Source organism: Seriola aureovittata, chromosome 4, assembly GCF_021018895.1.
Source record: "Seriola aureovittata isolate HTS-2021-v1 ecotype China chromosome 4, ASM2101889v1, whole genome shotgun sequence".
NCBI classification, from domain to species: domain Eukaryota; kingdom Metazoa; phylum Chordata; class Actinopteri; order Carangiformes; family Carangidae; genus Seriola; species Seriola aureovittata.
In genome coordinates, this window is record NC_079367.1 from 25,132,162 (window position 1) to 25,198,184 (window position 66,023).

Below are 66,023 nucleotides of genomic sequence, written 5' to 3' on the forward strand. Positions count from 1 at the left end.
ATCAGCATTTCTCAGATGCTGTCCGGCAGACATGCTGTGTCAGAGGGGCTGTGACCTGCAGCTAACGTTTGCTCAGCTTGTTTCTCTGATAACTTGTAATCCAAAAGCTCGATAACTAAAATCCTTCATCTGGTTCAAATGTATGGTTGACATTGACCAATATCTAAAAAGTGTATGGTAAAAATGTGGCTGAAAACAACACTGACACATGAACAAAGAGAATATGATGCTATTGACAGGCAACGGAATAAGACAGACCTTTACCTTGATGTTTTTATGATTAAGAGTTTATTGTTTATACGATAAACAAAACATATACTGAGATGAGGACAAGAAAAGAAAGAAAAGAGAAGGACCAACACGGTTGTGGTTAAAAGTTTGGAGCTTGTCCACTGGTGTTCCAACCAAATGTACTTTATGTAAAAGGTTACTGTTAGTTTTATGAGCTGGAAACATCATTTAACGCCCAATATATAAGAATGGTACTGCCTCCATTTTCAAGTGATACTTCTCTACCTTATCAAGCAGCTTATATGATAATTGTTCTAGAACAACCAGGTGACCAAGAGAAGTGTGCTGGTGCATGGGAGACTTTCCATTCTCTGGATCCAGTCAGCGTGTGGTGGAGACGAGCCACTTAATGCCGAAGGGTCACCCACAATAAACAGCCTGGAGGAGAAAGGGATATCTAGGCTGGCCATTTTTTTCTATAACGATGTGTAAAGCAGACCAGAGTACCATCTTTGTCATGACACCTCCAGCACTCAGAGCTGTCCACCAAACCCACCTAATGCATCCTGGATGGCGTCCAGTAGACTCTATTTATAATTTTGAATTTGATCAGCCTTGATCGCAGTTCCCTACGATTTTTTTTCCACCAATCCCCATAATTGTTCCCCATTCACCCTCTGTAAGACCCTTACCATGATTCAAATCACAGAGATTGAAAATTGCTACAAACATTTGGGATAAACTAATTACAGTGGCTGTTTTCATGAACAAAAAATGCATGATGTCCTGGATCTTTCCTGGAAAAGAACATAGCCTCTCCTGACCATTAGCTATACTGTATGTAAAATTACAAAATTAGAGTCTTTCTTTATATGAAAGTTAAAGTCAAAGTTGGTTTGCTGTTGTAAACCCTTTATATCTCACACCTTGCTGTGCAGCTAGTTGAGAGAGAGATTTTCCTCTTCCTGCTAACAGCAGAGTGATGGTGTTGGTGCTGGCACCGTTGGTGGCTGTGAAAGCAGGAAGCAGAGAACTAGTGCAGACAGTAACTCAGTCCCCATGCCTATTACTGTTGGCAATCCACTGTTTATTCTACAACAAGGACAAAGCCCTCTTCATGTAGTACTGCCTGTTGTGTGCAGTGTGGGGGGATTTCCAAACAATTACTTTCACAGGACTAAGTCACGGGCATCAGAGAATACTAAGACAACAGAAATTTGAGTCTCTGCTAAAGATTAGAGCTACAATGCACCGAGCACAATCGAAGGTTAGGCGTAAGTACTTGTCAGTGACTCATTTGTTTGTCAGGGTTGCCTGATCACCTAATTTGTCCTCAGCTCTTGTGGCATTTGGACACTTGAACTCTAAATTCCACGCTTGTCTTCACATTCTTTAGTATCTCTTGTCCTTGAGTGCTTCTTTAACGCTCTGGGTGTATTAATGCCATTAACAATCCAGCAGTGTGTTGTGGGCTGAACTGTGATGTTAGAAACCGGCACTTTGATGAAATAGGACTGACCTCAGTAGAAGTACGACCGTGTTTCTAAATGTCCTTGAAAACATGTTCCCTGCAGTGACTGAGTCATCAGGCACCAGCTATCTGGTACAGTTGTACTATCTCACTCGGACTAATGGGATATGAAGGTGTGCTGCTGGCTGCACATACAGTAGACGGGTTTGGCTGGAGCGGAGTGTAGCTCTCGCTTTTGTAATGAAAAAAAAAAAAAAAAAAGTCCCCTCTCAGTGGTATCATACACAGTGTGGGAGTAACGGTGCACGCTCGCTAATCGTTTTGTTTCAGCGTCCACAACGTGACGTTTTGCAAAACCATTTCAACGTGATTATGATGCTATAATGTAAAACTCATGTACTGAAAATAAAATCTTCAATTTTTGATGATTCTGCAGCTACATAAGAATTAGACAAAGCGCTCAGACTGCGCGCCAGATGGCTCACCCTACCTTTATGTGTTAGGAGGTGACAGTTTAAATCCTGTGTGCTGAGTGCCTAGGGCTCCACTACAGGGAAATTGCATTCTGATCCAGTTCACTCCTCTTGTGTGTTAGTGTTATACAACAGACTATTGTGTTTGGCATTTGCATTAGGGCCATAAAATTCACCTCGCTGGCTTTCCCTTATGTAGTGCGATGAGACAACAGTAGGAGTTCTAGTTTATCTGTTGCCATGCTACAGCAAGATCACATCCACGCCCGGTCTTCAAAGCTCCTCTGCAGCCTTTTTATTGAAATGCATCACAAGAAAGGAGCGTGTGTGGTTACAAACCTATTTACTTGCTTTTGGTGTGTAGATTTGACATGACTTTTAAGTACCGGAGGACAGAAAATTAGAGCAGCAGTGACAAGCATGGCGTGACAGGACAATCTGATGGACATGATATGTAATCACCGACTTTGAGGCAACGAGTGTTGGGTACAAGGTGGGCCAAACGTGGCTGCTATTGTGCGGCCGTATGTGAAATAGTCCTCTGTGAATCCATCATTATGGGCAGTGAATCAAGCAAGCAGGCAGGGGCTGCTGAGAAGAGGCCCCCTGGGAGCGAGGCCTTGTTCTGTCACTACCGGGAGGGACGACCAGATAATAATGGAGACATCATGAGGGCAGGAGATAGGCTTTCCTTTTCAAAGTGGGAGACGGGGAGAATTTGCGGTGTCCCATCACAACAGGCTCACAGCCATTGATTGGTCCCTGGCCTGTCTTAAAAAGGACAGCTTTAACAGCTCCTGTTGAAGAAAACAGATGCCAGTGCTGTTTGCCACCACAAAAAAAAAAAAAAAAAAGACACATTATGCTTCTCAAAATAGATGAGTTTACTATTCTGGTAATACCCGGCATCAGATGGGACACAATGGAGGAGGTTCACATGGGACCGGCAGTAATTATCTACCTTAAAACAGATGAATTACATTCTGATCTAATACAGGATAACTCATAGCTGATATGAGGTGTAAAAGCATAAAGTAAGACGATGATTTCAAAGTATGTCCCATTTCTTACAACATATTGAGGTAAAACAATTGCTATCAAAGAGTATATTTATTTTCCAGTGTTTCTAGCAGCTCCAGACGCTCCCTCCGGCGGTGGTCACAGATTACTTTTGACAGTCACTTTGAAGACTCTCAGAGACACTTCCAAAAATTAAGTTTAGGAGATGATGGTAGCCCAGTGCAGCTCTTAAAAATAGGTTACATCAATATCTTAAATTCTAATTTTCCACTGCAATCACGAGCCTTTTTAAAGTTAATAGCCTTGGCTTTAACAACAGAGGGAGGGGGGACTGGAGTATTGAACACAGAGCACTGAGTCTAACATCAACAATCTGCATCTGCAGTGTTTACTGGGTTAGACCTGCGTGTCTCCTCCATAAGTCGGTCGAAGTGACAGCTGCAGACTAATTTTTCCATGTTTTGCTCTCAGCTGAATTAGGTAAATTGTTTTACTTTGGAAACCAAACACATTCTTTCTCAGCAGCGCTGGAAATTTATTTTTGCATTTGTTGCCCCCCTGCTGGCAAGGACTTTAAAATATAATAGCTTTGTCATGCTTTTAAGAGTGCATTTAGGTTCACTGTCAAAACCAAGCCAATTTAAGCTCCTTTTGAGCAGATGATGGAGCACACATTAGAAATGCAGCAACAGCTGCTGAGTGACCACAACAGCATGGTATTCATGCAGTGCCAGGGCAGGCGGGACAATGGTCTCATCCTGAAATATGTGTCTGAAAATAGTATTTTATGACTGAAAGCCTCAAGCCTGGCTAATGTCATGTCAAATGGCTTGTAAATATTTTCCTTTTACAATAGTCTATTGTATTTGTCCCTCTTTTTTGGATCCGTTGCTGGCTTCATCATGAAATATTTTTAACCAGCTGCTCAAGTATGTTCAGGATCTTAGTGATTTAAATGTTTTCCTGCCCACAGACGTGGAAAAGCTCACATCGCCTCAACAGGAAGTCATTCACATGTGATATTAGTGAACTTTCTTTATCGTCACTGCTAGTTTTGAAGTTCAGCTCAGCAGCATCAGTTACTCTGAGAGCACCTACCCTGACACTGTTATGTCTCCTCTTGTCTGCAGAGAAGCCACTGCCACAGGGTCCCCCAGGTGGTGTTATTGGGATCCTTGGAGGTGTCGTTGCCATCGGACTCATCGTTGGTGTGGCTGTTACTGTTTTCATGGTCCATCGGCGGCAGCAGAAGACCCGCACTGAGACAGATAATGACCTGTGAGTACCCAGCCTCTGCCAGAGAATATTGCAGGGGGCCGGACAGGTGGTAAGATTACATGTGAACTCTTGTCAGCCCATGAGAGAGAAACACTTTGAAAAGGACAAATCATTTTTTTTTTTGGGGGGGGGGTAATATGTTCTGACACAGAGGAATGCAGTACAAACATGTCACTGCCTCCTTCTCATTCATCCTGAGAGCCAATAATCTCCTTTCTTATAGGTCAGTTTATGAAAAATAAACTAATTGCACCCAGACTGAAGAAAGAGCAAGTTTATCTTCATTTACAACAGCAGATAGAATAGATGATTATCATTAAAGCTGCTGCTATTAAGTGGTTTCTTGATTGTAACGTAGGCTGTAGTGAGCCCATTTCCCATTAAAAAACTATTGTTTTAATCAGGACTGATTACAGGACCATGCGCTGCAGTCTCCTCTTGGGAAAGCTTCATCTCTGTTGGATCGTTACGATATCATCAGGAAGTGAGGGAGATTTTTCCAGGAGATTGTTGGAGCATGCAGCGGGTCCAAAGGTCGGGGCTGTCTCTAAATGTTATTTGGAGAAACAATTGTGGAATTATGCAAATTAATTTGAAACAGTAACTAGCGGAAGAAAGATTTGATGATTGGGTTTCAGAAACACATGCACATCTAAAATCCAGAGCAGTTCAGCGTGGAACAAAGACGAGACAGATGATATGATTCAAATATTGATCTGCTTCTATCAAATCAGAAGTCTGCAGAGGCGACATCTGTAGGTGTTGTAAAAAAAAAAAGAATTACTGCTCAGAATGTATTTTAGAATAAATAAGACGTGCTTCCCTGCATCCATTACGCCAGGCAGATTGCTGTTAAAGATTTAGGGACCCTGCACCTCTCCAACTTTATTTACTCCTGCTCCCCCTCCTCCGGCCAACCAGGTAATTTTGTTCTGCTTGCAAACCAGGGGCCATGACAGTTTTGAACATTGCCAGCTGCTGCCTGTACACAGAGGGGAAAAAACAGAAGTTGCAGAGGCTGCAGCTGAGAGAACAACAAGCAACAGAGCTGTGGAAATCTAAAATATCTTTTTGAGCAAAAGGTGATAAAAGTCTCCTCCATCTGTTTAGGAAGAATAGTTAGAAGGATATTTTCAACCAAGAGGGTAAGTAAGCATTCAAGTTGAATACTACTAATTGCCTTTGTTTAAAACACCTGGCCACGACAGATAGCTCAATGGTTGCCAGGGTTTCCATGATGCTCTTGGCTATATGGGATAAACAAGATGCAAACCACATACCCATGGGAATGATGCTGCTGTGTGCAGGGGTTGGCTATCTTCCTCCCTGGGAATATTACCAAAACAAGCATGGTGGGGGGTGGGGTGGGGTGGGGTTGGGGCGGGTGGGGGGCTGCAGAATCTGGTTGAGGGTGCACATGAGCCTTTAATCAACTCACATGATGAGATTATAATGCTTATTTTAGAGCGCACCCCGCCACCTCCCCCCTCCAGAATCTTGTAATTGATTTGATATCCAAAGCAGTGAGGCTAACATCAAGCGTCAACAACCCGCTCTGCCAGGTTGTTGGCCCTCCGCGGCGCCTCCTGCTGCGCGTCGCGGCGCTCTCTGGTGGTGGCTGCCGGTCCACCGCTGGTCCACCGCAGAGACCCAGAACTCACACTGGCTCTACCTCTCAGGAATGCTTTTCAAGACAAATGAAGCACAGAGACTCTTACCTCTCCCATTGCTTTCTGTCTCTTTCTCCCTACCTGCTAATCTATCTTTCTTTCTCTCTCTGATGCCGAAGTAACTGCTCTCTGTTTCCCACTCCCCTCCCTCAGCATTGCTGTTGCTGCTGTTGCTGATAGTTGTGTGACACAGGCTCCAGAGAAGCCAGAGTCCCCCACAAGGAAAGTAGAGGCACCTGACCCCAGTCTATCCCCCGCTGAACCCTGTCCTCCTGGATCCTCTGTTCTGTTGCCTGCATGTAACGGTGGCCTGCAAGTGACATACTTGAGCACGCCATTGTGAGCACTGAAAGCCACAAAATGTTCATCGACATGATCATTTACTAGACATTCACACTGAACGTGATGTCTAAATAACGTGGAATTGGAGGAATTTCTATTTTTCTTTTGATAGCATTCAACAAACTGAACATTTGAAGTGAAATTCAAACGTGCATGAGAGAGAGAGAAAAAAAGAAAAACTCACCCAGCTCCATCAAATAAAGGCAGAGCAGCTTGATAAACTACTGTGAATGGAAATTAAGCTCGATGAAAACAGTGCCAAGATAAATCAAACTTAATTAAAAGTCTTAAGATAAAAATATCCACTTAGAGTTTATCAGATTTGGGGAGCTTGGACAGAACAGAACACGTTTTTGATGAGATTGAAACACACATATCAAATTGTTAATCGGATGGAAATGTGTAAGCTCGCTGAGGCATTGTTTTTTCGTTCCCGTCACATGAAGCTGAAACTCAATGATAATGTCTTTGTCAACAGACCACATTGTGCAACCTCTCTCCTCTGCCTCTCGCTCTTTCCCTCCCTTTTGTGTGCATGCTTGTTGTCAAATATGCATGACAAGAGTTATAGTTGTGTCAGTGCTGTTTAACTGTTGTTATTGTTTCCTACTTGTAGCTCGGCATGTTAATGCTTAATGTAGTGAAATGTGACTCACAGCTTTAATTGTCTAGATGAATATTTGTTTCTCTTTTCCTGTGGCTTAATTGTCATCAAACATGTTCAGTGTCTTACAAAGGAAATGTTTACTTTTTTTTTTTTTTTTTTGATTTTTGATTTTTGAAATGTCTAATTATGTGAATGCAGACAAGTTGCAAGTGAATGTGTAGGGTTTATTTCACTGTAGATAACCACTGCGAGAAATTCATAGTTTTATATGAATGTCTGTTGTCAGGGTAAAAGGGGGGAAGCATTTAGCCAGACTGTTTAATTCTGCATGTTGATGAGCCGTTAATCAAGCCTGGGCATTTGATAACATGCCTGACTGCACCGCCAGTCACGCCTCTGTTTGCCCTCACAAAGCAGCACATGATGTGACTCATAATTGGTCAATCCTAATATATCACTGGCCCTTTAGAGGCTGCACTGGCACAATAGTCAACTGATTATCAAAATGGATGGGCATTGTCAAAAGCGATGTTCTCAGAATAATGTGTTCATCGCTCTGTCTTTCGCCCCGGTGTGATGTATGACCTCCAAAATGCTGAAAAGCGCTGCCAATCGAGGCGCCGTTCCCCCCTGCAAAATGAATCCGCTCGCTCGTGTTCCTGATGTGCAGCTGGTGTTGACACAGTTGCAGATACTCGCTGGTATAAATCACTCTGGTGCCAACTTTTCCCGGCCGTATTTACCACGATATCTGCACAGAATCACATGCAGGATGTAAAAAGATGCTGAGTTATGAGCTGGATGTCACTGTCACCAAACTGCATCAACACTACATCAAGTGTGGGTATAAATTCTCCCACCTTAGGGGGAGGACATGGTTTCCCAGGACTGAAACGTAGAAACCACCGTGATTTTGGAGGACAGTCGAAATTATTGATAGACTCTACAGTAAAGTCAAACTGAAAAAAATGGGATGTTGCAGTTATAAAAATAGATGTCTCCTTCTGTGGCACAATTTGAAAGACGACACTGGCAGACGTGTTTGATCCTGTGTACCCTTTGATATATAAATGGTCACCAGTGCTTTTCACCATTGCTGTGTGGAGACCTTTAAAATGTGATAAATGGTAATTCATTGTTGGACAACTTCTAGCTTTAAGCTGTAACCAAAGTAGGATTGTCTTTCTTGTCTTTCTGAGTCATTCAACATGGACTGTCATTGTACTGGGTGTGAATTTGAATCAATCACTGTTGTTATTAGTAAAAAAAAAAAGTAAAAATGGTGCTTGGTTACTTTGTACAGAATGTTATACATGCAGTACAACTGTCTATAACAATCACCTTTATTTTCATGTTCTTTTGTATAGCAGTGTATGTAATCTTGTTTCAATGCCTAAGGTGTTGAAAAGGGTTTGGAAAGTGGCCGTGTGTGTATAACTGTAAAGTTAAATGTTCTGAGAAGCAAAACCCTCCCCCAACAACAGAAATAGTTTTTGATAAACTTGTCAAAGAACAAAAACAGAAGTCATTTTGTTTCATTCTTGTTTTGTTCTTTCTTCTCTTGTGAGAACAGAAAAAGAAAAAGAAAAAGAAAAAAAAAGCTGAGCTGTGCAAAGTAATTGTTGTCCGCCTTTTGAAAAGATCGCAGCGAGACAAAGCATGAAAGTAATTGCCTCCTAAAGATCAAATCACATTTATCCCGTCTTGCAATTAAAAGTATCATTAGCATTTAAATTGCCAAATAAGATTGTGATCAACAGAAATCAATGAGAGCACCAAGGATCAGCTCAAACACTTCACATTGTTTTCCACGAGCAGGGCTGTGGTCATATGGCGGCTCTTTAATCCAAAACGCTTGTGGGGATGCGACACTTCACTTTCAGCAGACAGGAAGAGTCTTCTCTGACTGTCACTCTGAGGGGACACCGTAGCTCTGATTATCTGCGGCTCCAAATCTGCCACTATGTTGCAAAAATTTCGAATAGAAAGGTCACCTTTTTCTGAGTGCATTGTAAAAGTTATTTTCTTTGCTGTAAATCTTCCGTCACAGATTACTCTTCTCAGTTTAAGGATTAGTTATGTTTTCTCCTCGCTATCCCCCCTAAATCTCCCCTTAAGCTGCCCTGAGCCTTTTGTAGCCAACAGAGCGAGGAGGAGCGAGGTCTTCAAGGTGGATGTCTGAGGAGAAAACAGTGCAAACTTGAATGTAGCTTATGGTTCCCTGCCCAGTTGCTTTCTGTTCCCCACAGGCTTGTGGTGCTTGTCAGTTTTCATTAGTGTCTGCCTCTCACAAAGCCAACGCCCACATGCTGCCTGCATCACATTCAGCTCTGAGGAAGTGTGCGAGGTATCACACAGCTGAGATGCACAGGAGGTGGTCGAGCTGAGGTGAACACCATAACATCTGACAAATGACGACTCGAGCTAACGTTAAGTGCAAAGCGCAGAATTAATTATATTGTAATGCATCGGGGGTGGGGGGTGGGGGGTGGGTGGGGGGGGTGCACATACGCAAATCCAAAGTGCTGAATATTTTACTCACCATATGGCCTAAGTATACATCACAGCAGAAAACAACCCTTAATAAATACTTAATGTTACACCGCCTATCACCCATACTTGGGTTGATTTCTGTCGTGTACTTCACATCATTTTTATTCCCAGTGGCAATTCCAGCCAGTAAAAGGTTACGTCTCCACAGATGGTCACTCAGACATGTTAAACCAAGCAAGGCTGCATACATTAATCAACAAGAAGCATGAACAAAGGAAAAATAAATATATATTTAAGATCAAAGACTGATCTTATTTAGCTTGAAAGCCAGCTTTGCATAGAAAAAACCCCAGCTCTCTGTTGTACATTTCAGTCCAGCTTCAATTAGTTTTACTAGAGTCTCAGTTTGCACGAGCAGCTCATGTCGTGTCCCAAATGCTACATGCTAATTCTGAGCTAGGTCTGAGCGTATCGTGCGGTTACACTGGAGAAGAGACAAAACGAGTAAACTCACATGTTCATATGCATACTAAAGTTGCGTAATCTTTGAGTGCACTATCAATAGACACCTTTCCCAAAATGCCTTGCACAGGAAATTAGGAGGCTCACAGCTGGAAAAACATGAAAATCAGGCAGCTTCAGGAACATTTTGAAAAACAAAAAAATCTCTCTGCTATATCACAACTTGGCTCTGTTTTTCTTTGTTTTAGCTTTCAATATTGCTATACATGTAATTCCCACCTGTTTCCCTTCAGAGATCTGACAAATTATATGAGATGGCTGAAAAACAGAAGCAGACAGATGATCACATGGATTTTGAAAAACCTACTGCAGAGAGAAAAAGAGGGAGAACTGTAAAATTACTTACCAAACTGTCCATTGTTAACATTCATTGCAGTAACATTCATACAGATCAACCTCCTGGTTTAACTTTGACCTGTCCTACTTGCCATAGCTGTGCTCACACACAGATTTCCAACAAACTGAGGGATTAATAGCTGTTTTACTTTCAGTTCCACCTCCTCCCCTGATAAATTGACTCAGATAGCCAGGCTAAATTGTTGGCTTGTTTAAAATTTGTCTGATAATCCCACCACTTGTGTCTTGGCACGTCAGACTTGCAGCAATGGTACTGTGTAAGCAGATCTCAGCAGTTACTTTGGTGTGTTTAATGTTTTCATAACTGATAGAAATGATGGCCAAAACTGAGAAAATTGGAATAAACTGAAATGATCCCTTTGGTGCTACATTTGCTTGATTTTGTTTTTAATGTGCTGTTGATGGACACTATAGTTCCACAGTTCATTGCTCACAGGAAAGGGAGGAGCTGCTCACAGCTGGAAACATGAAAACAAATTATGGATTGAGACAGTTTCAGGAGCATCTTTGAAAACAAAAAAAACGAAGTATTAGGCTAAATCTTTGGAAAAACATTTAGCTTTCCCATTCTTGAGTTTAATTGGCATTAGTTTTCAAATATAACAGTAAGTTTGACATTGACGGACGTTTTCTTTTATTACTTTCCGCTGCAAGACAGCAAAGTACATTCATGCCCTGTATACTAACATCAACAGTGTACTTAAAAGATTAGTACTTTGTAGTCTTAGTCTGTAGTATGGAATTGGGACATGGCTTGAGTGACTGAGCACACAGCCGTACTGTATGTTTGTGTGCTCTGCACACATGCTGCTTCATCACTTCAACACTGATGCTACTTTTCGCTCTGTTTTTCTGCTGTTGTCAACCAGTAGTGACAGTCTATACACTGATGGTCTCCTGAGGCTGCTGCTTGTGCGTAACATGATTACAGATGTAGCTGAATTCAATCAAAGGGAGGTACGACTAGGGGAAAGTGGTTGCTGTGGGGTGGTAGTCATGAGTCTCTTCATGTTTGGTCAGATTTAATAAACCCACTCTGCATATAGGGCCCCAACACGCCACTTATTTCAACAGGCTTCTTCAGAAAATGTACGATGAAACGCATCACTGGGGGTCCGATGAGATCAAATGTATGTTGAAAAATGCAGCAGGATCTGAATGCAAATACTGCATCATACATAAACATGGAATGATTTCATTCTGCTTGAATAAATCTGTCCAAACATGATGACGCGCAACTTGACTTGTCACATAACAGTAAATATTGTATAAAATGTTCAGTGATGCCACATTTCATTTGAACAAAATGACAATTAGGTCAGTGCGTGGGGGTTTTTCATCAGCTTTCTGTTTCAGCTAACTGAGGAAAAGTCATGATTTAGTGTGTCAGTGTGTGCACAGGGCAGACAGAGGCTGAAAATTACATTTTGTCTCATACATTTCATGAAAGCAAATGATCTTGTTGGCTGTCACAGCTTTTTTTTTTTCTTCTTTTTCTTTTTCTTCTAACTTTTCACCTGTATCAGAATCCAGTCAATCATAGGCAACAGATTACAATACTTTATAATGAGCACGCTGCTGTACCTGCAGAAACCGCATTTCCACAAGACTCATAATTATCTGTCTCTGAGAAAATGGATTCTTCTCATCTGAAGGCTCTGCGATGGAGGAGGTTATTGTAGACGAGGGAGTGTGCGGCACGCTGCCTCTCTCTCTGTGTTTGCTGTGCCGCTGTGCTGCAGGCAGGCTGAAGAGGGTGCCACATGAATCTGGCAGTGGCACGGCAGCCCTGTCTGGAGACAAGGTGATACGGACTGGAAATAATGAGTGTGAAAGAAAGAGTTAAGAGGTGCACTCATGCACAAATTTTCTGCACATTAAAACGCCGGCTTGGCCTTGCAGAAAGGTCATGTTATTCAATAAGGACGTAAACCAGTGCGAATGGGAGGCGGGAGGAGCCGGAGATAATGCATGTAGGTACACAGCTCAGTGTCTGTGCTCCACTTCATTATCTTTGATCACTCCTGATATCATGTCAGAATACAGAAGATGACATCTGACTACCAGCATGTTTGAGGGAAGGGGTTTTCTTTGTCAGGATTTCGTAGCAACAACCCTTCTGCTTCCTTGTCTGAAATAATTATCTGCATGCACTTCAAACTATTTCAACATCAAGCTCTCAATTACTGCTGTCTTTCCTGTTCACAATTTAATTTACCTTTTTATTATCATATCAATGACTATGCGCTAGAGTGGCCAGTGGAAAATTCATTGCTGGTTTGAAGAAAATTGTTTTTTACTGCTCTGTTAATGGCGGCATGTAAATAAGCACAGGTGTTCAGTGGTTGAGGCTTTGCTCTTCCCCAGGTGTGTCAACAGAGGGACAGGGTGAGCTCACTGGGATTAGGGCATGTTAGTACCAGGGATCCAGGGAAAGGTGGAGAGCAGAAGGTGCCTGCTGAGCTCAGTGAGTCACAGCTCAGGACGACATGTCAAACAAACAGTTGCTGCACAGTAGGCAGGGTGTTTGTCCACGTGGCACTCTGGATGAGGCTCAATCCACCCTAAGGACTTGACTCACACATGCCCTTCTCCCTGCCCCCTATACCCCCTCCATCCCCATCTCCTCACCTCAGTGTCCAATTACAGCCCACTCTCATTAGCACAGTGTCTCTCCAGCGAGAGCCTTTGAAAGGGCAGGGGGAATGGCTGCCGCCGCAACAAAGCCACCAACACGAGATCTATCAAAATCGAAGGAAAGAGTGAAAAAGGCAAGTGCAGGCAGGACTTCTCATTATAGAGTGCTGTAGAAGGTGAGGGACGTGAAGAGTGGCGATCCCTTACTGTGCTGAGTGTCATGTTATCTTTTCACTCTCTTAACAGGACCGACCTCCCACCCGCCCACAAACCAGCCCCTCCCCCGCCCAAAAAGAAGAACAGTGACATGAAGGGACACTTGACGTCCGATGACATCCAGGTAAGATCCTCCCCCTCCTTTCCTCTTCTCCCGTATCCTTCTCCTCTCTGGCTGATCTGACACAAACTCTCCACATTTCTGTGTCACAGTGTTTGAGTGAAATGTTGCCAATTTAATCCCAAATATCTTATATAATATAAATCATTTACAGTTAAAAGAGCAGTTCTGCACTAATATGGCAGAGTTTTACTTTCTTTTTCTTTCCTTGAGTGTGATTTTACTTTAAATCAGCTAGACTGGCATTTATAGCTGAGGTGGAACGACAATATAGCAAAATGTAATTCTAGAGGCAGGAAGCTTTTTTTTTTAACAAGTACAGTATTGCTCATCTTTCAAAGCTGTCTGAGTGTTTCTCATCCTCTTCTCTGTCACACAGTTTCCCAACAATCCAGTTACTGTACAATTAGCCGAGAGCGATTGAATATCTAAATATAGAAACGTCTTGTTACTGAGTGAAGCCAGTAACATTTAACGTAATTACCAATCTGACACTAATTAATCCCCATCTTAATAAGTAAAGTCATGTTAAGTGGGTCATTTTCAACACATCAAGACTGACCTTGCATTGCAGCATCAATATTAAAGAGTGCCTTGTTGTTAGCTGTGATTATCTGCAGCATAGGTCTGATCATTGTATGCAGTACATGTGTATTGTGTAGATTCCAAAGTGCCACTCAAGTCTGATAAACAGCTTCATTCCTCATCAGTGTTTTTTTTTGTTTTTTTTAACCCCGAGACGTGATTTCATGATCTGAATGAACACTTCTGTTATTAATCAGAGATGAACTGAACATCGAGCGGATTAGTGAGGAGAATCTACTCCTTTAACAATTGTCTGTGATCACTGATCTGGGCTGAAACACTCGCTGACACTGCACAGACCTGTGTTTGATCCCTGACAGTGGTGGTTTTGGGACAAACCTCATTGTTTTAAGCAGGTTTTGAGGATGTAGCGTGTTCATACTGGAACAGCGACACAGTCGAGTACACTCAAAACAGTGAGTACACATACTAAAAAGCAATAGACTTGTTAGATGTGTGCTGTTGATTTTCTCACAATGTAATGCGCAAAGGAAAAGAGGAGCTTCTCACAGCAGGAAAAGAATGAGATAAATTGTAAGAACACTTCAATCGATTCTTTGATTAAAAAAAATAGCAAAATATTTTGCTGTGTTTGATTGACAGTGTCACTCTGAAGTGGCAATGTGATTGCCTTTGCACAGCAGGCATATCAAATTATTTTCTGTACAACAAACTGAAGTTTATTGACTTTTTGTATAGACAGTGTTCATTAAAGGTTAGAGTGCAGTACTGTATGGAATTAGCATGTATGGAATTCGGACATGGCTTATGTGTCTCAGAGGAGGTGCACAGCTGTCCACAGTGACGGTAGGACAGCTGCCTTCCCTTTGCACCAGTTTACAAAATTGCAACATAACCTCAAACCTGACGCCATGCCTCTTGAATCGCAGCGGGTCAAAAAATATTCCCATGTCCCTTCTGGACATTTGAAATCTCATTTTCCAAGGTTTGCACCAACTCTGCACTGGCTCTTGGTCAGTGGGACCGACATTTTAAATCAGCCAGTGGTCCCGTAGAACAATACTCTTCTGTCAGGCTTGCAGGGAAACATCATCTTTCACTGGAGTGTGTTTGCTGTAGTTTTGTCCACACACAAACTACAGTTTAGGATGGTGACTCTCATAAGAACCGGAGTGCAGCAGTAAGAAAACATCAAAGGTTGTAGATAGTGAGCATGGGTCCACAGAGACCTTTGGTGTTGTCAAGGACTAGAGTACAAAATAACTGGTAGCTCCAAACTGTGGAGATAAAGTGGAAAAAAGAATTATTGGAATCTGGATAATTAAAAAAGAGATTTTAAATCCAACTTTATGATAGGCTTTATAGCTCCAAGGTCAAACTCCTGGACATCTGGGCTGAGAAAGTAATGGAGAGAAGTGGAAGTAATGTGCTCTCCTCCCTACACAACCACTGCAGAGGAGTACTTGAGTAAGGCACCTAATGCCCAATTCACTGGTGATTAGTGGAAATACGAAGCTGTAACAGACACTTTACAGGATTTAATGTGTTGTGTTTTATAGTTGCTTTAAAAGAAGCTGCAGACTCAGCAAGCCTGCATCTGGAAAAATAAAAGTAAGCAGAGTAAAAAAAAAAAAATAAAAAAAAATAAATCACAGCAGGTTTATGACAGGATGGGTAAAGTATGCATGAATAAACAATAATCACTGACGCATAAACAATAAGCATCCCTGTTATACAAGTACGAATGTGCAGAACAAAATATATAAATTACCAGACCAAAGCGATTTTTTAAGGTCGAAGGTTCTGAGTGTTTACAGCTGTAATTCACTTCTGTGCAGCAGGTCATGATGGCTGCACCTTCAATGTTTGTTTGGCAAAACAAGTTCCACATGAACTGAAGTAAAACAAAAAAGCTGTTCAGGGATCATCTGAGTTACGACTTTAATCACAAACCTTCCTTCAGCTCGACAAGTTTCTCGCCTGTCAATCATCTTGATGAGCCGCGTCTTGAAATGACACTGAGATAATCAGCATCTGTACAGAGCCGCCAGGCGATTTGTAATAATAACACAGTTATATTTATTGTTCACTACAACTGCTGCGGGTTGAGCTTTGGTAGACTCCTTCTTTTTTCTTCTCTTGTCTTACCATTTTTCGAAGACACAAATTTACCATAGCAAGGTTTGATCAAACACCCAAGAGAGCTGCATTTCAAATTTTAATCATAATGAACAAATAAGAAATAATGAAATGCGTAAAATTAAGAAATGGAGACACGAACAAAATCATTGACTTAAAATTTAGAAAAAAAATATTTGTTTCTTACTGCTCTCTGATGATGTTGTTTTTGCTGTGGCCGCTAGACCCTCAGCCCTCGCTCCGAAACATCATGAAACACCAGTGACAAGCCAATTTTAGGAAAAGTTTGGATTAAGGCAAACAAACAGGCACACAGATGCAGAAAGGCAATTGCAAATGCAGTATATCCTCTTATTGCAACTGGAGCTTGAAAAAGTTGGATGTTGCTGCTTTATTTCGGTATAGGTTGCTAGGTGATTCGACTGGCCTGAAGAAATTGGCAGCATCATGGTTTTATCATTGCCCAATGCACAGAGCAAAACTGGCAACGCAGCCAAAGTATAAACATCTGCGCTCCCGACATCACAAACACTCAGAGTATGTTGCTGTGAGGTGGACCCGGGGAGCCAAACAGACGACGACCGTCCAGGAAGCCGATGTCTTTATGTTCCAAACAAACGTTTCCTCCAGCTAATTGCACATCAAGCCTGGTGCTCGGCTCACTGTTCGACCACTCAGCCATTAAATTCTTCGCCTTTTGATGTAATATGAATGGAGAAGCTCACCCAAGCCAAGTGCATATTGAGTGGCATTCAACAACTATTTTTGAGTACAAGAAAAATGGGGATCAAACAGCATTTGACAGACTTTTATTCCGATTGAACAGCGCAAAGGTGTGGAGGGGAAACGCACTTTTCAATATGTCTTATATAAATCTCACATTTATTGCACTGATAACTTCATTGTTCTGGATGACTTTTATTTCCTTCATTCAGCTTTATTCCCTTTTCATTACTGACCCGTGTTAAATGAAGGTTTTGTGAACGAGTATTTGTCATTAGAAAATTAATTCCATTACATCACAAAACAATGGCAGAGCCTGTTGAGACTATCACACCTTTCAAACCCTTAAAAGGCACTCTGCTGTCAAAGGCTTCAAACCCAGCTTTGTGGTAATGACAGACTTTGACGGATCAGTTGGGAGAGCACTGCAGGGAAAGTTTAAGACTGGCGACCTGTTGAAAAAGGAAAACTATAGAGGAGCACTTTGCCCCCACCCCACCCCTCCCCCTACCACTCCTCTATACACACCGCCTCTGCTATGCTCCAGAAAACCAACAGCTGAACCTTGAATTTTAAAGTTGGAACCTTAGATATATAGCTTAGCCCCCAACTACTCTGCTGAATGGTAAGAAGAAATAATAAAGGCGGCTGTCATGAATGTTGTCATCTCTTTTATTTTCATGCCTCTTTCGAAAAACAAAAAGGAGCCTTGGGTTGCAAAAATTGTATAGTTTCATGGTGTGACTCATGTTTTTTGATTTTATATATATAGATATATATATATATATATAGATATATATATAATGGGAAAAAGGATTGGTTCCATCATCTTCCCCCTTCATGTCTTTTTAAATGTACCCTGCTCTTATCTAACATGAATGACTACCTAATTTCCAGCTGAATTTCTTTCTTTTTTTAAAGTCCTTCCACCATCACTGCGGGAATAACATCTCTAGCTGTCTTAGATAGACATTTATACAATATAATGCTACATGAAATAACCTCTTCATTATGAACCCCAAGTTACTGTGATTCAAAACACTGTTTTGAATGCGACAGTGCACAAAAAAGTCTATTAAATAATGTGGCAAAATCACTCTGTTATGTGTTATATTGAACATTAATCTCTGCAAATCTATTGTAGTATACAGTTGACTCCAGGCATCATTTTTTCTTTGAATCCACAAGGTTTCAGGCCTCCTGTTTGTTGTAATGTTCAACACTTTGCAAATGTTTTTACTGAAATAGTAGCCTATGTATATTTTATAAGCATATTGCAGTTTTCTACAGAGAGTAAATAACAACCATTTGACACATTAAAGACTCAGAGTCTTCTTTTTAAATTTAAATTCCCTGCATCTCAGACTATCAGCAGTCCAGTTTCAAATCCTCAAACACAGAGATATTCCTCCAGAATTTGACAAAGGCGAGGCACAATTGTAGAAAACCTCCATTCAAAGGCGTCTTTGCTATGGGATGAGTCCAAATATTTAAATATTTCAGTTCAGCTATATCAAACCGTTAAAGGAAACCTGTAAAGACCAAACTGGGGTTTTACATCAAGACAGGGCGTCTAGCTGTTGGAGACAGTTCATATTTTTCTTGTAAAAAAGAAAGTAGTGAGATATTCTTTCATTCAGAATAAATAAGCTCCATCCATATATTCACATTATGTGTTTGCTAAGCCATAATGAATCTGCAGCATATCTGTGTTTGTAATCGCATGTCAACTTCATGTGTGAAATAAATTACTCTGTGGTGTAGCTAGCTTGCACCTTTTGCAGTAGCTTTAGCATTTCTGCTCCACTATTTCAGAAGTTTGCATCATACCTTAGTGTGTGATATAGTGTGATACAGAAGAGATTAATTAGACAAAATAACTTTGCAAGTACATAGTTCAGCAGAGCAGCTAAAGTTCAAACTGCTGTCAAACTTTATTCCTTGTCAGATTTCACATCTCATCTCTGTTTATAACCACTGAAAAACAAATGTGAGCAAATGAAGTTCAAAAAACTTTCAACATAATATTCTGCTTCTGAAATGTTGCAGCTTTGAACTGATGTGTATGCAACAAAGGTAGTGTTTTCAGTTTTACCAGGGCTACTGGTAACATTAACCTCGGTTGAAGATTGTAGTGCAGCTCCAGTGTAAACTGGCTGACCTGCCTGGTCTGTGGACTTTTGGGGCTCATTATGAGTCTTGCTGAGCTCTTGGTGTTTCCTGTAGGTGGTTCATCTCGACAAGGAGGAGGAAATGCAGAAGCTTCCTCTTCAGCCTCCTTATTACGACATGGCGCCCTCTGAGTCGACCCCCTTCACTGATAAGCCGGTGAGTAGTGATACCATGAGCAGGTTCAAAGGAGCTTCTCTATGACAGGGTCATCCACAGCCGCTGCCTTCAGATAGTAGTAATTGCAAGTGAAAGGGTGAACTTTTCTGTGCCATTATGCTTGGAGCTTTTTGAGAATTGATTTACAAAATGGAATGCGGCGCTGTGATGCTTCCTGGAAGTCACTGAGGACCTTTAACGTAGCTGCTTTCTTTTTGCTTTTGTCTGTTGGAGGGGAGCCTCTCTAACAAGTTGACCAGTAAATCCACTGGGTTCTTTCGCTAAGCTCCTTATCTCATCATTTACATCAGCACCACTCACCTTCTGTCTAAACCTGGGCTGGCCGACGTCCTCTGTCTGTGTGTGTGGACTATTTCACTTTCTGACCCCAACACTCAGCACACACTCTGCTCTCTGCCTCACCTCCCCTCCACTTCCTCTAATCCGCCGTAATTACTTGTGTGTTTGCATGGCAACCGTGTGCAGATAAATTGCAGTGTGATGCTCTGCAGTACATCATTGTCCCTGAGTTTTACTGTTGACTATGAAGTGCTTGCCCTGTTGTATTGGATGCTTCTGCTAACTGTGGCGAGCCTCCCTCAGTGGTACAGATGCTTGAATGTTTTTGGTGCTTTATGTGCTTTGGTTGGAGTCTTGGCTTTGAGTTAAAGAAAATTAAAGTTTCCAGGACTTTTAGAAAATGCGTGTGCATGCGTAAGCCTCTGTGTGTATTGTGTGTGTGCAAGCAGAAAAATATCTTTTCAACTGTGTCTCGCTGTGGTAAATGTGAACACTTGCTGGGTCAGCCATACAACAGCCAACAAGAGCAATCTGCTTTAAATTAGCACTATGGTTGCTACCTGCATTGCTAATGAAGGTAAGAAGCGATCATGTTGCCTGTGACAAACGAGCAAACACATGCCAATGGTGTAGATGGGAAAGTGCAACCTGCAGAAAGCTGATGTGCAGAAACTGATGACAATATCATGTGGGTGTTAATCTGCATTCCTACATCAGTCTGGGTGAGTAATTAGATCAATTTGTCAGACTAATTTCAAATCAACTTAAAATATTTTAATGTCTCATTCAAAACCATTTCAGAAATTATAATCATGAGTTCAAGTCTCTATTTTCTCCCTGTCAACAAATACAATGAAAAACAAAACCCAACAATGAACACTGATCCTACTAAAAGGTTTATCTGTGTATCATGATATCATGTCATAGAACTCCATTGTTCTACAAAAACAATTAACAACACATCAATGAGCCACACTGTCACATTTGGTGACATATTCTCTCATTAAAACAAACTACAGCCACTGTTTATTCTGAGTCAATTCCATGTACACTGTGCTGCTGCCAGTAATACTCACTAGAGCACCACTTGTTTATTAATCCGCTGCTGAAAATAGTCCCCTGCAAATGCACTGTATCCTGCTACCATGTCCACCTTTTTTGGGGTTATCTTTTCTTTTCTTTTTTAATTATTTAGATTTATTTGTGACCTGTTTTTTAAGACTTATGTCTTTAGAAGGAACAAATGGGGTGAGATGCACAAACTGTGTTGGGAAGTCAGAGTATTGAGAAACGGACAAGCACATTGTTGGTTTTGGTCTTTTAATGACATTTGTTGAGAATAAGGAAAATACAGACATCGCCTGATTTTTACTTTAAGTTTATCAAATTTATTTCCTTATTTAACAAAACTACTGACAAAAGAGGGGACTGTAGGTTTGTAGCCAAGCTAACAAAGAATGTAACTGATGATCGAATTATGCATTATCTACATGATAACACTGTGCTAGAGAAGTTTTTGTTTTTAGATGTTTATTGCTATAAAACCCTTTGCACATGATATGGATCAATACCATGATACAGAGCTAACAACTAACAAGACAGTAAACTGTAGTCACTGTTGCTGCTGCAAAGCTAACATGCAGAGAGGACGAGACGGTTTCCTATAGCCAGCTCCTGCAGACGGCAATACTGACAACACTCCTGCTAGCTAACATCACACCAACAGCATATCTGGGCAAACTAGAAAGTAAGATAAACGTCTTTAGGCAAGTCATTTAATTTCACTGGACACGTAAATGTGACACTGGTACCTGCCACTAACTAACCAGTAGGGGTCAATTATCACTATCAAGTCAGGCTGGCAAAGGGGATCATTTCTTTCCCAGTCCGACTGTTCAGTTTCCAGTGTTGGCAAGGCGATGTTAACACTGATGTTAACACAGGTCTTTGTCTATATTAAATCAAAGCACTTCTTTTTCAATTGTTGTTCTTCTGAACTTCTCCTCCTCTTCTCTGTTCCTCGGCCTTCTCTCCATCTTGATAATGCAATTTTTGTGATGTCACACCACCACTGGTAAACAGTTCTTCCATACACTTGCCTTCACCACTGCTCTCTCACATATGGTCCCAATAGATCCAATTCAAAACTCACACACAGACTGCTCCTTCTCATTCTATTGATTATCCTTATATTGGCACAATACATTAGCATGTACTAGATTTACCATCTCTTTCTCTCACTGCCTCCTTTCCCCCTACCTCCTCTCTTCTTTTCTTTCCCTTCCTCTGATTGGCTGGAATAGTGTTGTGTGTCTCGGTCCACGCCACTTTGTTTATTTCACATTAACAGAGCCAGGTCTGTGGATCTTGAACACCAAATTTTTTCTGCATAAACACACAGAAAGAAAATGTAGTGGAACCAGAGGAGATATCCACTGAATTTGAGAAAAAGTGTATTGGATTAGAATCATTTACTCCACCTTTAAGTGTGAAACCGATGCACATGGCAAAATTTCCTCTTAAACATCACCTCAAATGGAAAAACTATGGTCCGTGTCTGTTGTGCTCTACTGATGCTGTTGGTGAGCTACATGCTTTGCGTGTCCTGTATTAGCCTGTCAGCCAAGCATTTTAAAACTGCTGCTTTGCATATATGGTGCGCCTTTTCTAAATTACTCATTTTTTTCTCACCAAGCTTGCAGGACTAACTTAATTACTATCACTCTTTTCCCTGGATGAATTGATTTTGATTTTCTGTGTAGTTATTCAAGGATATTAAACTATCATCTTCAATTCTGCACTCAAAGGAACTGGATGTTTAATTCTGATAATCCTTGGACACTGAGGATAGATTTTCCTAAGATTTATTTCTTATCTCTCATAACATTCCACTTAAATCGAAGTTTAGGGCCACTCTTAAGATGAATAGGATACTACTGAGGTTTTCAAAACACTATTCGTGAGAGACATGCATTGACTGCTGAGCATCAAGTGTTACTAATGATGATTCTCTAGGGGCAAAACACTATCTGCCAATTTTGAATGCGATGTGGCTGTAATTTTCCCCCTGATTGCACTCTGGTCATGACAAATATTCCAGATATTTAAATATCCATCGAGTGCAGAGTGTGAGAGGTGGAGAAATATGTAATGGTGGAGAGATTGCACAGTAGATTTAAATTATTAATGTGAAATTCTGTAAAAGCTTCAATCATTTCTATGTAATCCTTTCTCAGATGGAAATGAGGTACAGCGATGCAGTGGGGGGGGGGGGGGGGGGGGCAACAGGTATCATCTCATTGCATTTCCTCCCTCACACCCCCCTTAACATCCGTCCTAAGATGCTGTATAGGTAGATACAGAATAGCTGACATCTCTGCTTTGCATTTACTTTGTCATAACTCCCTCTTTTGCTCCGCTGATTTCATTACCAGGAAAAAAGCAGACTGACTAAAAGGAGAGGCACTACCATTTGATCCAATCACTGACTTTCTCATGCAGTCATTTTTGCTCTCAGAATAGAAAAACATTGGGCAGCTGCAAACTAGATTCCCCCTTGAAATGTAGCAAGCGAAATGGAGGATTTGTCCGTTACCTTGTGATTCCTGTCATCATTCGCCTGTAATTCCAGTTTGTCGGTAATACAAACATCATTGCAGTCTGATTCCCATTTGTCCTCCTCTGTGCTGCAAAGAACCACTTTGTTTTGCTTTTCATGAAATGACATGTTATTCCATCTTTAATGTCCATCTTTGGTCAGTTTACTCAAATCAAAGGATAGACGGATAAACAGTTTGTCAGTTCTGTGGCTAAATAAAAAATGTTCATCATTATCACCTTTAAGACGATGAAGAGCAGAGGAAATCAAAACCCTTGTTGTTTGTTTTATGTTGTCTTTCAAGCTTATGTCAACATTTCACATCAGTTATAAAATACATTAAAATGTATTTTCCACAGTTTATACTTGTTTCTGTTTTGTCGGCGTCTAAATTCATAATTTCTCTGGTTCTTATTGACCCGGTGCCTTTGAATCTCCTTCATAAGCAGAACATGACAACCTCAGAAGTATTTTTTTTGGATTGGATAAACAGCACTGAAAGCTTTCATTTTCATTTATTGATTACCCCATTAAGGTCATTCACTCAATCATCCACTTGGCCAATTGCTCATCGAGTCAATCAGCCAGTCAATCATTGGACTTGTGTTTGTGGTCAGATGCTGGCTGAATGAAGGTCTTTGTCTGTGTTTACATGCACGCTGATGCTCCAGTGTTAATGCAGCCGCTCCAGCATCTCCATGAACACGCTTACTGGTTGTGTGAATACCTCCATGTGTTGCACAGTAACTGTGGTTACAGCCATAATCAGCAAAATTCATAACAGAAATCACTGTCCTGGTAGTTTTTAGTTCTTTGAAAGATTGTGTGGACGTGTGTTCACCGTAATCCAAGCATTAGAGTTGCAACACACACCCAATATGTGCTTGGTTTGTTTAGTTACAGGGGTTGTTTTTGTTTAAATCCAGTTTTCATGCCCTTTGACTCTAAGCGGTGCATCATTTCTGAAAAATGCACAATTTCACAACATGTGCAAAAGAATCATAAACAAAAATCTGAAATAAACACAAACAAACTGAATAAAAGCGTCTTTCTCTTGCCCATGCCAACTCTTGAGTTGAACAGTTTTCTTAATCAAATGTCATTATGTGCATGTAAACAAAATGTGAGTCCTTCTCCATCTCTAACCTTTTACTTATGGTCTTGTATTAATTTCTGTCTGTCTGTTATGATTTTCTGTGTAACATCTCCATCTTTCTGTCAGCTTGTCTCATTCGTTCTAATGTGACATTCTGTGTTTATGTTCCAAGCGAACACATTTTTCTTTGCCTTCCACTCCAACACCGCTACTCACAAACTCAAAATGTCCCCATGACCATCAGATCTTCAGTCACTCTTTTTTCTCATCTGTCTCTCTCTCTCTCTCTCTCTCTCTCTCTCTCTCTCTCTCTCTCTGTCTCTCTCTCTGTCAGTCTATCTGTCTCTCTCACTCTCTCATATTTTTGGCTGCCTCACACCTCACACACCTTTCGCCCTCTCTTGTCTCCAGAACTCTGGCCACAAGGACTGCGATGTCCAGTATGCGGAGCTGGATACTGCAGCTTTGGCCTCCTCTCCCAGCCCACGAAGCTCTGCTCACACTGGCCCTGGGGACCTTGTCGAGTATGCAACCATCCAGCCTAGCTCACACTAGCGCATGCCATTATAGGCCTTTCCCCTCAGACTTTGGCCTCAAGGTACACATACTGATGCACTCCTTCCCTTCGTTCATCCCCCTTTCACATGCACTAACCTCCCTTTATATGCTCCACATGGTTCCCTTGTCTACCTTCCTCTTTAGTCTTGGCCGTCTTTTGATTTCCCCCTCGCTGCTCTGCAGGAAGTTTTAGGCGGATATGTTTTCAGGCTATTATTTCTTCACAATATCGCACTCACGGAAGAGAAGTCCAGTGCAAGAGATCATAGGATCGGCCATAAGGACTCTATTAGTTTCAGAAAATGTCATGTGAGATATGAATCAATGGCAAACAAAAAGCATTTCTTTTCAAACACTTTGTCTTCTTCTCGTATTTCAGTCTTTATATGCATGAATCCTAATCCTAGAGAAATCTGTCGAGGTAATGTCTCCCATGTAAAAATTTCACTTTTCCTACTAATAGTAATAATTTGGGAGATTTAACTGCATGAGTCTTTTGCATGAACATTTCAGAGGAATGGTGGATCGCTATCCGTGCATTTGCATTTTGAATTAAAGAGTATTAAATAAGGTAAGATATTTTTAAGTCACTGTTTTGCCCTCACAGCACTGACAATGTAAAATTTTACAGATATCAAACAGACATAAACATGCAAAATGTGTTTCTCAAGTGATTATGCCACACTTGACAACCCTGATTGGTAGCAGGGCAAAACACGCTCTCATCTACAAGATGCTGCTCTGATATCTCATCTGAACCCCACAGGAAGGAGAGAGTTAGGAAAAATCCTCCCCATTACGCACAAATACAGTCCTCTGCTCCACTTCAAATCTTCATTATACACATACATCAGAGAGGGATATAAGGAGGCACAAATCGCCATGTCGCTAGACTAGTTAGACTGCTTTCTATGACAATTCCTAAGGCAAGTAATTCTCCAGGCAATTCAGGAGGCTTTCTTGAGGCAATTATTGAGACATGCTGAGGCGCACCAAGTGTGTGTTATTGAAATACTGTAGCAGCAATTCTTTTCTCATTTGAAGACAATTTGATCTGAGGGAAGTAAATGTAGATGTAAAATACATTATAGCACATAAAGCCTTAAAAGATTACACCTAACTGAAATGAGTTGTTTGTGATTTTCAGAAACTCTGTGGGTGTGATACACCATCGAATGGAGATCAGTGTCAGACTGAACGACTTTAACTGATAGAAAGCAGAACACAGTATTACTATTGTGAACTGCAATTTTTGATTCTCTGTTTTGGTAAATCACAGGTGTAACACACCAGGCAGCAAGAGTTTAAAGCTAAATTAGGTATTCACTCATTGGGAGCCCCAGGTGGCAAAAGGAGATGCTGTTTGAATTTCGACCAGTTCAGTAGCCAGGAATCATGGGATGTGATGTCAGCAAAACTGCAAACAAAGATATCAACCCAGCTACTCTGATGCTTTACAGTAAAAGAAACCAAAAGAGACAATAGAGCAGTGAGTCCAGCTTTGTCTGGACAAAGCGTGAGGTTGCCACAAAACCGTTTGTATTCAACTTGATTTTAATGGTTTGTTTGCCTCTTGATAATTGCCTGACAACAATGATAAATTAGCAAGTGTACCATTAATAATACAGATCCATACATATGTACAGCCTGACTTCATCACTCCCTACAAGTAAACACCAGGCTCAGAACAGATGTGATTGGGGAGTGACAGCAGACAACTATAAACTTTTCCCACATCTCTGTCTCCAAGGAATTGTGTATGTGGTACTACTTTGTTTTCCCACTTACTATGGTGTAAAAACAATTTGCTGCCTGGAGGAAGTGCGACATTTTTTTACCAAATGGAAGTCATAGGGAGGAGGTCCAGATGGATGGCAGGCATGCATAGCATTGACGCTCTTTCTCTAACAATCTGCTGTGAATGCTGTAATGTAAATGTAAATAAGCTGAACCATGCTTTAATAGCTACCAGCAGATATGTTATTGTAGGGATATTGTAGCAAAAACAAATTATATACATTATCAAGGAACCTTTTCTGGTACATTGAGCAGGGTCCGGCATAACCGACCACCTGATGGCCCAAAGCCAGTGAATCTTTATGCAGGACAAGTTGATTGACGGTCCGCTTATGAAAAGACAGCCGGTATTCTTGGACGTGGGATCCCAATAGAGAGTGCAAAGTTGACCTCACGCCGTGTTGAATTTTGAGTAACTGACAGCATCATTTTGTTGTGAAGATCCCACTGGTTTTCTGCATACAAACCTAAAGGATGTTCTTTTTATGTACACACTGTAAAATCATCATCATCAACATAATCAAATACTACTTAAGGTAGAAGAACCTGCATTTTTAAAGAAAAGCCAAGATTATAGCAAATCTTTTTTTTTTATCAATAATAGCTGAATGTTTTTGAAGGTATTGTATTTGATTTGGTTTAATAATTGGGTCACCTCACCTTCACAGACTTGTGAATGAGCAGATCTTGCTCCCAGCCACTGCAAAACTGTTCATAAGCTTCCAGAGATTTATAACTTTTAAACTCACGCAAGTGTATGCACTCCAGAAATGACATCATTTAAAATGTGAATGAAGGTTGTACATCATAGTCTGTAATCCAGTCTTGGACTGCCAAGTCATATGGATTTGTATTATTTACCATTATTATTTTGTCCAAATTCCGTTGCTTTGCATTGCAATTTAATTTCTCCCGGTAGGATACCTTTTCTTTTCTCTTTCCCCTTCTCAATCATTATGGTAACCACCGCTGCAGACACAGGTAAACAAGATGGCGCCCCCATCCCAACATGCCACACAAAAGATGTACCTTCACATAATCATCGATGTGGTATGTCGAGAAGTAAACTCAATTCAGAACTACTATAAATATGCTCCTTATAGTGTTTAGACCCGCAACCTGACTGTTATTGTGTCATCTCATATGGCAGTCTAATGTTGGCTCTATTATGAGACACTTCACTGAGATAGTTGTGGCTAACCAAGCTAAACAGCTACCATAACTGCTGAGGCTGTTTAAAGTTTAGTGTCTAGTACTAGGCTTACGCTAATATAAAAATCTGAAAATACTGATTATCCATTCGTCCTCTTTCTCTCAGCTGTTTTTTAGAATCTGCTTTGAGATTTGTTTTCAGCAAGAAAACACATCTACTGATGTCAGGTCAACACAGTGCTGCTGTATTTATGCCCAGCACAGACTTTTCTGTTTAAGCCGCTCACTGCTCAGTGACTGCATTGAGTTAATGCTAACACTAGCTAACGTCAACTTCTACTGTAGCTGACTGTCTAATGTTGAGTGCTGTGGGTTTATAGCAGGAAGTTGTTTCTTGCACAAGTCACCCAAGTAGATACAAAATGCGATGTGACTTCAATGGACTGTGACTGATGATTGTGTTGTTAGCTACTTCCTAAACACACAGAGTGCCTGGAAGCGTGTGTCCCTAAAATGTACTGTACTGTTCTCTAGCAAACATTTACCTTAAACCTTATAATGTAAGGGAATGATTATGATGTCTTTTTACTGTAAGTGTTGCAATATAGGGCCCATATAATTAATTGTTCTCACTTTTTGGCTGCCAGGCAGAGAAAATATACAAGGGGGGGGGGGGGCATCTGCTCTACTGGCCAAGTGGACCAATGAGCAAAGAATGTTACATTGAACACTGTTCAGTATCATCATTTTGCAATATGACTAGGACGTTAATTAACAACATGTCCTCATAATGTTGATGGAAAACATAACCCTAGGGCCATTTTGTTTCTTTCAAAAATGTATTTAGTGTAAGAAATTAGTTGTACATACACGTCATTGTGAGGGTTTCTCCTCACAAGTGTACACCAAACAAAGCACAGCAGAGATGAGGGAGTGACAACAATGAACTTCAGACAATAAACTCAGCACCTACAGTCACGTGCTTATGAAAGGCTACATGAAAAAGCAGCTACTACAGCCGCTGTGGCAGAAAATGTTTGTGGCATTTTTAGAAATGAGCAAATGAGTGGTGCAGCAGCAGCAGCAGCAGCAGCAGCAGCAGCAGCAGCAGCAGCAGCTTCATCTTATTGCAAAGGGTGTTCTCGATATAGTTTGTTGAAGGGAGAATGTGCCATATATTGTATGTCAGTAAGTCAGTGTACCGTGGCAGCACACTCAGGTTGTTTGGCTGATGAAGCTATAACTTCATTTCAATCAGAAATATAAATCAAAATAATAAAAAAAATTGATGGTCTCAAAATGGAAAAGATGTAGCATTATCTTTTTCATGTGAGAGCCTGAACGTAGTCATTATGTTTCCTGTTGCTGGTCCAGTGATCACATCTCTTTCACTCATATTGTTAATGTATTTTTTTAACATTCTTTGGAATTATTTTAAATACTCATGTTATATCAGCCAAACACAGTTATATGAGTCTTTTACAGAGTAAAGAGCTGTGGATGCAGTTCACAAAGAGAGATTTTGAACAGATTATTTCTTTGGAGTTGAGGCCTACTCCTCTGTGCTGGAAACTCAAGCCATTGACTGTGGTGCATCTGAGTGTTTTGACAAGATGCCACCCAAAGTACAGAAATATCCGGGGGAAGGGTTGCGACAATGTCTACACTTCAAATTGTGACGGAGCAACAAAAGGGCTTTTACAGGGAGCTGCTAGAACTTTAAGTCTTGAAATTACCTCACAGCGTCTCCATACAAGAGTGGACAATGCAATTGAAGAGATACAGGTTTGCTCATAGAAGAGTCAAGACAAAGCGCTATGTGAGAGTGGAAAAAAAAACTGAACCAACTGAAGAAGAAACACGAGGTAACAAATCGGGCCTGAATGTGAAGAATATTGAAATACAATGGGCCTGTAGAGCAGGGAAGTTTGATGTAAGCAGGCCATGACTGATTGCAGTAAAGCTCCTGTGCTACAAGGAAAAGCACATGATATTATCACAGGCCAGGAAACTTAAACGAACACGGATTTACATCAGAGAAGACTACTCTGACCTTATCAAGAAGAAAAAGAAGGGAGGGGTTGACATCTAAGCTGCATGCTGCCGGGGAGAGGGCTGATTTTGCAGCGCTGAGGAATGACAACAAACCCAGAAAAAGCACCTGATCTACGCACGTCTGAATTTATGACCAAGGAAGGTCTAATCTCAAAATATGACACTGAGCCCTCTAAAGCTCCTTAACAAAGGCTCAGTAATTGCACATGTGAATATCATCATGTGAACATCTGTAGCACAAGCACCAAGATACACGAGTTGAATAATCTGGTTCTTGCTAATTCCATTCATATGTTTGTGGTATCTGATACTAATCTGTTCAGAACTCCCAGCTGGTGGCTAATGGTTTCTCCTTCTTCAGGAGAGACAGGAATATACATGGTAGGGGTGTAGTAATATTTGTACGAAGCCATCTTCCTTCTTGCTGTTGCTGACTATCTCACTCAGCTATGACTGACAGAGTCTCAGACGTGCACAGTGTAATATATTTGCTTTGAGATTTAAATGTGGACTGGATGGCCAACGGCCCAAGGAAGGGAAAACATTTTTTTTTGTCAATTAATGCTTATAATTTATCACAATTAGTTTACTTGTCAATAAGAGTACATGTATCAATCACATATATGTATAAATATATACTGTATATATAATAAGGTACCGGTGCATAGTCTCTATACTAATAGGTTGTAGTGACAATATTTCAGTAAAGTGGCTAAAATTCCGAAAGCAGAAGTCAAAGCTGTGACTAAACGGTCATACAAAAGATTTGTTAATAATCACTTAGTGGATGTTAGAAATGTTGTCTGGGACGGTGTTTGCAGCGCTGACGACACAGAGATTTCCTTAACCGCTTTAATGAATGTATTTATGGTAATTGTTAATAGACATGCGCCTATGAAAAGGTTCACAGCTAAAACTAACAAAGCCCAATGGATTGATTGACCTTTAAAAATGTAATGAAACACGGGATGAAGCTAAATTGGTGGCAGTAAAATCAGGTTTATCAGAGGACAGATAAAAATACCATAAAATGAGAAACCGAGTGACTTAAATGAGCAAAAGAGGAAGAAAGAATATCATGGGTATGAATGAATAATATTAAACACAATGAAAAAAAACTATTGAATACTTCGAATGTGTTCATGGGAATCAGTTGGTATGATTTTAACTAAAACCCAGGACATCGCTAACCTTTTTCAGTAAGGTGAACAGTCTGAGGCAGAGCCGCGGCAGTAGCTACTGATTCTAACCCTTGTGAGCTGAAAGATGAAGAAATGATGGCTAGTGAACATTGTATGTTTCAATTCACCTTCGTTAAGGTTGGAGATTAGTCTATCTGAATATAGCAGCGTAGGCACAGACAGTCATGACAGTAAGGTACTAAAGATCTCTGCTGATTGTATTTCAGGTCACTTAAGTCACATATTCAATAGATATATGGTAAGTGGTGTGTATATCAGACTGTGGAAGAAATCAGAATAGTAGACCTCTACGTATTCTGTCTGTGCTTAGCGAGGTCATGTCAAAGATCATCTAGGTTTAGATCCAAGACTACTACTACCCAACATCAACATTCATTCTGACTGGGCTACTCGCCATGTACAGCACTTGACTGATGATTGGTCCATGGAGAATGATAATACAAAAGCAGCAGGGGCGGTTATGTTAGACTTAAGTGCCACATTTGACGTCAGCAAACATGCTGTTTTCATTGAAAAGCTTAAATGTTATGGTTCTAGTCCATCTACGACCACACTGCTGAAGAGTTATTTTTCCTCCAGAGCACAGAGGGTCCTTTTTAGTTATTATAGTATTTTAGTAAGTGGCATACATATAATACAACATATGATTGGATTAAACAAATAAATTGGCCTTAAATATGCCCAAAAAACTAAAATACTTGTCTTTGGGTCACAACACAAACTGGTTCCTAAGCCTAAACTGAGACGAGTGAACTCATACGAAAAGTGGACAAGGCTAAATTGTTGGGCCTAGTCCTACACAGTCACTTATCATGGACTGTGCGCATGAACACAGTTGTTAGTTAATTGCACATGCAAGTTTCTGAATCATTAATTTTCTGCCACCTGGACGTCGTCTGTGTCTAAAAACTGTCATTTACAGAGCCTTAAGAAATTCAAATAGTTTACCTCTTTATATCCATCTAATAAAAAATAAATCATCAAAAAGATCGATCAAAACGAATATGGAGAGGCTTTTGTTGCCATGTAGATGACAGACTGAGTAGGAGGGGGTATAAACTGCGCAAGTTTTCAATATTTATATTTTGCTTCTAATGAGTTACATAATTTTCATTACATTACATTACATCATTTAATTAGTATACTACCTACATATACTTACAGTGTTGATATAAAATATGTCCATAGATGTATTTAGGTTTCCATGGGTGTTAACGGAACTATTTAGGATTGTTACTAATGAATAGAGAGACAGAGGCAAAGGGACAGAGTTTGGAGCAGTGATCCAAACTGTCAACTTGCTTCACAAAAGTCACTTTTAGTCAAGTTTATTTTGAAGGAATCAGAACGTACAATCAGCCTGATTATTGGGAGAAACGCTCTTAAATCAGGACCTTCTTGATTTGATCACTATGGATACAGAACATTTCATATAGTGACACACCAAACACCATATTTTAATCCAATCAAATATACAGTACAGAATTTCCATTGGGACAAGATGCTTGTTTTTACTGCCCTCCCTTGTGATTAAGGCTAAAGAAATTAGCAGATTTTACTGTTGCAGTAATTTATCTCTAATGCAAAGCCATGTGCACACAGTCTGTGTTAACATCCCTATTTTATCTTTGGTATTACATTTTTGGCAGCTGCATGTGGGAGGAAGTCGAAGTCTTCCAAAAATGTAGTAAAACATAATTTAGTTTCAGAAATCTTTTTCTTGAAAGGGTGAAAGTAGACATTATCTCTAGTGGAGCAAAGAAGAGCTTTCTTTCAAAATATAATTTTTTTTAGGACATCACTGAAACAAGAACAAGAGATATTATCACTGTTTAATGGCAGTTTTTAAACCTTTTTGGGACTGTAACAATGCAAAATAATCAAAATAATGATGTCTTTCAACAGGTATGCAAGGCATTCATTTATTTAATACAGTAGACATGCGAATATATATGAAAACATTTGTAAAATAACTATTTCTTCAAGACTTGGACACTGAAAATACATTTTTCCCCTACACTGGGCACAGAAATCTGTTATGGAAACCAGCAGAATACACAGTTCTGAGGCAGAGCCGACAAATTAATGAATATTGATTCAATCCTGACGTCGGCATTCACAAGGCGTTCATTCAGCAGGTCTGTAATTGATGGTATACTGTAGCAGGGCGACAGTTTCAACGTGAAAGTCCTTCTGGGAATCACCTGTTGACATTCGCTGTTTGTAATGCGGCATTAAGCCTCGTCTTGACTGGCACCAGTCACCAGGTTACACCCTTCAATAAAATCTTTGTTTACTGAGCCAAAGACTGAACCAGTAGGTCACATCCAGGGTCACTAAATCCTCACTCTAGTCTCTGTGAAGAAAAAAAAGGCTTTGAAGTTCACCTCAGGTCAGTGAGCTACAGGTAATCATTGAAATAAATCAGCCAACTGTTAATCACAGTCTGAATGTATTTTCTAGCATCCATGTAATTTGTCAGAGTTATTATGCTATCAGATACAAAAACGTATTTGGGCCATACTTCTCCAAGGTTATGCTATCAATCCAACATACTGTTGCTCAGAATGACTTCAAGGTGAGCCAGATTTCATTTAGATTAACCCTCAGTTTTAAATTTATGTATTTAAGAATGTTCCTTTTGTCCTCTTTTGCTTTACATTTCCACAAAGTTGAAAAGAAAAGAAAAAAGGAAGAGGAAGTCTGAGGTGACAGAAAAAGTAAAGGGTCACTAAACTTCTTATATTTGATTGACACCTTGGCCACTTATATTTTATCAACATAGAACAAAAGCCATAAGTAGCACCGTTACGTTCATGATAAAGCTCCTTATCCAGATCACACAAACCAAAGCATCTGTTGCATTTGAATAATTGTTGAATCTTCCATTTTGAAGATGCTGACTCTTGCTGTGTGAACAGTTGTGTTTGGTGTCATGTTTGGCTCTTGGTGTTTGCACACTGTTGTCGGGCAGATGAAACACAGCATCGAAGGTAGTAAAATAGTATCAAAGTGCAGTCATCAGTCCATTTCGGGTATAACCTTCTGTATTCACATTTGCAGCTTTTTCGCTTCCTGTTACAGTTTTTTGTTTGTTAGGTAGAAATGGATTTAGATAGAAAACATGTTTTATTGTTTTTAAAGACATTTCTTGATAGTGAACACAGTTTCATTCAGTGACTGAGGACAGAGATGTGAACATGTGAGGAAAACTCATTCATTTGCATAACATTGTGCTTCACTCCTCATTGGAAATAAATGACTTCTTAATATTACTGAAAGAAAATAAGTTCATATTATAACTAACTACAAAGGTTTTAAAACTCAGTTGTATTGATTAGTCTGTTGAAAAGCAGGTACTTTTTGGGTGGCTGTGGCCCGTGGCCCAGCCTTTGAGCAACTAAATCAAACCAGCTGGGTCAATGAATCCAATTACTGTTCAGCTAAATGTTGGAACAGAATACACATGTAAAGAAAGGCTGAATCAATGGGGATCGATGGTGCCATATACAGCAGTCTTGAAAATAAAGCATGAAGATTTTTCATGCACAAAGAGCTTCCAAAGAATAGTGCAGCAAAAGCAAAACACACCCACTCAGCTGCAAAAAAAGGCCTTGTTTTACAGAGGTCAGAGGAATGAGGCAGCACAGAGGTGGAGGTATGGATACAGCATTAACAGTGATGCTCAGTTGGACGCCAAAACGTTTTGAAACAAGAGTCTCCTGTTGAGTAAAAACCTAAATTGCCATCAACATAATCATAAAAGGACCCCACATGATGCTGAGCACGGTGCATCTAATAAAGAGCAAGTGCAAGATGAGAAAACGTATTAAATGTACACCAGGACTCCATCTCAGCTCATGATAACATACTGAAAAGGGAAAGTTAAACTTTAGCTCCAGATGTTGCTCCCGTCTCTGTGTCAGCAGAAGTAGCAGCTGTTTCTGTGTAGTGTTAAACAGGGAAACGTTAGAGTGAGAACTGTAGTTAACAGTCTTTTTAATCAACTTCTGTCATCCCTTCTCACTTTACACAGTTTCACTGTTTGATCTGATAAAGGGCAAATCCCGAGGGGAACAGGTACCCCTCTCTTTGTTTCCCTAATTTTGTGATTCAGGCCGATGTTTATAATTTTACATAAAACCCTGCTGCTTTTTATATTTAATATTGACCATCTTATTATCTCCACTTTTCCCATTAATGACCTTCTTTGCATTTAATTATCCTTTGAAAATAGGCATATGTCATCAGATCGGCTATTATTCTAAATCATCAAAGTTCTTGGCCTGCTGCCCAGAGTTTGATGTTGAAACTCTGTAAATGCTTGGAAAAAGAAAAGGACACATTCAAGCTTGACTTCTGCTGCAGATCAACCAGAGGTGAAATGGAGTATGGTCATGAAAAATGTATTGATAAACAAAACTTGTTGGTCAAACCCCAGCAGTTGCCAATTGGCAGACACGGATATGGAGACATCAGATTTTAATGAAATTCATGAAAAAAAAAAAAAAAAAAAGATTTTAAGATTCTTTTTGTGTAAGTCAACAAAATAAATAAATAAGAACCAGGCTGAACTTTTATAAAAGCCTTGGAATTATACACAGTTTCACATTAAGGATTAATTTAAGGCAAAAGATGACAGGTGAATAGGGTAAATATTTTAACTATCCAGTTGATTACTTAAGTTTACTGCTGTATGTTGCGTTACAGTGATAACTGTGTGTGAATTTAGGATATATTTACAGACACATACAAAAAAGAAAAATTAGTTTGTAAGTTTTCTTTTCATTAGTTTGAATGAGGACAAATTAGGGAAGCAAAAATAACCCCAAATCTCAAAATTGACCAGTATATAATAAAAGAGTTAAAAGCAAGAGACTATTTCTGAAAGCAGCACAGAAATCTATTAGCAGGCTGTTTTTGAAAGCATGGTTTATTGTAGAAACTACTTGGCGAGCGGCTCTCAAATGAATGTACCTGAGTGTAGGCGTGCTGTCAGTGTAGCAGATATTTTGCTTACAGCACTTATAGAAAGATGTTATTCTCTGCAGCTCAGACTACACTGCGGTGCCTCCTGGAAGTTCATTTGACCTTCTCAGGCTCACTGATGGAAGAAACCCACCCAGTAACCCCAAACAACCCCTCCCAATCCCACACATACACACGCACACACACACACACACACCCTTCATCATATCTATATAAGCTACAAGATACATGTGCAGCAGGTACTCATCCCTGTTTAATAATAAAAGAGCCGCGTACATCAGATTTGGTGTAATGTGATAAATTAATCATCATGAAGTCTGTCTCGAACAACAAAAGTCAGTTCTGTCCAGTGAAAACCATCATTTCAGACCAACTATTACGATAGGAAAAAAAAGCGTTTGAACATTCATTCATTTTTAAAGCTAGTTTGACATTTTAGGAAAATACACTTATTTTGGTGAGAAGTTAGTTAGGTGAGATGATCCATATCACTCTCATGTCTGTATGGTAAATATGTAGCTGCAGCCAGTAGCCAATCAGCTTAGCTTAGCATAACGGCTAAAAACAGGAGGAAACAGCCGGAGCTAACAAAATCCACCTAGCTGACACTACGCACGACGTTATTGCTTTCTGATCAAGTCACAGTCTGATAATCACAACTAAAACCTAATGTGTCCATTGTATGCTTCATTTTTCTGTGCAGACTGAACGAATGAGATAAAATGTGAGCTTTAGAGGATCTGCAGGGTAGATTTTGTTACTTTTTGAAGAGTTTCATGTTCAGCTTACAGACATGAAAAGGGGTATTGACTTTCTCATCTAACTAGCTGTGAACAAATAAAAGCTCATTTCCCAATATGTCAAAGTATTACTTTAAATGATTAAAACTTTATGAAGACACTAAATCTGTTTTTGATGGTCTGTGTTTGACTTAAAGCAGCCTCTTTTTCACAGGTAAGGGGCGTGTATACACAGCAGTTTCATGCCTGAATCCCAGATGTCTTGAGATAAACTTAGAAGCTGAGAAACCTGCTCCTCAGACTGTTGGTTTTAATTTGCTTGAAACCGGCTTGAAATCACCAAGGTCTTCTTAGCAAGCGAAGAAATGAATAACCTGACAAAATAAAAACTTTTCTTGGGCAGCTCGATTGCTCCTTGATACTGACCTGAAACAAATAAGCTTTTCAGGCGCCTCTGTCAGTGTCTCCAGGATGTGCGTCAGGACAGGTTTAGTTGCGTGTCTACTGCTGTGAAAACACCAGTTCACCTTCACACAAGATCACCACTCAGCCTTTTGTCTGGCTCAGGTCCTCCGTGCTTAGCTTTACCATTCAGCCCTCACAAGAAGTTTTAGATTAAAACCTCTTCTTTAGGGTGCTCGTTCAATCTTTTCATCAGTCAGAGTCAATATTGTTGAAGGGTAAATTCATTTCGAAGAACGTACAGATATAAGTTTAACTTTAGTTTTAATATAGGTGAGTTTGCTTTGACCTGCTTATTAAAAATCCCTTGTTATATCCCCCGTGTTTTACCCATGACATATATTTTGTAGTGTACAAGCTTTACTGTGATGCAAACATTCATCATTCAACATTTTCAGAGTTGGGATCGTCGTTTTCGTAGATGTAGAGATGCTTGAGGAATATTCGTAAGTTCCATTTTCACTCTCATCCATTTTTTTTTTTTTTGCATGTCTGCTATTCATTACTGTCATTTCATATTCATGTTTAAGCAGTCAGAACTTTGAAAACATCAAATACATTGAAGTAATTCCTTAAAAAGAAATGAAAGAAATGCTCGGGGTCCTGTGGCCACCAAAACGGCACAGTATAATTGGAAAAGTCCATTTTTATTTATCTATTTATTTGTTTGTTTGTTTACTTTTCATTACCCTGTTCTATTTCTCCATCAACATTTGCACTTTTCTTGAGGCATTTGGTTTAATCTATCGTCTTTCTGTGATTTTAATTTGGAGGATTTGACAGATCAAATTCTGGTAAAATTTGGCCCCAAAATTCTTTTTCTCAATTTTGCAACTCTCTAAGAATAAACTACGGTGGCCCTGAGAGCTCAATGCACTGCAACTTAAGAAAAAACACATGCAAATAGACAAAACACAAACAACTTCAGAAAACATTTGACAACACATGAGCTGCACATACTCACAACAGAACGGAAAGGTTTTCAGGGGATGTGATGAACCCGTCCCAGCCGGGTGACAGTGAGAGAGAGACAGAAGGTCAGGGAGAGAGAGAGAGAGAGAGAGAGAGAGAGAGAGAGGGAGGGTATAATATGCAGCAAAGGGCCACGGGTCGGACTTGAACCCACGGTTAGGACTACGGCTTCATGGTACGCGCTCTACCAGGTGACCCCGCTTGTGTCCTCTGGAAACACTTCCATTGTGTTGTGAGTATGTGCAGCTCGCATGTTGTCAAATTGATAAAAAAATGTGTGTTTTGTCTATTTGCATGTGTTTTCTTAAGTTGTAGGGCTTTAAGCTCTCAGGGCCACTGCAATAAACATAATGTCCCTCAGTCAAAACAGCCATTGTGTGTTCTTCTCAGACTGTAATGTTTTGAAAACACCAGAGTGTTTAATTTTTTCGAAAAGCCAAAAATAAAATCAACACTTGAAACAATTTAGGGCTGAGGGCGCTATATTCACGTTGGTGCTGATCATGAACCCCCCCCCCCCCCCCCCAAAAAAAAGATAGAAAAAAAAAGAAAAACACATCTTGGTGAATGGTTTTTAATTCAGTAAAGACATTAATGTCAGTAGAGCTAAATTAAATCTAACCCGCAAGTGGGATGTGGGATGTATGATTGGCTTGTCTTTCAGTGGATTAGATGTTTGTGTGGTGTGCACTTAGAAACAATTGTGTATTCCTTATCAAACGATGCAAACAACAAACTCCTGCACTTTCCTGCACACCAAACTTGTCGACTATGACTCGGTACTCTGTGTTACAGCTGCATAACCAGCCTCCAGGTTTACACAGGGGGCATGAGCATGATGAGTGACATCCTGAGGACACAGAGCTCTCAGCTCCATTAAAGGTCTTAAAGCCATTATAAACTTTCAAGTAGCTCTAGAAGCGTTGTGTTTTGAATTCTAATGGATAAACAGCCAGACGATGTGATGTAACACATATACAGCAGAATTAGAGCTGCAGTTGTTTTGTTAAATTTGACAGCAGCAGGATGGAAAACAAGTGCATTTAACAGTAAAACAATAAGAACAGTAAAACAGTAGTAGGCCTACAATGTGTGTGTGGCTCTGGAGGAGCTTTCTTTATTCTGAGAGAATGACTCAGACAATGTCCTCAGGGTTATTTCTTAGATTTCACAGAAAGATTGTCTTATGAACTCTGGGCGTGGGATTTGAAAGACGAGGGTATTTACCAGTCAGAAAGTGTCAAATGCACGATCCTACTGAGTTGCATTACGGGAACTGTAATGTTAATGGAGCTCGAGCCATACGAAGGACTAAAAGTCAGGATGTCTTCACATCTGCTGCCCTGATTTTGACTGTTCTTCCTAAAATCTCCTGTGAGTAGACCAGCTTCACCAAAGTAAATGTTATATCTCTGGGATGTCCCTTCAAACAGACAGTTTTAACACTTGGCATCATTGTGGGCAAAACCAAATATGATTCTAACTGAATGCAATAACTTAGATCAACAAAATCAAACAAATTATAGGCAAATGTCAGAAGCTTTTTTTTTTTTTGTATAACAAAGTTGGTGTGACGTCCAGATCCAAATCCAGACTGAAGGCTTACTTCAAGACTGTCCTCCCATTAAAAACGAGCCAATAGGTTGTTTGTGCAGCAGGTTATTATGACCCGTATTTACATTTTGTTGTTAGTCGAAGTGGCCGTTGAAGTGGCATCTAGTGGCTGTAGAAATCATGAGGGAGGGAGCAAGGGGAAAAGTGCGGTGGCATAGTATAAAGAGCAACAAAGTCCATGTTAAGAGGAAGTTGTAGTGGATGGATGGGTTAACAAAACACAGGAAAATGACACAGGAGAGTGGTGTTCAATTTCCATGTGAAACCAGCAGTTTATGTCGTTTCTATTATCCGTGACCGATCTATGTTGAGGAAGTACTTATTTTAACCCAAATCACCATCTTTTCCTAAAGCTAACCAAGTATTTTTTGTGCCTAAACCTAACCAAGCCATGGTTATTATAACAACCATGGCGACGAAGGTAGGTACGCCGCTACCAGTACAGTCCGCATGTTTGTCATTGCAACCATTAAGGTCCGGTGCGCCTGCTGCCGTAGGGGCGTTATTTCAGACAATCCTATGGGTCGTATCAGAGGGTTGAAAAAAAAAAAAACCTTTCTGGTTGTTGAGGTTGGAGGACTTGTTGCTATTTTCTGTTTCTGTATCCAGCCGCCTCTCATAAGTCACATTACCACATTAACTCCTGCTGGCCTAAATCAGTTTGCACCACCACCTCTGTCTGCGCCTCTCTGATCGATGAAAGTAGAGCCCTCAGTGTAAAAAGGTTTGTGGCTGGTTATGCACATATGGCAAAAAGTCAACATTTGTCATATAAATCCGATGTTTTCTACAAACTGGCAGGTTAACAGACACAAGAACAGAAAGACAATAACCTTTTGGCATCTTGGTTGCTCAGTGTGAAGGAGCATTATGCAAGGACATCTATTAAAAGGTACATTGCCAAATACTGTTGCTAAATGATGTCTGCTCAGTAAACCTCCCTGTGGTTCAAATACACTGTCCTGCTGTGCACTCTAATGTACTGATATGATGACACTCCATTTCTGGTTCAGTCAACCCTCCTGAGATTAAAAAAAAAAAACCCTGTGACCTTGCAGTATCGTCTTCTTTCTCCATCTTTTGTCCTCTCCTCGCAGGACTCTGGGAGGCGTCCAGAGGAGTTGTTGAACCCGGCTGAATACATGAGCTACCAGCGCATCTGCAACATGGAACACTTTCCCGAGTCTCAGCCCGCTCCAGCCTACCCCCCTGTTACTTTCTTGCCTCAGCACCCCTACGCGCAGCAACCATCCAACGAGCCCATGTACTCCAACACGAGCTTCTCCGCCCCCGGCCCTCGGGCTCCGTTCACTTTCCCCAAGGAGCAATCCGTGTGACATGCCACATAACTCTTAGCTCTGCAGGAGTCAGCGTGATAGTGCCACAAACGCTTCATGGAAAACAAATCTCTGCTGAACGGATGTGCATCGATCCCCACCTTGCTTCTGTTTATTCTATAAGCTTAAAACACACGTGGGCTTCCCCCTGCTATGATGAAAGTGTCTGTAACTTGTGGACCTCAATCCCCCTGTGTATTGTGCACCGTTTACTCCACTGAGGCTGTCTGACGTTAGCGTAGCCAACACCAAGTAGACCCCTCCACCACTCTACCCTCCACCCCTCACATATGCCCACTCACCCTGTTTGCTTTTGATTGCTTCTTCACCTTTGAACATTTTTTGCTCTTTTTTTGCCAACCGTGTAAACTGTGTACAGAATATGCCATTGTATCACTCAAGATGTTTTTTTTTTTTTCTTCTATTTTTACATTTCCCACAGTGGTAGTGACCTTTTATAGCAACGTGCTTCTTTTGTTTGTTTTCTGTTTGTCTGTCAATCATATGCTTGCTTCTTGAAAGTCATTTACTATACTGTTTGTGTGATCGAGTGTGTTCTGGTGAAAAAAAAAACAAAAAAAAAAAACAAATGCCATTTGATTTGTAAAGCTAATTATCATTCTATAATGACATGGACTTCTCCTTTAACGACAGTTAATGACAGGGTTGTTATGTGAAGATGTGAATTGGCAGTCTCTCACCTGAATCCTTCATTACTTCTCATAATAGCTTTGCTGTTATGGAGTTTGACTGGATATTTCGGGCTATTAAAAGCGAATATTATCCTCATTAGCTACGAAGAAAAACAAAGGGCTTGAGATCCAGCAGTATCTACGTTCTTCTATTTCTCAATGTATCATCATCCATCCATCCTGGTTATCACTACTATTATTATTATTATTATTATTATTATTATTATTATTATTATTATTATCTACCAGTAGTTGCCAAAGACATGTAGTTTCATTCATTCTTTTGTCCATTTTGTTTCATGCTAGCATTTCCATTAAAACTACTTGGTTTGATGGGAAATAAACAAGGTTGATTGGCAATGTGCTACACTTTTCCAGTTTACATTATCACTTGCCATATGCTGTATTTTCCATATCTGTACATGAAAACTTGAGTTCCTCATGGAGGCTGGTTCTGAGGTTTTGCGGGTCCTTTGTGTTCATGCAGAGTTATCAGCCAACAGGTGTTGTTCTTTATGCAGGTGCAATAGGTGAAGACAATCACATGCATGGGTTGTCCTGGGAAAAAAAACAGTTAATATTATTTTTATGTTGTTCTAGTCAAATCTAAAGGGAAAGATTTTTTCAAGGACAGCCCACACATCTAACATATTTAATTTTTTTATTATTATTATTTTTGATTTGTACTAATATAGCCTAAAGAGTTTCAAAACAGTCTACGAAACACTAAAGAGAAAAGCTTGCTACTGTATTTTTTTAGAGAATGCTTAGTTATATACGATAGCACGCCACTATTTTCAGAGTCCATTTTACACTGTGACTATTCATTTCAGACCATACATAAGCTAATGTGCTTGACGAGCCAATTTCAGGATACTGCCTCCCACACACAAGCCCTCTACACACAGCAAATTTGCATAAATTGAAAGTTCACATTTTTTGCCATGTCAGATGTATGTTTGGAAAAAAAATAAAGAAAAGAAAATACTTGTGTTTGTGCTCAATGTGGAAAAAAAATCCTTGAGATGTTGAAGGTAATTTTAGTGCTTACTCTTAACGGTGGTGGTTAATGGGATAGCGTAAAATTTGTGAGACTTTCTCCTGTGCTCACCTTGTTGTCTTGCAATGGCTCGATTTGTGTGCTAGCATTTAGTTTAAGCAGTGGTCTCTGGTTGGAACCGCTGAAGGAGTTTGATATTGCTGTACCTGCTGTGTGAAAAATCACTGAAACACTACTTTGTCTTTTTGTGACACATTTACGATTCATGAGATCCTTCCTTTTCATTATTATTATTATTATTATTATTATTATTATTATATTATCATGATTATTTTGTTTTTATATATGTAAGTGCTTGCTGCAGAGTATGCTTAAAATGGGATTTACATATATTAATTTTCACTGAAGATACCTGCCATGTTTGTTTTCACCCACGACCTTGTTGTTTTGTGTTTTGTAAGACTGTAACATTTAGTTTTAATTTTTTTAAACATATATATATATATATATATATATATATATATATATATATATATATACATATAGGTCTACAGCACATTTCTTTTGACATTTATTGTACATTTGTGGAAGGATACTACCTGAATAAATATTAGAGTTATGACCTCTGTTTGTTGCTGAGGCTGAAATAATGAAATGATGTGAAACAATTTAACCAGTTTTTTTATTTGGAGTTATGTTTGATGTAAATATTAACAGTGTATCTGATGTGTGAAAAAAAAAACAAACAAGTCATGCAGTTTAACATTAAACTTCACAAACTACCCATGTTCTTACTGTGTTATCACTATCGTCAACAAAACACATTTATGTGTCTCAGACTCTTAAATGTTGTTTTTTGGCCAATTGCAAAGACTAAAAACACCTTAAAAAGTTGATGAGTGAAGTTACTGGGCCGGAAAATCAAAGTGATGAGCAACAAGAGGCTAAAAACCTCAGCAGCACCATGGGGAAGAGATGGCGCCTTTCATCTTTAATATAAATATTTGATCCATTGTTAATACAAGTTAATGACTATTGCAGCTTTAAAGCAATAAGTCAAATATCTCAATGTAATGTGTATTGGATTTATGTGACACTACATATTTATAAGTAGGAGGTTATATGCACCTGTTAGCTACATAACACTTAATATTTTGCAAATTAGATGTGTCAACAAGACATCTTTCTATTGGCTTCTATCACTATATAATTCTGTTTGTAAATGAATCCCATATTGTTGCTGCAGACACTGTGCAACATCAGCATTCATTTGAAGTCATGTCTCTGTACCTGATGAATTTAAGTCCATCCAGTATTCACTCTCCTTTTAGCTCTGTGTTGGTCTCCACCAACTCCCGAGGGAAGGCTCTTTAGTTGCTAAATACTCCATTATGCTCAACAGCTAGTCAGTAACCTTGTCTCTGTGTTGTTTGGTGCTGGGCAAGTAGATGGTGGCACACAGCAGAAGGCTCAGAGTGATTCTGGAAATTTGTAGTCATCTGCCAATGTGTTTCGTGTGTGTTCACTCACTCTTGCATACGTCATATAGCCAACATGAACTTTTGGACATTCGGATCTCATAAGCTGGACAATCTTATCGGCAATCTCCTTCTCATACCAGAGATCGCTAAGAGGAAGGCTGCCAACTGACTGGCAGCCTTCGGCAGCGTTGAGATCGCAAACAAAGGCAGAGGAAGAGAGGAGGGCTAAGGGCTAAGCTAAAGTTAACTCCTCATCGGCTATTTGTACCCAGCATTAATGACCTCCGCCCTGTTGCACTCATTCCCGCCATCATTAAGTGCTTTGAGATGCTTGTCCTGGCTCATTTCAAAACCTGCTCACCACCCACACTGGATCCCGTTTAATTCGCCTACTGCCAGAACAGGAAAACGGAGGATTTCATCTCCATAGCGTCCCACTCTGCCCTCTCTCACCTAGACAACAGTAACACCTATCTGAGAATGCTGTTCATTGACTTCAGTTCAGCATTCAACACCATCACCCCCTCCAATCTGATCACCATCTCAGTGATCTGGGCATCAACACCTCCCTCCACAATTGGATACTGGACTTTATAAACAACAGACTCCAGTATGTTTGGTTAGACAAACACACCCCCTCAATCCTCATCCTGAACACTGGTATCCCTCAGGGCTGTATGCTGAGCCCTCACCTCTGCCCCTTCTTCACCTACAACTGCACACCTTTACATGGTTCCAATACCATTATCAAGTTTGCAGATGACACAACGATGTTTGGCCTCATCAGCTACAACGATGAATCAGCCTAGAGGGGTGGTACAGGACCTGGTGGCATGGTGCTTCAATAACAACCTGTCCCAAGAAGACCAAAGAGATCATTGCCGACTAAAGAGAGCACATACCCCTATCTGTATTAATGCCTCTACCCTGGTCAAGAAGGTTCACCACTATCTGTTCATCTTGATGAGACTCAAGAAGGTCCACCTGTCTCCTCAGATTCTGGTGAAGTATACCGCTGCACCATCGAAAACAACTATTCTTAATTTGAATCATTTGGTCCCTCTAGCAAGGTTCATTTTAGATTTTAACATTTTCACGTAACAGTTGCTGAATGTTGCATCCTTCAGTGGATAGTATATTTAAACATTTTGCCCTCTTTATTTAACTTTGAGAGTGAATTTTCTAAAAAGAAGAAAGGGTTTTAGTGAAACTTCCTACTGCTTCTTGCCTTTGGCGACACTAATGCATGGGTATTATTGTCCTCCTGTCTCCCTGCACACATGAATGGAACTAGAATAATATATGCAGTTCTTGATAGGGTTCGTGGTGACTTTTGGTCTGGTTGACTGGAATGGTTCAAACTGCAGTAAATCTGTGTAATATCTGAATGTATGTGATACAGGTTGTAATTTGACTTTAAATGCTACAACTTATCCAGCTCTACCTCTGCCCCCACAGTTTCACTTGGAAGAGCCTGTCTATACTGCTCAAATATATGAATGCCCTTAATACCCAAACCACTCAACATCCATAGATGTATTAGAATGGTGTATAACTCCCAAAAAATAATAAGAAATGTTCAATTTACAGGTCAATGTTATTTACAGTACTATTATAATGAAACAACTGCTCAAGAGACAATGGATACATTAGAGTATTTAACTGATAATCCAATTGCTTTTATTAGGAATATTACTACATAGCCAACATTAGCATTAACAGCTGTTAACCAGTCTAGAAGAAACAGTGTGAGTTCAGCATTAAACTTGCTTTACTCACCTACAGCTGTCTCCAGCGGTGGAAAAGCAACACCAATGTTAACTCTTGGCTCTGTTACGTCTTTTCTTCTACTGAAGTTAGCACCCTAACCAGTTAGTCTCTGGCTTTCTCGTGATTTTCAATAATAACTCAATGTAGCCTCCAATTTGTCCTGAAGATGTAGCGCTGCTCAGAGGACGTACTATAACCTCTTGTCTTGTAAACGCAACAATTGCTGAAGCTCTTGTCAAGCAACAATCACAACCACCAGAAGAAACCATGTTCAGTGGCAGAGAAAATCCTAATAGCCCGTTTATTGAAATTGCATTGCTTTCTGGCAGAATCATGGAATAGCACTGACCTTTTTATGGACCATGTCTAAATATTACCAGTTATTTAAACTTTTTATTTTTTGAGTGTGCTCATGTTAAATTGTTAAGTACTATACTGTCAACAATTTGTAGTATCTTTAATATGATACATGATCTGTTGATATGACATTTGGGAGATGTTTGTCCAAAGCGCCATGTTTTTATAAACTGTAGATACTGTATGTTGCACCATTTTGAATTAGTTTTACTGAGGCTGGTGTCCTCATCTCACTGCAACAACTCTCAGTAGTCCCTCAGGCACAATCAAATGTTTTCATAACCATTTATAACCACTCTTTGAATTTCTACAGTGCATGGACACCATTTGTTGTATAAGGCAACCCTGTCTCCTAGAAATCGTGTTCATATATAACTAAATTGCATCAGCAAATATGTTTTGTAAGGATTTAACAGATGCAGTATATTCAGTAACAACATATCGGCGTCTTGCCAAATGTATAAATTAACAACATATCCTCATTATGTTAATTACCTATTTGCTGTTGTAGTTTTGTTGTATGTACGTGAACGTAATTTCTTGGAGACGGTTGTGTAAGGACTAAGGTCTAAGGTTTTAGATAGTGTAGTGTTCAGAGAGGCTGAACAGAAAATATATTCAGACGATCTGCCTCTGGGGAATACTTCAAGTAGCTGATTTAGTAGAGTGTAGTATATAGCCATGAGTTGTGAGTGCCGAGGCAGTTTTATCGGCAGAGAATTCATTCAGTAGGAATTCAGACTCAGTACAGTAAGTCAGCAGAAGTGCACTGTCAGTAACACCTACACAGCATCTGAGGCAGCTGATCAAAAATAAAACAGAACTAAAGTATCAGAAGTGAACACTGCATCTGCTGGTGACTTTTACAAAGACAGTTTCCGTTCACTCTCGGTCCCAGCCACATTTCCCCCTGTTGAATATTTTCAAAGTTTTATCTTAACAGAATACTAACCACTGTCAGTTGGGTGGCTTATTCTATGTGTTGCACATTGTGGATCAAATTGTGCAGGAGTGAACCACAACAGCATGTAGACTGCCTCCTGCCACTTCTCTCTGGTGAACACAGTGGCGATTCTGGAGTCTGGTAGGGCCTCAGGCAAAAAATTCTTTGGGGGGGTCTCCAATCAGCATTCCTCACCATTATGTAATAAACCATCTGACACCAAAGAAAAAGCTACAATTTTTGAATCATCAGCCAAAGACGTGAATGAGCAGTGAATGGGTTTACCCAATGACCAATCACAGATCCCCATTATGTTTATTCTAAACGGGGCCCCTTTAGGGAGGTTTTCCACTGAGATGTCATTGAAAATTGTCTATTGGTTGTTTAAGGGGGAGGGAGACGCATTTTGAGACATTGCTGTGGAGTAAAGTCCATCATCCCTCTGGGGCCCCAAACAGTTGCCTGCCTTGCCTATTCAGAAGCTGCGCCTCTGGGCAAACAAACACACAGACTAGTCAAGACAGTTGAAGTTATCCCAAATGTGGAATAATTGAGACAGCTACCACTATTGTTCACAAATCATCTTTAGTGTGATGATGAAATTTTAGAGTTTTATGAAACTCTATTCATGTTCAACATCTTTGCTGAAGGTTGTATTTTTTATCACAGAGAGATAGGCCAAAGGTCAAACACGTTTGGCAATAAAAACACCAGACAAGCAAACATCAGTGGCTATAAAAGAACAGCATTCAATATAACAAATGTAATTTCGTTATCACATTATCATCATCATTATGAGACATTTCCCAGTGAGCAGCTGTTGTGTAATAACTCAGTGTAACTCAGTGGAACATTAAACAATAGGTTTTAAACTGTAGAAGGTTAGGGTTAGAGGATATAAAGCAGAACAAAACCTAAATGTAATCTTAATGGAGTTTGGTCACCGCCATTGAACATTGCAATTCTGAAAAGGCTCAATTTTAGAAAGAAGAAAACACTTTTGGTTGAAATTTTGTTTACATGGTTCATGGAACTTGAAAGCTTGTTGTATGAGCAGTTCTGTTGTGTGCATGGAGAAGAATAAAAGACCCTGTTTTTCTTTTTACTGTGGAAAAGGGTTTGATTTTAAATCCACTCTGGGCTGCAATTTGAGTTCAATGTCTGACTCTCCTGAGCGTTTCAAATTGTACAGAACACAGTTTGCTGTATTGATTAAATCATTGTTGTCCTCACCTTACCTATCAGCAGCTGCAAGCTGGGTTTCCTAATGAGCATAATTCTGGTAAGTAAATTGCTCCTTTTTTTATTCATAGTCTGTTTATCTTACACAAGGAATGTTAGGTAGAAAAAATGACATTATAATTAATGATTTACTGATAACTAATATGGGTGTATAGTGGAGTGGACAGAATGAAATGTAAAACACAGTAAAATTCAGTCTGAAAATACCATACAAAAAATGCCATACAATTGCAAATTAGAAGTGTCAGATACAGTATTTGTTGCCATGTTACTCTACTGGATTTTATATTGACAGGTGGGCGTGTTAGTGTGTCCACCTCCTGCAGATCATTGTATAGTAATGAAAGAAATATTTTTGTGGTAGTAATCATCATGTCTGACCTTCAGGCTTGACTGGCACACATTCTGAGCTTTGTAATTAACCGTGAAACACAGAGAGAGAGACGAACACACACACAAAACACACACAAAGCTTCCAATTAGTCAGTCACATTTTTGTGTTCCTATTCCCACAGAATAACGCACAATACGGTATCGTGTGAAATATCTGTCTCTGGAATTTTACTTTTCTTTTGATTTGACGCATTAGAGTTGAGGACAAAAATATAATAGCAATGAAACTATAACTAAATTTGTAGCTGCTTACTTTGCTGAACAAAGACATAAGCATTAGAGCAGCAGATGAAGTGATGGTATTTGACAGAACAAAGTGTGTGTCAACTATTTAAAGGTGCGTGACAATAATAATGAAAGCTACAGAAAGTTCTCTGAGGACAGAAACTAACACAACATAACATGATCAGACTTAATAAAAACTTAAAGTGGGCTAGTATGAAAATCAAGCCTAGTAAGTCTAGAAGTATCTCAATAAGCAGAGGGAAGTTAAGTGATAGGAAGTTTGTAATAGATGAAGAGGAAATTCCAATAATTAGGGAAAAATCAGTAAAGAGTCTAGGTAGGTGGTACAAGGCAGACTTGAATGACGGAGAACAGGTAGTGCAGTTTCGGAAGGATGTTGCTGAGGGACTGGATAGAATAGATAAATCAGGGCTTCCAGGAAAGTTGAAACTGTGGTGTCTGCAGTTTGGGTTATTTCCCAGGCTGATGTGGCCACTGTCTGTATATGAGATTCCAATATCCACTGCAGAAAAAATGGAAAAATTAGTTAGCTTTTACATTAGGAAGTGGCTAGGTGTTCCTAGATGTTTAAGCACAGTGGCACTGTATGGGAAAGGTATACTTCAGCTCCCAGTAACTAGTCTAGTGGAGGAGTTTAAATGTACCAAGGTTAGGACAGAGCTCCTGTTATCTGGGAGCAAAGATGCGGTAGTTAGTAAGGTGGTTCCCAACCCAATCAAGGGGAGAAACTGGAATCCAAGAATCGCAGTGCAGGAGGCAGAAGCAACGCTTAGGCATACAGAGATTGTGGGTAATGTCCAAATAGGCCGGGGAGGCTTGGGGCTTGGCCCAACCAAACCGGTGCGGAGTAGAGCAGGTCCCAAGGAGAAGAGAAAGCTAGTCGTGGAGCAGGTTCGTAGACAGGAGGAATTATTAAGGGGTGCTAAGGCAGTGGCCCAGGCTAAGCAGGGACAGTGGGTGAATTGGGAAGGTGTAGACAAGAAAAAGCTTAGCTGGAAAGAACTCTGGAGCATGGAGGAAAGTAGTATTAGATTCTTGATAGGGGCAACTTATGATGTACTGCCAACTCCCCAGAACCTAAAACTCTGGGTAAATGGAGACCCACTATGTTCATTGTGTTCAGGTACTGCAACTTTAAAGCACATTCTGTCAGGGTGTAAGGTTAGTCTGTCGCAAGGCAGGTATACGTGGCGACATAACCAGGTTCTAAAAAGCTTAGCTGCAGGAATTGAAGAGTTACGGAGGCAGGCAAATTTAGGAGGACCTAAAACAAAGAAAGTTGCAATCAAGTTTGTTCAAGAGGGAGAGAAAGTTGGTAAGACAACAAGAAGGCAAGGCAGCTTAGAAGGTGCTTGTGATTGGGAAATGCAGGTAGATTTAGGAGGAAAGCTTGTTGTTCCCCAGGAAATAGCCATTACAAAGCTAAGGCCTGATATAGTCTTGTGGTCTAGGAGTAGAATGAAAGTATATTTCATAGAGCTGACTGTTCCGTGGGAGGCCTTAGTTGAAGAAGCATATGAAAGGAAAAAGCTCAGGTATGCAGAGTTAGGGGCAGAAGCAGAGCAGCGGGGATGGAAAGTTAGGATTTGTCCAGTGGAAGTAGGATGTAGAGGATTTGTAGCAAGGTCTGTTGTCTCTTTGGTAAGGGAGTTAGGAGCAAGTGGACGGAGGAAAATTGTAAAGGACATGTCAGATGAGGCAGCAAGATCCAGTCAGTGGATTGGATGAGAAGGAGTAATGGTAGCTGGGGGCCCAGCAGGGGGAGCACTTAGGATAGACAGACTCTTAGGAGAAACAAGGAAGAAATCCAGGAAGAGGAAGTGTTTTTAAGTGGGGGTGTGGCCTGTGTGAGCCTCTTTGAGACCATGCGGTTAGTCCAGGTGAGGTGGCCTGTATTGGTTGCTTGTATTGAATTGGTTTGTAGTGTGTCTTTGGCTGTTTAGGTGAGTTTGATTGTTTGTTTGTTTGTTTGTTTGTTTGATGTCTTGGAGAGTGGGGGAGTAGGGGGGGGGTAGAGCACAGCCTAACCCAGCGGGGGAGAGTTTAGCTCAAAAGGCATCTCTCCTTGACTCTACCTCCCTCATTCAAAATGGCCGCCACTTTCTCCAACTGTTTAGGGGATTTTGTTTGCTGAATCTGTTTAATCTGTTAGTGTGTTTTGTCAGAGTTGATGATGGTGTTGTTTGTGGTAGCATAGGCAAGATAAAGAAAATAGTTGTGGTGTGAGGAGCAGTGATGGCTGGCATTAGGGGAGTGACTCTGGGACGCCAGTGATCACTGTCTAGCCTCCTGGAGGTGTCGTGGGACCAACTAGACGAAACACTGGTGAAAGGAGGTTCCCACCTGATGACCCCAAAGACATGTTAGTTATCACTGCTCATTAGTCTGTACAGCTAAATTAATAGTTATCATAGGACATGTTAAGCTTAGGGAGCTATTCACTGAGTCTGGTCCATTTTCTGTAGCACAAGCTTTGTGTTTATCTTAAATCACATCTATCCTATATCAGAACCACACATTGATGGTATTGTATATGTCTGCGTGGGCAGCAAGAGCTGCAGAATCCTGCAGTATATCATACTTGTAACCAAAGAACAGCTCATTTCTTTATTACCAAAGGACAGGTTAACTTGAGTGCTTTCTCCTGAGAGATGCAAGAATCGCATGAGAACTCATCCAGAAAAGCCCACTTGATTGAATTGGGTGAAGTCTCCTGGAACAAATCCTCTGTGTCACTTTTATGTAATATGTGGCTCTGCTCCTCTTTTGCTTTTACCTAATTTGCGTTGTCTTTCTAAAATCGTTGTAAAAAACATCAGTAACACAGACTCCAGTAATATCAGTTACAGGATGACATAATTATAATGTTTCACAGGTAGATAAGCTGCTGTGTGTTATATTGTACTGTTAATACCCAAGAGATTTTTTTTTTTTTGACATGATGACAGACAAACATGTATGGCAAATGCAAATTCTAATACAGTATATAATATATGGTCTGGCTGACAACAACTACAGCCTCAGATATACCTGTAGAGCTGAATCCACACCTCTATGACACATTACAAGCCTCACAGCGACAGTGTGTACAGTGCAGAGACTTGAGTAATGCAATTACATTAGGACTTGTTGATATGCAGGCCTGTCAACAAGTCACCCAACCTAAAAGAAAAAAAAACAAAGTTGTCTTCCATATCAACCCCACATGAGCACTGTTTTTCAGTACCTTCCAAAAATGCATATGACTTCTACATAAATGACTCATCAATTTCTGATCTGCCAGCTCTATGGTTAAAAGAAATACTCCACGGATTTGCACTTCTATAAAATTGTTGGACAAAAAGAAAAGAAAAAAAATCCATATCAGTGCAGCAGAACCAGAGATAGTGTCTTTTTTATTCCATACAGTCTTCTTAAAACCCGGGACCTACATAATCCACAATGCAACTGAACCACCTACAGTTAAATTGGAGATTCAGGTTGGTTATGCTAGTAGCAGCTAATGTAGCCTCAAGCTGCTAGCCTCAAGCAGATATGAGGAAGGGGCACAGAGGTCTGACATTGAATCCCACACCCCTAGGATTTTTTAAAATGATTATTTTCAAAATTGTAGTCTTCAGACCCAACAGATGTTGCCTCAAGTGACATCAGTTGACTTTGCATTGTTCCCTCTGGAGTCGCAAAAGGTTTTATAAGATTTTTCTAGCAGCCCTCCCCAAGACCTATGAACAGACTTTGATGTGTAAAATCAATGGAAATACAACAAGTTTAGGAAATGAAAGCAGGACATGAGATGCAAACAGTGCAAAGACAGATGCTGTAAATGCCCAAGCATTTCATGGGCTGCATTTAAGTAGCACACCTTTTTTGGGGAAACTTTGCATTTCATGTCTACATATTTTAAAATTTTTGCATGACATTTAATGCCATATAATCAAGTGTGTCATTTAATGCCATGAACAGGATTAAGGGTAGGAAACCATGTTGATGGCCCTCACCATGCAGTCCAGCGAGCACACGGTTTGCAGTGGAGAGCCACCAGCAAAGAAAGGAAGAGGGATATTAAATAGAAAAGGAGGAGGAGATGGTGTGCCCCATGGCGGGTGATAGAGCCATTAAGTTGGGTAGGTTAATTGCAGAGCTGTTCTGACTGAGGCTATGCACACAAGTTGGTCAGTAGGATAATCCAGTAGGCCATAGAATCCAGAAGAGCTCCAACAAAGAGGAGGTGGAGGAGACTTGTTCCTGCGTCCAGTCTGCATTGTAGAATAGAGAGAGAACTGAGACAGCATTCATAAATGAGATGTGGAGCAGTTGTGGTGACAGTCACCTATAAATTGAGGTGACGGTCACTGAATATCCAAATGGGGATAACAGTGAGATGGTTCAGAGTCAGTATTCTGCAGATCAGAGTGAGGGTGGGATGCACCCTAAGGCAGGAGACAGTTACGTTTAGGCATTCAAACTGAATGGTCAGAGTTTGGATAAGCAATCAGTCATGGGAATAGAAAACCTCAAGAACCCAGGTCAATGGCAACTAGGTTAAAAAAAAACACATATCACAGGAAGGTAAAGGTTAGTCAATGATGTAACATTTAATGACACAAGAAAAGCAAAAAAAATGTGTGGGCTAGTGGCAACACGTGAAATCAAAAATTACTGCTTTTCTTGGAAATATCATTTATGCAATTTGTAAAAGTTTGAGCTAGCCAGCAGTGATGCATGTAAAGATGCCAACCATGTGTGGGCTTACATAGAAAATAATGAATGACTGCAAATGTTTCGACACGTGTCTTACACATACACGTGTATTGTCCTTAAGAACATGACATTACTTTTGAATTTACTGATCAGAAAGGAGATTGGTCATTATTTGTGTGATGAGGTGGATTGGCAGGAAACATAAAAACAGTTCAGACACTTTCTCTATTCTGTAAATATACTGCAATCTGTTACAACAACGCTACAAACTCACCCCCGAGATGTCTGTTCTGTAGAGTTAATTCAATACCTCCATGATATCTTACAAGCATCACAAAAACTCGATATTGCAAGGCTCTTGTGCTGGATTGTATAATATTGAAGTAGTTCCTGCTATTTCGTCCACCTCCTGTACCTCAGGAAAATAAATAAGATTGTTAACAAACTCCCTGGTTACCACAAGAGGTGGCATAGCAACGGGCAAAGCCAAGCTTGGGCATGCTGAATGGGAATTATCAGTACACCTACAACATGTGTGTGACCAATTACACCGCATGGGCTGCAGGCACTGAGTGTTTATACAGGCTTTAAAGAGATCTTTTTCACATCCAGAATCAAAGACAGGACTGACCAGGAGCATATTAAAGGAACCTGAAGTGATTTCTCATTTTCTGTTATGTGTTAGAATAACCAGGGAAAAAACATCAATTGTGACAAGTGTTTAGAAGATGCATAAACAATTCCATCTCATTACATTCCCCAATAAGTTGGACGAGGCAATTTCCTTTGAACACTTGACCTTTCAGACGAGCATATTAAATGCATCTGTTTTGCTGTGTATGTGTGTGTGTGTATGTGCTCATCTCCTGTGTGTTTAGACTGTAAATGCATGATACTGTAGATGGGTTGAGCACAGTCTTTGTCAAAGTCTTTGGGGCGGCTGTGGCTCAGGAGGTAGAGCGCGGGTTCATCCATAAATCAGAAGGTAGGTAGTTCTCGGGCAAGATGCTAAACTCCAAATTGCCCCTGGTGGCTGTTCCATCAGTGTATGAGTGCATGTGTTGGTGTGATGTATGAGTGTGTGTGTGAATGGGTGATTGTGGCATGTGCTGTAAAGCGGTTTGGGTGGTGTAGTCCATTTACCAGCAAAGGTTTACTGAAACTTTAGTAGCCTGCTTTAACAGAATTGATACAGCTCATCTGTGAATGCAGAAAACAGGGACAGACTGGAGAAGCGGCAGCAGCAGCAGCTCAGATGGGCTTTATGCTCATTTTTTCTCATCAGCTCTCTGCCATATTTTAATATTGTGTTAAGCTCATTGGGATGCACAGAAGAGAAAAGGGAAACAGAGAGGAAATTTACTGATTTGCTGCCATTCAGCAAGATGGGCTCTCTTCCTCACTGTGGCCACAAACAATAACACTATTCCTCCTGCTATACATCATACCCAGTCCCAATAGTAAAGCCTTTTTTTCCTCTTTTTCTCATCACTTATTGTTGGGAGAGCAGGTCTGGTAGGCCGACTTTGGCTGAAGTTTATTGATACTGTGACTCAAGTATTTCAAACTGATTCATATGATTTGGAAGTGGTTCTCTTGTCTGGCAATTCATTTGATATCACAAGCCAAATAATAAGTAGGAGATAACATTTTTGGCCTGCGGGGAGGAAGCACAGACGCAGAGCAGTTAAATATCCAGTCTCTCTTTCACGTCGGTGCAGCGAGGGCTCATCAATGAGAAATTAAAGTTACACCTGAGGATCACACAAAAACTTCCTCTGCCCCCTGGCCCTTGCAAAAAAAAACACAATGACACACATAATGCTTAAGGGGAAAAAAAGATCTGCTTTTCCTCATCGCAGTAATGGATTTGATTATCTCATCTATCACACATGGTCACTGACAATTAGCAATAGCTTAAAGCTAATGATGTCAGTCTGTCAATCTTTTTCATGTTTTTCCACTAAACCCAATATGGATGGCACATGTAGCAAAATGTAGTCTCTAAAAGTAGCTTCTTTCAAACTAACTGAGCTTTGTTGCACAAAAAATGCAGCTTATAAAACTGTTCCACATGTACAATCAAGAGAAACTATTAGCATACATTATCATCAATACTGATACTGATATTGTTTTTTTATAATTATTATTATTATTTAATTATTAGCAGTGACTAATATCATGTAGAGGTGAGCAATGTGTAATGATTAATAAAGCAATTCCGTGCATCAACTAACAGGCGACTTCTTAATAAAACTGCATTGCCTGTGATCGATTTTACAAATATTGTGCAATTCGTTTTCTGTTAATTACTCAATCACATGCCTGTCAGGAACACATACAGCTTTTTATGGTAAATAATAAATGGTTTTTTTTATGGATTCTCTGAACCAATGAGGTTATTACTGTGTGCAGCAGAGAAGCAAAGAGTGTATACACTGCAGGTTTATCTTCCCAGAACCAAGACAGAGTTGCCGCAACAATGTTATTATTATTCATTTACTGTATCAATTTCTCAGTAATTTCAGGGCAAACAGACTTTAATAATTTAAGAAATGCACAAGATTAACTATATATGTATACTATACTATAATATATAATTATAGTATATAAAGTATTATAAGATATTATAATTAATTATAAATTAATAAATTATCATTCATTCATTTAATCTTTATTAAGGACACAGCTCATGGGGAAGTCTGTTTCCTTGTGGTCGCACAAAGCCAATCTTAAAAGTGGAAGAAGGTAGATAAGTTCATGTTTCATCAAACTGAGTCAATGATTTGAGCATTATTTTCATGATTGTCTGCGGCTGAACATGCCTGTATGTTCTGGGAGTTCCTTGCACGCTACTCCTTCAATAATAAATAAAGTATTGAAACTGCCAAACCTGGTGGTACAACAACCACAGTCCTGGCTCCGGCACAACTTTATCATCAGAGAGGCTGCAGGGCGGAGAGGTGCTTTTTAATTATGTTAATGACTTTTAAAGTAAAATTTATAGCTCCGTCTTTTGTAATATAAAAACTCCTTGCTTTGTTTGGTTTTTTATTCTGAACACTCTTTGTTTTTTGCTGTTTTTTTAATGTATTTTATAATTCATATTGTTTTACTATTTTTGTAAAAAAATTTAAAATCTAGACTTTTTTTTGTACAATAACACATGCTACTGTTCTTTATTAATGTTGCATGTAATTAATGTCACCAAGGTTGATTTTCATATAGACTTTGTTGTTTATTGTTGCTATTTATTTAATTTGATTTTTGATTTAATTTTTAGTCTAATGTAGAAGATTTTGAATGTGAAATCCAAATAAATGAATAAATAAAGGTTAGTTGTGACCTCTTGATGGCAGCTCAGTTTAAGTGTTGTCAGCTCATATAATGGACACATTGTACATATCTCACTGTCCACTGCTGTGTTTCACCACCCTGCTAACGATTGTCGATCAAGGTCACAGCCACAGACATGAGGGCACCAGAAATGACACTCCCATAAGTTTCTGATCATACCCATCGCCACTGGGATTTTTTGTGACAGGGCTGGGGAGGAAAACTGCTTTAACAGAAAAAGCCAGAGAAACTAATTTACACGAGATCAAAAGCATGAAAGAGCACTTCTGTGGAGAGATGATAAGCCTTCAAGGCCACTGCCAGAGCCCCAGGACAGTGCTCTGGTCTCAGCCATGTGGACACTTTCTCTGACCACCTGTGTCCATCATTGTCCAAGAGACAAGCCACGGGGATGCTTTAACAGGAATGCCAGAGCAGCTGATAAATGGAGAGCAGCGGTGAGGAGGCAGATAAACAAAACACAGTTAGAGATAAGAGGTGCGAGGAGGGTGCTGCATGCTATCGTGTAGAAAGTAATTTTCATACATTACACTTCAAAAGGTTGAAGTTGTGTGTGTGTGTGTGTGTGTGTGCGTGCGTGCGTGCGTGCGTGCGTGCGTGCGTGTGCGCGCAGTGAGTGACTGCGAGTGCTAGGGTGTGGGTGGAAGTGCAACAACAAACAAGAGTGATTATTCATGATCATTCTTGAGTCACAGGGATATTTTTTTACTGCTATTATCAGGGCAGTGTGACTCTGACCTTTGACCTCTCCTATTCTTAGCTCCTTGTGATGTTGGAGACGGAGACATTTTGAGCTAATTTACCTTTTTAACTCATTGTATTGCAAATCACTGTGAGCAATAGTTTCAGCTACAACTCTACGATGTTAATGTGAATTTAAACGAGCATTGCACGTCTCATTATCACGTTGATTTAGTTTCTTTTTAGTTCTGATTTGAGTTTTGACAATGCTGCAGCTGTTGTTGCTATAGCTGCTTTTTCAAATGTTGGCATATTTTATATTTTGACAGCTACTCTATATCTGTATAGTCAACTTTACTCATTTGTCTTTTTTCATAGTGGTCATTTTGTGCTGTTTAGTATTAAAATGTCATGCTGAATCATAAAGAGGCAACTAGTGAGTGTTTTTGAAGAAAATTTTTATCATATATTCTATTGTGGCCTTTACGCTAATGCAGTGAATGACTGACAGGCTTTCATGTGCTGCCACAGTATATGAGAGTCTACAGGGAGCCCGTATAAGGAAGCACATATCACAATGGAGGAAAAATTTTATAGTTTTCGACTGCGATTTTCTTCATGTCCGTCCATTGTGCTGCACCAACTACTGGCATTTAGTCCAGAAAAGACACAGAGAGCAACCATAGAGGAAAAGAAAACCACACATAGATCAGATAAAACTGTCTCCTTAACTCTGTCTGTTCTCATGTCACTCATCTTCTTTTTTTTTCTCTGCACTCTGAAGTCCAATCTCAGCCACCTTGTCTAAACTCTGCAGGAGCTCTGGCTCCAGCTGACAATTCCACAAAAAGCTTTCATCATCTGATGGCTCCATTTGAAGGTGACATGAAAAAAAAAAACATTAATCCAAATATGCAAAAATATGAAAATCAAGTACTTATTAAGCAGTGGAAAAAAGGGCTCAATACTCCAGAGTTTCATACTATTTTCTCTTTGCATTCATGCAATCTAACAGAACAGTTAACTATAAGTCTTGGTCACGATATTTAACCCAACCAATTAAATGTATTTAAAGTGTTGAATAGATTGAAATAAAGATTCGATTTCATAACACTGACTTTATAACAGTTTATACATCCAACAGTCATTCACCGTGACCTTAAATTTCCTATCCTACAACTGAATAGAGCTACTGATAAATATAAAAAAGCACGCTGCACTTTATCACCCTTCAAATGACCCGAGTGTAAACCTGCCATAATTGACAAATGTCGAAGAATGGTTATTTTTCAATTCTGGAAGCTGCTATCACAGCAGCACTACATTTCAATTAACTTATCTAAGACCCAGTGAAAATGTGCTCATAAAAGGGACGACGGTATCCTTAACTGAATAAAAGAACTAATACTGTCACTGTCACAGTGCCATTCTTTCTACACTTTATTAGTTATGTAAGGTTATTTCATTTAATTTAATTTAATTTAATGGTCATCTGACTTTGATTTGTCTTCTTTTATTCTACTGCTCTTGAAATGTGCTTATTAATGTATTAAGGTGGTATCTCCTGGAGTTGAGGATGGTGGTTCATGAGAAATTTGAGCCTGAAAGTTTAACCTGACCTCTGACTGCAAGGTTGACTCAAGATAGAAAATCCAGGTGTGGGATGAGAAACTCTGATCTCTCTCATAGTAGCTCTTATAGTAGCTACCATCAAGGTGCCCTTAAGCAAAACACCAGTCTCTTAGTAGCATGAGTGGAGCTCAACAGGAGAAGAACAGTTGGATAAAGGAACCCTGGGTAGTTGCCAGTGATGAAAAAAACACCAGGGTGCTTAAAGGAATAGTTCAACATTTTGGGAAGAACTTAAAGGATGATTTGCTTTGTGGAGGAGACTTACATGAGAAGATTGACAGCACTTTCATGTCTGCTCCTTAAATATAAGGCTACAGCCAGTTAGCTTAGCTTCGCACAAAGCCTGGAAACAGGGGAACTGCTGGTCTCAAGGAGGCTGGTGAGCTTTAGAGCTGTTGGTATTTGGACCAGGCTGGCTGTTTCCCCCACGTTTTCAGAGTTTGTGCAAAGCTAACTGGAAGCTAACACAACTATTCCTTTAATTATTCTCACATTAATAAGAATATGAAATCTAATAATCTATATAATTATTTATCCAAATTTGTAAATCACTCAAACCATGTAAAGAAATGGTGAGGACTATCAAGCAAGAATTTTGAAAGAACACTGTGAAACTGTGAATTTTTACATCAATATACTTTGCATTATTTGTAATCATTATTATTATACAAGCTCAAAACGTCTAATTCTGTTTTTTCAGTCCCAAAACCTTGTTATTCTTTTTAAAATAATAACTCTCCAGACCAGGGTGAAACAAGATTGAGATTTTGTGTTTTCTTTTGGAAATGGAAATGTGTTCATGCACAGCATCTATTAGTCAGTCGCTCCTACAAAGAAGAGAACAGACCAGTTTGAATGTTATGCTGCTTAGGCAGGAAAGGCTGTGGTAAAATGAATGGACAAGGGGACGGCCGGCTCAAAATGGTTAGTGGATCGGCCTGGGTCAAAGGGAGGTGGTGATACTGGTCAGCCGCCGGTCACACTGTGGCTTTAGATTGCAACAAGCTCAGATCGAATGAAGAAAGGTTGTGTGATATAATGGACAACCTGACTGAGGCTGCTTTATCTGATCAATAAAGAATCTGATCTGATCTGAAGGAGAAGCAAGGCGCTGTACAGTCACACTACACTGCTTATAGCTCACAATACAGAAATGAATCTGAATGTGAGCTGCATGATAGAAAAAAACAAAGCTGTCATCTTCATCTGATCGTGAAAGTTCTTCCGGCTTGATCAAGCATGCATAAAATTTTAATTGTGTTGTATCTGGTCATGTGGTCACATGAATGGTCCTCCGCTGCTGGATCAGACAGAGGTACAGCCATTAACGCAGAGGGAGGCGCTTCCAGCTGCGGCAGCAGCCTAGACAAACAGCCTGTTAAGACCCATAGATCGGAAATAAAGACGGACGTGGTCTCGGTGACGTCACCCATAGGTTTTCTGAAGAGTGGTTTTGAAGCTCAGAGTGAACTGCTCCACTGTCGCCATCTTGGCAGTACCTGACTGTACCTAACTCCCGGCTAATCCAAAAATGGGCAAAGAGGAGGGGTGTGTCCGGAGCTTCTGTGCATGCCAGTTTGTGGCAGGCATACGTTCATCCACCTGTAACTCAAAGCAGCACACCTTCAATTATGCATAAATTTAAGCTTTAATAAAGTTTAAACAGATGAGTTATATAACAGTTCACCCCCAGTAAAGTTGTCTTGAAGGAGGAAATTAGCTATAGAGATCGAACCTGTTTTTTTCTGCTGTAAATTCGGGCATTTTAATATTGTCTACGGGGACTGAATCCTTTTTGGAGCCATCATCAAGTGGTCATTTTAGGAACTACAGTTTTTAACACCTCCATGTTGGCTTCATTTTTCAGGTTGATGCTTGTTCAGACCTGACTCCTGATACTTGCCAGTGTTATTATTTGGTGGATGATGACTACACTTATCCAGCCCAGCCTCCACCTTGCTTAGTAGTCCTCAGAACATTATGCTAGTGAGGGCTTTTATAACCATCATTGTTTGCTTTTGTATATGTCTGGTACATTTGATTTCAAAGGGTACCAACAGCAGAGCATAAAAGAAACAAAAGTGGCTGCAAAATGCAGATAAGCAACTTATTTCAGGCTCACTGTGCTTCTGCAGGTGGCATTGTGTGTATTTCATGATTTATTTAGAAGATGCAATGATGATTTAATTTTGGCATGGTGATTTCAACTGTCTTTATGTTGATTCTCTCAAGGCATTTTTATCAATCATTTTTTCAATGCATTTCATATCATGTCAGATTTCAAAAGTTGAGGGGTGGGGGCATTAACAAACGAGGCCCACACAGTGGGAACAAGCAGGTTGTTGTGTTCAGGGCTAATAGAGAGAACAGTCTCATGTAGGCAGCTCAGTGTGAGGAAATCAGACTTTTATAGGCAACAGTACTTTATCGATACAACATAAGGTGTTGGATAATGTCACCAGCAGCTGGTGTTCTTAGAATGACTCAAACATGGAAGCCGTGCCGACAATAAAATCACAGTCTCAGCTGCTACACATTTTCATCGAAAAACATTGCAAAACATGGCTGTCTTAGAGGGGATTTTAAAGTCTTTTCTAATGTGTTGTTCAGCACCAACTGTTGACCGACCGAAACTGTAAAAAGGTTTTTATCCTATTAACTATCTGTCAGAACAATACCATCATAACAATATGAAATGACTTTATTAGGAGCATCTGTGCACCTGCTTATTCATGCAATTATCCAATCAGTCATGTAGCAGCAGCGTAATGCATAAAACCCTGCAGATACAGGATTCAGTTAATGTTCACATCAAACATCAGAATGGGGAAAAATGTGACTCAGTGACTGTGACCGCTGCATGATTGTTGGCGAGGAATGAATATTTCTGAAACTTGTGAAACCTGGGATTTTCATGCACACTTTTGCCCCCCCGTTCGGAGAGGAAAGGGAGTATGGTGTTCCTAATAAAGTGTTTGGTGAAGATGTAGATTTATTTTGTCAGGTAATTAGTCAATCTCCTGCTCACTCTCATTCTCATTTTGCATGAAAAATAACCTTGATGATGACAGTAATAACAGCACTGCAGTACATTGTGTTATGACTTCTGGTGTATTCTTGAGCTGCCAGTATCTACATCCCTCGAAAAAAAAATAAAAATTGGCAATGCAGCTCTGAGCTCTTTTTCCCCCCGTGAGCCATCAGCTGCAAGTGCTTGCCAGTGACACTGGCTTTGTGCGTGTGAAATCCAATTCTATGGGCGCAGATGACTCAGAGGAAATTTGAAAAGATTTTGATTATATTGATTTTGATGCTCCCCCGCTCTACATAATACAAGTATAAGTCTCACAGACATATTTTTGTCTTTACTGATTGGACGTAAGGCATTTTTGAATATGGCCAGGAGGAGACAGTGTCAGAGGCACAAGTCAGGAATAATGAGAAAGGTAACAGCACAGGAGGTGAACTAACTGACATTAGTTAACTGGGGTGTCATAGTTTGCAGGGTGGAAAAATGTGAAGAGTGAAAAGCCAAATATTTTGGGGAAAATGGGAGAAATAGTTTGGATACACTTATACAATCTGATAACGAAAAAGTTACATAAGTACAGGTGTGACTTTACATGCTGATAACTGACCAGAATAATTCTATATTAAGTTCATCTGTTCATCGAATTGAACTACTCCTGAATCATGTTGCATCACTGGAGCTGTATCAGTGATGCTGCCACTCACTCAACACTTATTATGTTCGATGTGGCTTGAAATTCATGAACTAGCTCTTTGTTCCTCCTTGTCCATCATTCTGAACTTAGCTGTCATCTAAAATAAGTTAGTAATGGGCCGGCACAAGGATAATTGGCTCAATTTATTAACTCGATTAATCTGATTCATGATGAATTGAGTTTCCTAAAAGACTAGTGTTGAGTGGTCCAACTTAAAGTAGTGGCTGCCAAAGGGGACTCTTTGTCAAAATGTCACCCACAGGAAACCCATAAGAAGGTTCCACATGGTGTGGAGCAGCTTCCTGCATATGCTCATTTATCTGTCAGCTTATCATTCCTGTATTTTCACAATGTAGACTTCAAAGCAAACTTTCAAAAACCAAAGTGTATTTTGACCCTTGATGATCCATTTGATCAGTTTCTGAGACTGTAATAAATTAAATAATATATGTATCAGTGTTTAATTTTTGTGCATATGTTGCATTGTTTTAATCTAAGACCAGGACTGTTATATAGTATTTGGTGAGCCCATGTAGGCTGACTTTAACAGCCTTTTTACCATCCTGTTTCAGTTACCACTTTCAGTTGGACTAAAATCAGTATTCATTTTTGGACCGGATTAATAATAAATCTGACCAAGTATTCCCAATGGAGGCTAAACCATGTGGGACTGACATGGTCACATTAGTTGTGCAGTTTCTCCTTCTGCTCCCACTCCTTTCACCGCAGAGCCATTAGACTGGCCAACAGTGGTCGAGTGGGTTGGAAGGTCCTGCTCTAGGGTCTGCTGTCTGCCCTCTTGCTCTCTCTACTCTCTCTTAGACAGATTGGATATGTTGTCAGTGAGGCTAATGTAAATCCCCCAGTATTACCCTAGATGATGTGCGATCTACTGGACTTGTCACTCATCATTTGAAATAAAAAGCCCCCAGGGAGAGATCCTAGAAGAAGTAGAAATATGTAACATCCTTTTAGAGATGTGTGGGAGAGCCATGGGGTTTCAGGTACTTTAACTGACCCATTTCAATAACATTTCAGCAACCATCTAATCAGGTTTTTAGGGTGAAGTACAGTGTGGTTTTTTTGTGTCTTTTTTTCTTACTGGACAATGTACACAGGACAAAATAAAGGCGATATGGCAAAGATAGACTCAAACAGAGAATAACAAGACCAAGAGTCTACAGCCACAATAAAGGATCTGTGTGTTGGTAAAGCGCTTTGAGCTAAATGCTAACATTAGCATATACTATCATGCTCACAGTGACAATGTTTAACACTATGCTACATTTTGCAGGTTTTACAGGTCTAATTAAAATTTTGACCTGATGGTGGCACCAGGTGTAAAGTCAGGGAATCACAAAAGTCAGGATTCATCTTCTGGGAGCTACAAGTGTCTGTGCAAAATGTAATGACAACTATCGAGATATTTTCAGTCTGAATCAAAGTGGCCAAATTTATCAACTGACCAACAGACAGATCTTCATTGCTACTTCTGCTACAGTGGCTAAAAATCCCAAGATGAAGTTTCATTATTTATCATTTTATTGTCAAAAAATAAAAAGCCAACAAGATAATAATTTCTCTGTCACGATATTGTCAAATGAAATGTCATGTTGCTGTAAATGTAATTGTAAATTAAATATATATACATATATATATATATATATATATATATATATATATATCAATCAATGATAATCAAATAAAGTAATGGAAACTGTCACATTATCTCAGTATTTCCCTCGTGAACAAGTTAATGCAGGACGACTGCTGTAAATTCAATGGTGCATGACTTGAGCACTGAAATTCCCCTCAGCAGCTCACTGACCTCTGACTGCTCCAAGAGCTCCTCACCTCTGTCGACCCTGCTGTTTGAACTGTGTAAAGAAATTCATCCATATATTCTGTCAGTGTATGTGTGAAGAAGAAGCGGCAACGCATGTGAAAGGTCACATTATGCTTCTCTCCTGTAACATGGCCTGTATAACTATATGTCATATATCATACTGTATATACTGGCAGAGTAAATAGCCCTGGTTTCCTGTATCTTAAAAAGTACCTACTTATCCCTGCATGTCAGTCTCTCCTCGCAATGATGGAGCTGCAATTCTCTGACGTAGCTCATGCTAGCCTGCAATTAAATACGCATTTTAACAAGAGATGAGTAAGCTGGATAAATGGAGCAGAGATCCAACATTAACTTAAGAGGTCCTTTGTAATTTGTTTTATGGCATGGGAACAGAATGTGCTCTGGCTCTGCATTTGCTTTTAGCACCAACCCTTGTTTTCAAGCAGTTGTAAATGGAGGGAGATGGAGAGCAAATTCTGAAGGCCAGAAATATTCACACTTGGCAAAGTAATTATTCAGTCATTGGTATTGATCAATTTCCCCACTAAATATTACGGACAGTCGCAGATTAGGCCATTTTTGTGCATCATACAGTAAAAATGTCTATTAATGCACTTTTAATAAACTGTATGACACAAACAGAGGAGATTTTTCTCCTGGTGGAGTCCAGAGCTGACAGATCTCAGTGTTGCTCTAAACTTGTGTGAGTTCTACAGAAAGTCAGCGACACTAAATCATCTCCAATGTATGGCTGGATAAATGCATTTTTAAAGCCTTTTCAAAAAGCTGGACACAGTAGCTCATCTTGATGCAGCAGTCTGTGGGCACATCAGCTGTGTCTGGCAGACAAATGTGGTCCAGAGAGAGTTTTGTTTTCTCTCCTCCTTCTTCTTCTTCTTTTGTAAGTG

General features: G+C 39.9%; 1 protein-coding gene across 1 annotated transcript; it reads left to right on the top strand.

Moving 5' to 3' along the window:
* The first annotated feature begins 3,875 nt into the window (after nt 1-3,875).
* Nucleotides 3,876-43,503, top strand: LOC130167803 (uncharacterized). Its single transcript, XM_056374297.1, has 5 exons — nt 3,876-3,945; nt 4,326-4,473; nt 13,348-13,441; nt 19,073-19,174; nt 40,807-43,503. Exons 1-5 carry the CDS (start codon nt 3,876-3,878, stop codon nt 41,044-41,046), a joined length of 654 nt encoding a protein of 217 aa, XP_056230272.1. The 3' UTR covers nt 41,047-43,503.
* The last annotated feature ends 22,520 nt before the right edge of the window (nt 43,504-66,023 follow it).

Bases quoted from the DNA above. Each gene is read 5' to 3' on its own strand.
- LOC130167803 (XM_056374297.1), top strand. From the start codon at position 3,876: ATGCAGCAACAGCTGCTGAGTGACCACAACAGCATGGTATTCATGCAG. The intron at 3,946-4,325 runs GTCTCATCCTGA...TCTTGTCTGCAG, and splicing joins CCAGGGCAGGCGGGACAATG to AGAAGCCACTGCCACAGGGT. The intron at 13,442-19,072 runs GTAAGATCCTCC...TGTTTCCTGTAG, and splicing joins TGACGTCCGATGACATCCAG to GTGGTTCATCTCGACAAGGA.